The sequence below is a fragment of the Podarcis gaigeae genome (genome assembly GCF_964106915.1).
Source record: "Podarcis gaigeae genome assembly, contig: HAP1_SCAFFOLD_126, whole genome shotgun sequence".
NCBI lineage: Eukaryota > Metazoa > Chordata > Lepidosauria > Squamata > Lacertidae > Podarcis > Podarcis gaigeae.
The window spans coordinates 1-71550 of NW_028153375.1; the positions used below are offsets into that span (position 1 = coordinate 1).

The 71550-nt window shown below is 49.8% G+C and overlaps 1 long non-coding RNA gene across 1 annotated transcript; it reads right to left on the reverse strand.

Annotated features, from left to right (window-relative positions):
* Positions 1-21498: 21498 nt before the first annotated feature.
* Positions 21499-31377, reverse strand: LOC310837165. Its single transcript, XR_014560447.1, has 2 exons — positions 31213-31377; positions 21499-21672 (listed from the first exon to the last, which is right to left on the reverse strand). It is a non-coding gene; the product is annotated as an uncharacterized lncRNA (long non-coding RNA).
* Between the last annotated feature and the right edge of the window lie 40173 nt (positions 31378-71550).

The following is a 71550-nucleotide window of genomic DNA, read 5'->3' on the forward strand; positions in this document are numbered from 1 at the left end:
GAAATGCAGGAGTTGCGGGAATTTATTGACAAGAACCTGAAAAGAGGTTTCATAAGAGAATCAAAGGCGGTGGGGGGGCAGTCCAGTGTTCTTTGTGAACAAAAAAGATACTAATCGGCCCAGGCTCATTGTGGACTACCGGGCCGTCAGCCTGGTGTCAGAACCCGTGACCTTCCCAATGCCCAGGATTGAGGACATTTTAACACGGGTGAGGCAGGGGAAAATTTTTACCAAGCTGGAGCGTACAATTTGATTAGAATGAGGGAGGGGGACGAATGGAAAACCACCATGTTCACCCCCCTGGGGGCCTTTGAGTACTTAGTTATGCCATTTGGATTACAGTCGGGCTCCGCCTGTTTTCAAGCTTTCATGCACCACGTGTTAGGGTCCCTGCTGTACAAGAACTGTGTAGCCTTTTTGGATGACGTCTTAATCTATTTGGACAATGAGAAGCAACATGTCAGAGACGTCAGAGAAGTGCTACAGAGACTGCAGAAGCATCAGTTTTGGGTCAAGCTGGAAAAATGCCAATTTCACACCAGAGAAGTCGGGTTTCTGGGGTACAAGTTGTCAGACAGGGGCCTAGCTATGGATCCCAGCAAGGTGCAGGCGGTACTGGAGTGGAAGACCCCCAAAACCCGGAAGGACGTGCAGAGGTTCCTAGGGTTCAGCAACTTCTACCGGAAGTTCATCAGGAACTTTGCCCACTTGACAGCGCCCATCACAGATTGTCTCAGCAGCAAAAAGAAGTTCGTCTGGACAGAAAGTGCCCAGCAATCCTTTGAAAGGCTGAAGAAGGCGTTCGCTTCGGAAGAGCAGCTCCTGCATGTGGATCTGCAGAAGCCAATGAGGCTGGAGACCGACACGTCAGACCGGGCCATCGGAGCGGTACTGTTGCAGCCAGGGCCCCAGCAGAGCTGGAGGCCGTGCGCCTTTTTCTCGAGGAAGCTGAGCAAGTCAGAGCAAAACTACACGGTGTATGACCGCGAACTGCTTGCAATTTATGCAGCATTTCGACGATGGAGACATCTGCTAATAGGAGCGCAGCACAAGATCCAGGTGTGTACAGATCACAAGAACTTGGAATACTGGAGGACGGCGCGAGTACTCAACCAGAGACGGATTCGATGGGCACAGGAGTTTTCCAAGTTTTTCTTCAAGATCCGGTACGTGCCGGGGGAGGAGAACGTAAGAGCGGATGCTCTCTCCCGGAAGCCGGAGTACATGGAAGGAGAGGGACCGCCGGAAGTCAGACACATATTCCCCGAGAACCGATGGGTGTGGGGGGGAGTGTTGGTTGGGAAACGAGAACTAGCCGGGCTCACTAGAAATGACGAATTCGCTCAAACAAAAATCAGGGAACTCCGGAACAGAAGGGAAAACCAGGGAGGGTTTGAGGAAAAGGAAGGGGTACTGTAGTACAAGGGAGCGCTGTACGTAACGGGGGAGACCTTGAGGGGAAGGGTACTCAAACAACTCCACGACAACCCAAAACCATGTTGCTTGTCACTAGGCAGTTCTGGTGGCCAAGGGTCAGGGCAGATGTACGGGAATATGTACGGGGGTGTGACCGCTGCCAGAGGGCCAAGGGGGAGAGGGCTGCACCCGCAGGGTTACTGGAACCCTTACCCACGCGGGAAGACCCTGGGAGGTGGTATCCATAGATTTTATGACAGATTTGCCCAAATCAAGTGGGAAGACAGCAGTCATGGTAGTAGTCGATCTGTTAACAAAAATGTGCCATTTCATAGCTTGCTCGCATGCGGTAACGGCAGAGGAAACAGCCAGGTTGTTTGTGGATCACGTCTTCAGGCTGCATGGGGCTCCCTCAAGGGTCATCTCAGATAGTGGGAAACAATTTACTTCCTGGTTCTGGAGGAAGCTCATGGGCTTGCTACAGGTCGAGGTGGGCTTCTCGACGGCGAGACACCCGGAAACCAACGGGCAAGCAGAAAGAGCGAACAGTATACTCCAGCAATACCTACGCTGCTACGTCAACGAGAGACAGAACGATTGGGTAGAGAAACTAGTGCTGGCCGAATTTGCGTACAATAACACTGAACATGTGTCCATGGGAATGAGCCCGTTCATGGCCAATTATGGGTGTCACCCCAGGGCTTTCCCGGGGAGGGGGGAGGAAGGGTGGAGCGTACCTGCGGCAGAGCAGTTTGTAGAAGAAATGGAGGCTTTGCACTAGCAACTTAAGATGAACTTGGAACGGGCCAAGGAAATTTACAAGAGGCAGGCAGACAAGCACCGTCGGGAAGGGGAGACCATACGGGTGGGAGACTGGGTGTGGTTGTCAACCCAAGGGTTACCTTTTAAGGGAGGGTGTAAGAAGTTGCGGCCAAGGTGGCTGGGACCTTTTGAGGTAGGTGAACCCCGTGGCATTCAAGCTCAAGTTGCCTGACAGCATGAAAATACACCCGGTGTTCCATAGGTCCCTACTCTCACCATACGGGGGGGCCGGGAATTCCCGGGGCGAGAGGGAGAAGTCACCACACATCCGCAGGTAGAGGAGAGGGAACACCACAACCAAGCCATGGAAATACTCGATTCAAGGGGGCGAGGGCGCCAGGTGGAGTACTTGGTAGCTTGGGAGGGAGAACCCAGGTCAGAAAACACGTGGGTTCCCTCTGAGGCAATCAATGACGGGTATCTGGTGGAAGAGTTCCACAGCCTGTTCCCAGATAAACCAAAACCACTAGCGAGATTCTGGGAGGAGCAATTTGGAACCACAGATGATGAAGAGGATTTTGTGGGTTTTCCTGCCTCCGAAGAGGAGGGAGGAGAGGCGTCAGAGGAAGAGGAATCGGACTGGGAGGCCCACCCCGCAGGAAGAGATTGGAGCGGGTGGGAAGCGGAGTTTGAATCCTCAGGGGATGGCGACAGCTCCTTCCGGGGATTTCCCGCATCGTCGGCCGAGGAAAGGGACGAGGTTGGATCAGAAGGTTGGGCCGGGGGTGGAGGGGGTCCTGGGGGGGAGGTGGATGTCAGGGAACTGACACTGGAGCCAGGAGTGGAGGCAGGGCTCCCAAGCGATGCCGGAGAAGGGCCCAGCAGGGAGAGAGCAGCAGCGGGGGAAGGAAATCAGCGTAACACCAGGGATAAAGGGGGGCGGATGGGGGAATTGGAGAGAGGGCTCCAGGACTCTTCGCCGGAGACCATCGGGGAGAGCACAGGTCCTCCGCTACCCACACCCACCCTGCGCAGAAGACTTCCGTGCAGGGAAAGTAGGCGTAGACTTGGCGTCAAAGAATTTCTTTGCTGGAAGAAATTCAAGAAACGCCCACTGACAGATTCTGCTAGTGACTGAACAGCCAGGAAGTGAAGGGCTGTCCAGCCAGGAAAGGTTTAACCAGGCCACCTAGCCAGGAGTGGCGGCAACTTACGCACGAGCAACCCCAATCAAGGTTGATCAATCAACCCCAATCAACTTGATTGGATGCCAATCAAGTTATGGAATGTCAAGAGTCTACTACTATTTGACCATTCATGGTGATAAATAGGTCCAAGAAAGTGCCCAGGACTTCCATGGTGTCCTATGGATAAAAAGATAGAAATGGTCATTTGACCATTCATGGTGACAAATAGGTCCAAGAAAGTGCCCAGGACTTCCATGGTGTCCTGTGGATAAAAATATAGGAATGAGAGCTAGAGCTGTCTATCATCAGCATACTTGTGGGATGTGAAACACAGAGCAGTCAAGTACAACATCCCTAGAGTGGACATAAAAAGGGGGGATGTCTGGACCAGCTAGTCGGAACTTCCTGTTTCCTCCTAGGCTGGGACAGACTTCCTCTACATGTGACCAGAGGTGGACGTGGCCTCACCTGTGCAGGTAACAAAAGCATAGGACTAGCCGCCATCTCTCTCTCTCTTTGACTACATTCATCGAAGAAGCAACATCTGCTTAGCCTAAGATGCTCTTAGGACAAAGGAGCTGCCTCCTTATGGGATAGTTTCCAGGTATATTACTTTTGTAACTGAAGTCTACCTTCTGGGATCCATCTGTGAACAGGATGAGTGAATGAGTAAACTCTTTATACTTTTATAGAAGACTGTGTTGTGTCTATTTCTTTTATGAGGGACTAAAGGGGAAATTACTAGGAAACTTATTTTAGAGGCTTTAGCGAGCCTGAGCAAACACACCCACTGTGCAAGTTTAAAAAGGGGAATGATACGCTGCTAAATTGTAGAACTTGCTAACACAAGTTGGAAAGGATATAATCAAACAATATATCCTCTCCTGCATCCCTGAACATTCCCACAATACTAGTGGCATGTCAGTCCAAATCTCTCCCATTGATTTCATGAGTAAACATGCATAGGAGTCTGCTGTTGTTTGCACATAGGCAAACAAGCATACCACTGATCTCTATACATTTCCCTCTATTAGACAACCAGGGGCTTCCAGCGCAAGGAAACCCTACTTTCTGAAACACAGAAAGTCACCAAAAATAGCAAAATGAATGGATTTATTTGGTTCCAAAAGTAATAGAATTGTGATCCAATGATGGAATGAATGGAGCAATACACATACACAGGATCCCCCTCCCAAACTGCCCAGACTAGGTGTTATCAGAAGGAAATGAGACTCAGGAAGAACAATTGGCGATGTCAAGGGAGGCCTTCCTTACAAAAGAATACAGTGGTGCCTCGGGTTACATATGCTTCAGGTTACAGACTCCGCTAACCCAGAAATAGTGCTTCAGGTTAAGAACTTTGCTTCAGGATGAGAACAGAAATTGTTCTCCCGCAGCGCGGCAGCAGCAGGAGGCCCCATTAGCTAAAGTGGTGCTTCAGGTTAAGAACAGTTTCAGGTTAAGTATGGACCTCTGGAACGAATTAAGTACTTAACCCGAGGTACCACTGTATGTAGATCTTTTCATATATGTGAAATGGTTATTGAACCATACTTGATTGACACAGGCATGTCTGGCTCTCAGGTTTCTGCCTGACACAACACCTTTTCTGAGACATATCTATGATGTCTTCATGATGCATCCTGAGATGTATTATGGGAAATTTGGGAAACTTTTAAAAACAATGTAACCATTGTTCTTGGCTTCTTGCTGCTTCATCTTTGTGGTAGTTGGAAGTTTCTGGCTGAAGTCTTTTGCTTGTGACCCCTGATCTGAACCTGTGGGATTTGGGACTAGCTGGCTCAAAAGAGTGCCCCCACCGGTTCCCTGGAACACTGCAATTAGTAATTTTATTTCCCAGTGACATCACTCCGTCACTGGCTGCTACTGACATAAGCAGGAAAACAATGGTGTGATCCGAGGTCTGCTGTAACATGTTGTTTGGCCCAGAGTTGTCACAGCAAATGATAATTAGGTAGCTGGAATGGAAAAACAAAGCTGGGGGGGAACCTAGATGTAAATCACTCAGGCGTGGTATCACATTGTTTAATCAGTTATTTGTTTGTCATCTGAGTACAAGTAGTGCTTATCCTGGTTAACAAGACTAGGGCTTTATACTAAAAACAGGAGGGCAAGATGTTAAGTAATTCAGTTGTGCAGTAAGGAAAGCACATTATGTTCAGACAATGCTGTATAATGTTCTCCATCTCCATTTAATATTTGAGTTGTAGAAAGGTGTCTGGTTGTACAGCAACAAGTGTGTAATAAAACATGGCTGCTTCCTCAGTTCCCTTTATTTCATTGTTAATGTTTAACATTCAGAAACAAATGTGCTGGTTACTTTCTCTACAAAGGAAGTCCATTTGTATTTGAATCCTGCTGTTCATCCTGTGGAGAGGACATGTTCTGATATTATAGATCTGGTCTATTTTTTTAGCACTAGCCTAAGGACTAAAGAGAAAGAGGGAAAGAACTGAAAATCCAAAAGTGAGCTACATTTGCTCAGGTTACATTCAGGTGACTCACAAAAAACACAGCAGATATAAGCTGAGATATAAGCTCTCCCTATATGCAATTGCATTGGTGGATTTAAGGGGGAAAGTGGCAAATGGTGAATAAAGTGATCCGCTGTGGCAAGCTCATAGGCGACTGGTCCAGTCACCCTGGTAACAGCAGCAGGGATCCAGGCAGGGCCATACCCATAGTTCCAGATATAGACAGGGTCATCCAGGATGAAGGACCCGGAGGCCGCTGGAGCCTCCTGGCCAGGAGGCCAATAAGATGCAAGATGGAGCCGATCCAGGAACGATACCAACTTCTGGTTCATGAGGAGTTCTGCTGGCCTACAGCCTGTGGCAGTGCAGGGAACGATGTGCTGCTGCAGCAGGAAATCCACTAGGCGCTGGTTCCAGTTCCCCTGGGTAATGCGGGTGAGGGATTCCTTAGTGGTCCTCACCATTCTCTCAGCCTGTCCATTCACTGATGGGTGGAATGGTGCTGCCATGACATGCCGGATTAGGTTGTCGGTCAGGAACTTCTGGAACTTGGCTGACGTGAACTGTGCTCCATTATCGGACACAATGATGTCTGACATGCCATGTGTGGTGAAGACCTGCCACAGGGCCTGGATAACGACCCTGGAGGTCATTGCTGAGACTGGCACCACCTTGAGAAGAGTCCACAATGATCAGGAATGTCTAACCTTGGAATGGGCCAGCAAAATCAATGTGGAGTCTTGAGCACGGTGTGCATGTCATCTCCCACTGTTGAATCGGGGCGTGGGGTATGGCTGGTTGGGATTCTTGACAGGTCTGGCAGTGCTGGACCCATTCTTCCACTGCTGCAATACCTGGCCACCAAACGTAGTTCCTGGCCAGAGCTTTCATGCGGAAAAGGAGAGCCTCCAGCACTCTGGTGCGCAGCTTAGCAGGGATTACAACCCGGTTTCCCCATAGCAGGCATCCCTTGTGGACTGACAGTTCATGTTGCAGGAAGACAAATGGGGAGAACTCTGCATCAAGGCGACCCGCTGGCCACCCCCTCCACACCCAGTTAAGGACACAGGAGATGGTGTGATCCTTTGCCAAGTATGTGGTGGCATCTGTGGCATAGAGCGGCGGATGGGGCAGAGTCTCCAGCAGCATCACACCATGGGCTGGGGATGGGTTGGTGTCAATGGCAGGCAATGGCAGGCAGCTTAGGGCATCTGCGTGGCCCAGTTTCTTACCAGGACGGTGGTGCAGCATGTAGTCATATGCATTAAGAAAGATCCTCGGGGACAGGATCTGGGGTGTCTGACGATCATGAGCAAAAAGGCCCAGCAGAGGTTTGTGGTCAGTCACGATCATGAAGTGGCAGCTGTGGATGTAGTCATGGAACTTCTTCACTCCTGCCATGATAAGCCAGGGCCTCCTTGTCAATCTGGGCGTAATTGCATTCCATAGATGACAAGGTCCTGGAGTAGAATGCAATGGGGGCCTCCCGCCCATCTGGCAACTGGTGGCCGAGGACTGCGCCGATTCCATACGGGGAAGCATCACAGGCAAGTACAATGGGCTTGGTCTCATCAAAATTCGTAAGGACACTGTCAGAGGAGAGGAGATTTGACAGCATTGAAAGCAGCGTCCTGAGTGTGGCCCCAGTTCCAAGGGGCTTTCTTGTCCAATAGCCAGTGCAGGGGCTCCGTGAATGCTGCCTTGTGTGGAATAAAGGAGTGGAAGAAGTTCAGGAAGGACTGCAGCTCTTGTTTCGACCATGGAGTGCTTTAGATGACCTTGACCTTTGCCCGTGTGGGGTGGATGCCATCAGCATCAATCAGGAACACGTGGAACTCGACCTTGGGCACCCGCAGCTGGAATTTTTCTTTCTTTACCTTAAGGCCAGCCAGCATCTTGGAAATGGTGCAGGACCTCTTGAAGAGGCAAGCTCTGCCTTGGACTCCCCTGTGATGAGGACATCATTGAAATAAGGAATGATGCCCGGGAGGTCTTTCAGGACATCTTCCATGAGGTTTTGGAAGAGGCATGGGGCCACACTGACACCAAACTGTAGTCTCTTGATGCGGAAAGCCCTGCAATGGGTCATGATTGTCTGTGCCTCAGAGGTAGCCTCGTCGACTGGGAGTTGCAGGTATGCCTGGGCCAAGTTGAGCTTTGCAAAGACTTTTCTGCCAGCCAGCGATGCAAGGAGGTGACTCACAACTGGAACAGGATATGCATGCTGCTGTACTTGTATTCAGCGCAGATCCTCACATGTCTGTTTGCTTTAAGGGGAGTGACAATTGGGGTCTCCCATTGAGTGTACGGGACTGGCTCGAGGACCCTTGTTTGATGGGGTGATCCAGCTCTGCATCAATCTTCGGTTTCAGGGTGAATGGCACCCGCAGAGCCTTCAAGCGAATTTGTACAACATCCGGGTTGAGACTCAGTGCAACTGGTGGACCCTTGTACCACCCCAGCGCCCCATCAAACTCCAGTGACATGGATGCCCAGTGCATTGAACCAGTCGAGGCCAAGGAGGCTGGTGCAGTGGCCTTCGACGACCACCAGCCACAGAGGTCCGCTAAAACACTTGAACTGGACTGTGAATGTCCCAGTGCTCCAAGCAGGCACAAGCTTCCCCTGGAAGTCTGTCAGGGAAACCTCAAACAGTTGTAGGCTGAGTTTTCTTCCTTTCTGGCAGATGTGACGGTACGTCTCCGCAGAAATAATTGAGAGCGCTGACCCAGAGTCAACCTCCATTTAGCATAGGACGCCCTGGATGGTCACAGTCACTCAAATCTTCTCACAGGGTCGGCTGCTGCACACTCCAAATAGACATGGCAGCTGGCCTCTGTGTGCAGGCACAGTTCGAGATGGTGTGGCATTCTTCCACACGTGGAGTCTCACGGTGACCCTCCCCAGTCCCTAACGTAGGACACTGGGGGTTGCACTGGGGGTTGTCCCACTGCTCCTTCGTTTGGCAGGCACATCCAATATGGCCGGTCTTCCCACATGCCCAACACTGGGCATCGCAGAAGCGGCATGATTGGCGTTCATGTAGGCCCCCACAACTGGTGCAAGGCACCCCTGCACCTCCCTGTTGGCCAAAATGCTTGGACAACCTGAGGCACAGTCTCAGGACCGCCTTGTCTTCCTCGCTGTCCACAATCTCCTCAGAATGCACAGCCTTGGCCTTCCATGCCATGGGTGGGCTGCATGCTTGGTGAATCTCTCTCATTGTTTTGTCAGCTGTCTCTGCTGTCAGGTCAGGTCCTTCTTGTAGCTTCTCATTCCTCAGGCCACACACAAGACAGTCACGGAGCATTAGTTCCAGGTCACTGAAGTTGCAGTGGCGGGCGGCCTGCCACAAAGCCGCAACAAAGGCCGCAATGGATTCACCATTCGCCTGGTATCATTTGTAGAAGGCATGCCGGCAGGCAATCTCTGATGGCTGGGGAGTGAAGTGGGTCCTCAGCTTCAGAATGATTGCATCAAACGTTGTATCACTCAGCTGGAGCCACTAGAGCCTGGGCAATCTCAAATGCCACAGGCCCCCACACACTGAACTGCGTGACCCACTTCAGTTCGGGGTCAGTCAACCTATTGTCTACGAGGAGTCCCATTTCCCTGGAACCATTGTGTTAAATTCCTCAGTGTGGCCCTGGGTGGCCATGACATTTGTTCTGTGTGATCTGCCTTGTGGCTACAGTCAGTGATTTCAGCTCAGCTGAGGCGACAGTTCCCCAGCAGTGATTTCAGCTTGTAGAAGCTAGCCAAGGCTGTATACCTAGCCTAGCATCCCATCCTCGTCACCAGTGAAGTGTAGGTCGGTCCCCACGAGGCAAGACACAGCGATAACAGCAAGAACCTTTATTGAACTACATAACTGAGAAATAGGGGCAAAGCAACTCCTTATATACACTCCTGAAAGCCTGGGCCACTCCCACTCCCAACGTGATTGGCTATCTAAACTTCCCAAAACCACCAGAATGCCTATATTACGCAAATCCAATTTTAAAAAGATGTAAACGTAATAGGCCATATAGTAACAATTGCAAAGCTATTTACTCAGCCCAGTCAGCCTTTCACGAGAACCATTCAACATCAGACCACTGTCTAATGCTGTCCTTTCTAGCCAAGAAGTATACCAGGCCTCTACAGGGTAAACTCTTCATGGCCTTCATGAATCTGATTCCATCCCCAGATAACAGCTATGGTCCAAATTAAATCTGATATTGCAGGACAAACGACTCCTCTTTTTTATAAAAGCCCTGTACAATGGAACCAAACTGCAGGTCCGATGCAGTTGGCAGGGAAAGTTATCAAACAGTATCAAGCTGACTAGGGGGGTGAGACAGGGATGCATTCTGGCCCCCACATTGTTTTGCCTATTCTTAAACGACCTAGAAGCGAGCCTAATGGACTCAGATGGACACCTTCCAAAAATAGGAATGAGAAGGACCCTCTTGTTATATGCAGATGATGTGGCCATCATTTAACGTTCCAGACCAGGTTTGAAATATCTGCTGAGGAAGTTTTCTGATTACTGTTTTGGAAATGGTTTATCCATTAATTACGAAAAATCAAAAAGTTTAGTATTCGAAAGCTTCTCCCAATTTAAATGGGTGCTGGATGGCCATAACCTTGAAGAGATTAAATATTCCAGTTATCTAGGGCTCACTTTCCATCATACAAGATCTTGGAAGCACCACTGGCAAACCTCCCTTCAAAAGGCAGAGATCACAAAGCTAGCCATACTCAGATTCTTTTTCACAAAGGGTGGCAAGTATGTTCCAGCAGCCTTAAGGGTTTTCAATGCAAAATCTGTTTCCCAACTCCTGTATGCTGCAAATGTCTGGCATAATGGGAACTTGCCTAAGCTAGATGGCTTTCAGGCAAAATTTCTACGATCTCTGCTTAAGGTACCAAACTGTGTCCCCAACTCCATACTTCTGTTAGAAGCTGGTCAATGCTCAATTTCAACTAAAGTATGGTGGGGTGCCCTAAAACATTGGCTCAGGATTGTAGTGTTTGATCTAGGAAGGGTTTTTATCAACACCTGACCAATGAGGAGTTTGTCAGCAATTGGCAGAAAACAATGGCTAGAAAAGACACCTCTATTGGTCTCTCTCTCTCTCTCTCTCTCTCTCTCTCTCTCTCACACACACACACACCGCAACTCTATTACCTGGGTTATGAAGGTGCCCTAAAGACGTTAAAGCAAAGATTATGGGATAATACACACAGTGACTTGCGATCCCGATCACACGCAGTCTGTAGTCTGTTGGCAGTAGGAGTACAATATGGGCATGTCTTTAAGTTAACACCTTACATTAAAAACCTGACAGTACCAAAATACCGAAGGCTATTCACCAAACTAAATGTTTTTCCTTCTGCAGTGTTGGATGGCAGGTTGAGAGGAGTTCCCTACCAGGACAGACTTTGCTCGTGTGCTGAAGACATCGATTCTATAGAACATATTTTGCTGCACTGTGCGAAATACGAGCAAGCCAGGGCTGAACTTGCTGGTACCTTTCCCGGGAAAATCAGAGGCTCACTATGTCAGGTTCCTATTGGAAGACTGGACAAATGCTAGAACATTAGCAGTGGCAAAGTTTTTATCGGTGGTTGCAAGAACGAATGATCCCTATCTTTAAGTCTGAACAAAATGCTTGTTTAACCTGGTGGTAGGCTGTCTGAATTGTGTACAGTGGACGCTCGGGTTGCGGACATGATCCATGTGGGATGCACGTTCGCAACCCGCAGTGGCTCGTTTGCAAACGCGCGGGTTGCAATTTGGCGCTTCTGCGCATGCACAACTGCCGAAACTCGGAAGTAACCTGTTCCGGTACTTCCGGGTTTTGGCGGGTCTGTAACCCAAAAAGATGCAACCTGAAGTATCTGTAACCTGAGGTATGACTGTATTGTTTTGTAATGTAATGATTTGTTGCGTCTCTGGACTGTAATAAAGATTGATGATGATTTACTCAAAACTACTTTTCAAAAATTAGATACCGCTTCTTATAATGCCAAAATCAACATTGTGGTATAATATATTAAAATGTAGCTTTCCGGTTGACCACCAAGTCCAGTATGTACAAAACACAAGTCCTATATTGTCAGCACCATAGTACATTCTTTTCTAATTTCTTCATCTTCTCTTGTATTTTGCTGTCTGTCCTATTGCTTAGAAGAGTGGTGTGTAATAATCTTCTAAGTGTCTATGAAGATGATTGGGTTGGCAAACAAAAGAACTTGGCACTGATGGAAACTGGCACAGGCAGACAAGACAAGGATTCCTGGATATTTCCCTGTTTCGCCCAAGGGGGCTTCATCAGCTGTGCATGGTTCTATATCATATAAACATAGACACTTTGTAATATAATAGCTACACAAATTCCAAAGTAACATACAAAGATATAAAAAATGTACATACCAGTACTATATATAATAGCTACATGAAGCTTATTCGTAATGGATTCTCAGTCGTGGTGACCCAATAGGCAACAAGTGCAGATAATTCATGTTAATTCAGTCTTAAAGGAACATTTACAGATAGGTAGCCGTGTTGGTCTGCCATAGTCAAAACAAAAAAAAATCCTTCCAGTAGCACCTTAAAGACCAACTAAGTCAGTTCTTGGTATGAGCTTTCGTGTGCATGCACACTTCTTCAGATAACATTGTTCAGTGACATACTACAAACAGTAACTTTGTTCAGTGAACATTGTTCAGTGACATACAACAAACAGTACATTGTTCAGTGACATACTACAAACAGTAAATTGTTACAACAGGCATACTATATGGTCATAAATGTTTTTCCAATATATAACTAAAGAAAACAACTATAATCTAATTCAGTGTTTAACCATAAAGGATGAAGCGTATTCCATAGGGAAATAAACCTACTTTCTTTCTGTTGTAGAACCTTCCTTGCTTGATCTAGAGGCCCCTGGTAAGCCTAAAGAATGAAAAATGTTAGATCATCTTCAGTATGTGATTCCTGAATGAAGTGCTGTACCAAAGGTGCATCTACGTTTTTGTTTCTGATCCTACTGCGATGCTCTGATATCCTGGTCCTGATAGGTCTTATGATTTGCCCAACATACAGTAAGCCACAAGGGCACTTAATTATATAAACAACCCGTGCTGTGGCACAAATGACTGTATGGTAAAGCTGAAGCCTTCACTATTCTTTTACTAGTAATGCAAACCTACATGTGGTGCAATGTCCACATTTGAAAAAAGCCTGTTGTCAAGGTCTGCTGTGTAGATGTGTGTTTTAAGTCAGTGTGTACTAACATATCCCTAAGTGATCTAGTACATTGTTTGGCAAGGCAGGGAAAGACTTCACAGCCAGGAATGTCTTTCAGAATATACCAATGGCGTCTTATTATTTTTTCAATTTTGGCTGTCATGTAGTTGTACTCAAAGGAAACATAAATCCTCCTATGACTCTTGTTGGTATCAGAGCAGGTTTTTAAAAGTGTTGACCTATCTTGCATTGTAGTTCTCTGCATTGCAGCAGAGACTACTGTGCATGCGATGTTGATTTTGGCATTATAAGAAGCTGTATCTAAATTTTGAAAAGTAGTTTCGAATAAATAGCTTTGCAATTGTTACTATATGGCCTATTACGTTTACATATCTAAACTTCCAAGCTGCAACTCAGAGTTCAAGGGCCAATGGCAGTGGCCCAAATCCTGAAATGTTCTGTGATTGGACATCATTTATCAAATCAGAACATAGGAGCTCAGAATCCTTAGCTCAGGCAAAGACAGACCACTGAATACATAACAGTGAAAATATGTTATTCCTTTCCACTTGGGATAATCTTGCCATAAATGCCCAAAACTAGCTTGACTAAGGAGTGGTGGAGAGGTATACTTCTGAATATTCAATAATTCCATAACATTTGCAGTATCAGATTGAGGTCTGCTGCTTCACATCAACAAGCTGAATGTTGTTGTTGACATGACTTTATACTTTCCTTAATGGTAAATATTAAGTAGGGTAGACAAATTGCAACATTGAGCTATTGTAGTTCCCATGCCAATATTGTAGTTCCCCATTTAAAATTCCTTCTTGCGGACTTCCGGAGGCGGCGCGAAACAGCAATGGCGGTCCTCTTTGCGCTGTGAAGAGGGGCCCCGCGAAAAAGGGTCGTCCGCTGCGGCAAAGCGGAGACCCATCAAGAAAAACCGCAGGCAGAGTGAGCCTGCGGCCGTGGGACTCGGCGGGCGCCTGGAGCCCCCCCAGAAGCGGGGAAGGAGCCTCGTAAGAGGCTCCGGAACGTGAAAGGGGGAGCGGCGCTGTGAGTTCATCGCTCTTTTCGTGGAAGCAAAGCCGCGCTGCTGCTGCTGATGAGCGCTGACCTTTCTTCTTGAAATTATCGGAATTGGAGCAACATACCCGTGAGTAAGGGTCCTAAATTTTCCAACTTAATTGAAGAAATTCGGCCGAAAGCGGGAGGCGAGTAACAGGAAGTCCGCCTCCCGACTCTGCTAATTAGATCAAAGCAAGGGCTCGGAAACGAGCTGAAGTATTTAAAAAGGGATTGTTAAAGTGGAAGAAAGGGTGCATTGAGAGACTCTGTATTTTGAAGCCAAAAAGGAAAGAACTGTGGGTTGTATAGACTTTTATTCGTTAGAATTAACCTCCAATTTCTGGGCTAAACGGGGCTGAAAGAGATAACCCCGTCACCGGGCTGCCAGTGCATAGAAAAAGAACTGTCAAACTGCTGTCAAACTGACGACATTGTTGCAGAGATCGAAATTGTTGCATAGACTGAGATACTAATATTAAACATTGTTACATGGACCTGTATTGATACTTTATGGCTGGATTTTAAAAGACTAGAAGTCCTGGAAACCTTCCTTTCGTGTTTGGGAATTACTAATCTCAATATGGGGAATTGAGGAACTTCAATGGCGGAAAATAGTTCCTTTCTTTTTCGAAGCTTTGGAGTACTCCCCCTATAGGACTGTGGAAACATAGTTGCATGGGAACTGAGCTTTATTGAAACCTTTTGTGGTTTTTTTATTTATATTTGGGACTTGTTTTTCTCATGGGACAAAAGACCATTTGACCTTGAACAGAGGCAGGTGTGGAATGAGCGGCACAGGGAGAACAAGAGCAGCTAAAGCTAAAGATAAAGAAAAAGAGAAAAAATCTGGGCAACTCTTGCAAACAACTTTAACTCATCATCGCAGATCATCTGTCCCAACTGTGCTGACAGCACAGGAGGTGGAACTAGTGCAGCCTGCTGCAGAAGACATGGCAACTGGAGGATCTGAAACAGTTTTAAAACAAATTTTGGAACAATTGGCAGTCTTAAATCAAAAAGTGGACAATCAAACATCAAAGATTGACCAAGCTACATCCTCTATTGGCAAATTAACTGAACAGGTTTCGCAGCACACCCAGGCAATTGAGAAATTGCAAGGAGCTACGGCTGAAAACTTTAAATTAGCTGTGGAAGCCAACCAAAAAGCAGAAGAGGCGAACTTAAAGGTGGATGAAATTAAAGGAGAGGTAAGACCTTTGAGAAGGCAGGTAGGGGAACAACAAGCCTACCTGGCATTGGTTGAATTGAAGAGCAAAGATAGTAATCTCAGGATAAGGGCTATCCCGGAATTGGAACAAAATAATCTAGAGGGATTTTTGACACTTTTGTTCACCAAATTCTGGGAAATTGAGGAAGAAAAGGACTTTAAAATTGTGACAGCCTTTAGACTGGGAAAATCAGTAAAGAAAGATAAGCCCAGAGACTGTTTGGTTGCTCTGAGATCAAGAGAAGAAAGGGATAAGATACTAGGCCTACATTTTAAGAAATCTTTGGAGGTAGAAGGTAAAAGGGCTGAAATTTACAGAGATATACCCAAATATCTCTTGGAACTTAGGACTACCTATATAGATTTGACCAAATTGTTGAGACACAACGGAATTCCTTACAGGTGGGAGTTTCCACAAGGACTTTCATTTACTTACAAAGGAAGGAAAATAAAGATTAAATCACCTGAAGACCAGCAGAAGTTCCTACACGACCACGAGGAGGACCTGCAAAAAGGAGCCGCAGCTTCTTGGCCTCCACCACCACCGGGACCATCTCCAAGAGTTATACCACCAGGACCAGGACCAGCATTACCTCCCCCGGGATCGGGAGGAAGCTTAGATACCCCATTGTAGAACCCATCAACTGATTCAGGATGTCTCTGCAGCTTCTTAGTTGGAATATAAATGGCGGAAACTCCCCGGAAAAAAGAAGGAAAGTCTTTCACATTTTGAAAAAGGAACAATTGGACGTTATCTGCCTACAGGAAACACATGTGACAAGGCTCCATAGAAAAGTGTTAATTAACAAAAGACTAGGCCAAGAATTTATTTCTTCGGACAAAGTTAAGAAGAGAGGAGTGGTGATTTACGCAAAGGAGAGCCTGTCACCGAAATTTTTATTCAAAGATGAATATGGCCGAATTTTGGCGATTGAAATACAGACACAAGGAGAAAAAATTTTGATATTAGGAATATATGCTCCAAATGAGGGAAAGTCGGAATTCTTCAGGAAGCTGCATGAGACCATGCTGGATTATTTGGACTATAGCAACATCATTATGCTGGGTGATATGAATGGGGTTGTGTCTGTACATATGGATAAGTCACAAAGTGCTAACATATCGAAAGACGGCAGACTACCCAAAACTTTCTTTGAAATGACAGACAATATGGACTTAGTGGACATTTGGAGGGTTAAGAACCCTCTAGGGAAAGAAGGGACTTTCTTTTCTGAAGCTCATCTGACATGGACACGAATCGACCAAATCTGGACAACTAGAGGACTGGCACCTAAGACTAGAAAAGTGGAAATCTGCCCAAAAACCTGCTCCGACCATAGTGCTTTGAAAGTGGAATTGAGACTTAACACAACCGGTACCTTCAGATGGAAAATGAATGACACCTTATTAAGAGACCAGGAGATTGTGAAGAAGGCCCAAAAAACTTTAAAGGATTATTTTGAGATAAATTTAAATACCACCGTGGAAAAAAGAACAATCTGGGACGCAAGTAAGGCAGTTATGAGAGGGTTTCTAATACAACAAAACACAATTAAGAAAAGGCTCTGGAATGAAAAGAAGGAGAAGATATTGGAGAAAATAAGAGAAGGAGAGAAAAAATTAAGATCTAGGCCTAAGTCGAAGGATGTGTTAAGAGAAGTGAAATTTTTCCAGGCGCAATATTCAAAATTGATAAACCAAGAGGTGGAATGGAAAATTAAACAAATGAAACAAAGATCCTTCGAATCGGCGAATAAGTGTGGGAAACTGCTAGCCTGGCAGTTGAAAAAGAGACAAAAGCTTAATACGGTTACAAATCTAGAGATCGAAGGGAGAATGGTTCAGAAACCCGAGGAAATCAGAAAGTGCTTCCAGAGGTACTTCAAAGAACTTTATACACAAGGGCCGCAAAAAGCCCCAGAGGTAGATCAATTTCTTAAAACTAATGGATTACAAAAAATACCCCTGGAAATGAGAACAAACCTGAACTGTAACATTACACTGCAAGAAATTGAAAGTGCCATTCAAAATCTTCAACTTGGCAAGTCTCCAGGCCCGGATGGCTTAACCTCCAAATACTATAAAGTTTTAAAGGACGATTTGATACAACCTTTGATGGAGGTTTGTAACCAGATAATGGAGGGAAGGAGGGCACCGGAAACGTGGAAAGAAGCTTTCATCACATTGATACCTAAATCAGAGACTGAAAAGACCCAACTTAAGAACTACCGCCCCATTTCACTCCTAAATGTGGATTACAAAATTTTTGCTGATATCTTGGCAAATAGACTTAAAAAAGTACTAAATGAAGTGATTCACAAGGACCAGGCTGGCTTTCTCCCTGGTAGGCATTTGTTTGATAACACAAGAAACATCATTGACATTTTAGAACTTCTACAAACAAATCTGAACACGAGAGCGGTTTTGATCTTTGTTGATGCAGAGAAGGCCTTTGATAATATTTCTTGGATGTTTATGAAGAAAAATTTGGAAGGGATGGGAGTGGGGCGGGGGTTCGAAAATGGTATAGAAGCAATCTATACAGAACAAAAAGCTAAATTGATAGTAAACAATGTGGTGACAGAGGAGTTTAATATTGAAAAAGGGACACGACAGGGGTGCCCTCTATCCCCCCTATTGTTTATTTCGGTTCTGGAGGTGTTGCTAAATATGATTAGAAAGGACCGGTTGGTTCAGGGAATCGAGGTCGGAGTGAAACAATATAAATTGAAAGCATTTGCAGACGACTTGGTATTAACACTTCAGGAACCAGTCTCCAGCACTAAAAGAGTGTTAGAATTAATTTCTGATTTTGGTCGGGTGGCGGGGTTTAAGTTAAATAAGCAAAAAACTAAGGTTTTAGCAAAAAATTTGACAGTTACAGAAACAGATGAGTTCTCCAAAGAAATGGAGCTGAATGTGGTTAAAAAGGTAAAATACCTAGGGGTGTACTTGACCTCCAAAAATTTGAATTTGTTTAAAGATAACTATGAGAAATGTTGGTCAGAAATTAAAAGAGACTTGGAAATATGGTCAAGATTGAAACTCTCCTTGTTAGGCCGAATAGCTGCTGTAAAGATGAATGTATTGCCGAAAATGTTATTTTTGTTTCAGGCCCTACAGATCGTGGACAAGGTGGAATGCTTTGGAAAGTGGCAGAAGAATATCTCTAAGTTCGTTTGGCAGGGCAAAAAGCCCCGAATAAAGTTTAAGATATTAACTGATGCGAAAGAAAGAGGGGGATTTGCCCTGCCAGACTTGAGGCTATATTATGAATCTGCAGCCTTCTGCTGGTTGAAAGATTGGATTTTATTGGAGAACACTGACGTCCTGGATCTGGAAGGGTTTGACAATGCGTTTGGGTGGCATGCATATTTGTGGTATGACAAGGTTAAAGTGCACAAATTGTTTAAAAACCATATTGTTAGAAGAGCAATTTGGAGGGTCTGGATAAAATACAAAGACTTATTGGAGAGTAAAACTCCGAGGTGGCTCTCACCGGTGGAGGCCAAGGCACGTAAGAGACCCAACATGGAGGCCCATTGGCCTAAATATTGGGAAATAATTGAAAAAACTGGAGACAATTGGAGGCTGCTAAGTTTGGAGAAATTGAAAACTAAGGTACGAGATTGGCTGCACTATGCGCAAATTCAAGAGGTATTTAAAATAGATAAAAAAGTTGGATTCCAGGTGGAAAAATCGAAACTGGAGATTGAATTGTTAGAGCCAAAAAGTAAGCTACTTTCGAGAATGTATAACTTGCTGCTTAAGTGGAATACACAGGATGAGACAGTCAAATCCGCCATGATAAAATGGGCTCAGGATGTGGGGCATAACATTATGTTTGCAGACTGGGAAAGGTTATGGAACACCGGTTTGAAATTCACGGCTTGCACTGCCTTGAAGGAAAATATTATGAAAATGGTATACCGGTGGTACATGACCCCAGTCAAGTTAGCCAAGATATATCATCTGTCTGACAACAAATGTTGGAAATGTGGAGAGGCGGAAGGGACATTCTTTCATCTCTGGTGGACCTGCCCGAAAGTGAAGGCCTTCTGGGAAATGATCCATAATGAACTAAAAAAGGTACTTAGATTTACCTTACCCAAGAAACCAGAGGCCTTCCTCCTGGGCATGGTGGATCAGAGAGTGCTTAAGAAGGACAGAACCTTTTTTATGTATGCTACCACAGCAGCAAGGATCCTGATTGCAAAATATTGGAAGACACAAGATTTGCCCACGCTGGAGGAATGGCAGTCGCAGTTGATGGACTATATGGAGCTGGCTGAAATGACTGGCAGAATCCGAGACGTGGGAGAAGAAACAACTGAGGAGGACTGGGAAAAGTTTAAGGACTATTTGAAAAAACATTATAAGCTGTATGAATGTTAAAAAATGCACCTTTCAGGAAATTCTAGCTTCAGCAAATGTAAGTTAATGAAATGAAAATTAAGACACAAGAATTCAGAGGTAAAATAATGAAATAACTTTATTGTGTTTAATATAAAACATATAAGAATTGAGCTACAGTAAAATTGAAAATAGGGAACATGATAAAATGGAAGTTACAATAAGTTTTGAAATAAGTTAACAAATTGCTGATGCTTTATAAGACAGAGAACGCAGGGTTCGGAGGATGTGGGGAAGTCCTATAGAATAGATGGAAAAAGAATATGGAAACTTGTTACTTATACCCTATCTTCTCATAACCACCCTTTATTCTTTTTTCTGTATTTCTAAAAAGCAATAAAAAATGTTTAAAAAAAAAATAAAAATAAAATTCCTTCTTGCTCCCTGTCAGTGGAGGCTTGTTCTTAAGGGGGACTGGGGCACTGCTCCACCAAGCTCAATTGCTTCTTGGCTGTCTTCCAACAGCCTGCTTCTTTCTTACATCCTCTCTAGGGTTGGCATGAGCAGTGAGCTCTTTCCTCCTCAGTCTCAGGGCTGCCTTTGCAGAACTCAACAAGGGGGGCGAGGGCATGCCCACATGCTCCTGTCCAGGGGAGGAGAGGGGCAGGGAAGCTGCTGCTCAGGCTCCTTGAGTGCGCCAGGTCAGAGGTGACCCGGAGGCGGAGCTGCTGCTGTGACTGGGAGCGAGGTGCACTGCGGCCACCCACCCTCCTGCTCTCTTCCCTGGGTCAGGCCTAACCTAAGGACAGAGCTGTGGCCAGCAGAAGCACAGCAGCTTAAGTCAGCTCCTTCTCCCACGGAGCCAGGCACCAATGAGGGAGCCTGCTGTGGGGGCACCTGTTTGTGCCCCCTGACACAATTGTGCCCAGGGTCAAAAATTTGTGCCCCCACGGCCCACATATGCTACACTTCTGGGTGGGGACAAAACCAGAATTACTGTAGTTGGCTCCATCCAGGATTTTTGTTACTGGGGGCAGGCCTTTTGTTAGGGGGTGCAGAACCTCAGATAGCTATGTATTTTTATTTATTTTTATTTATTTGGTCCCCCCTTGGCTACACCCATGGCTCCATCTATCATAACATTTCGGAAATGCCCTGACCCACCCACCCACACTGATATTGATTTTCTGAGATATCAGGCGCTCAAGCACAAGTCATACATAAAGAATCACTGCTGTTTCTTTTTGTGTAGCCTGTTTAGACTGGAAATTTGCCTCAGTTTTTTATTCTCTAAGGAAGGAAGTGCAGGATAATGTAGTAGCTCACAGCATGGCAGGATGATCCCAAGAAGCTCAGTTAGTTGGGGACATGGGCATAGCCAGGGGGTGAAGCGGCCACCCCTAAATCAAGTAAATAAATAAAAATACAGAGAGTCTGATATTCCAGATGCAATCACACTTCTTCCTTAGAGCAGCCTCCTATTCATTTATTTCTTGTTGAAAGATAAAGAAGTGTTTTGCAGAAACTAGCAACAACCTTCTATATCAAGAAGACACATGTAGTTCATAGTTACTGTCTTTCAGGGCAGTTTGTCTAGTAACAAAAGCAAGTGTTGCTATGAACACTGACTAGTCACTAGAATAATAAGATGAAAGCTGGAGGTGGGGTTCGGGGTGGGGTTAGTCTTTCTTTAAACAAACATGTAAGTATGGATGCCAAGAAGAAGAAGAAGAAGTAAGACAAGCGTTTCTGTGGGGGAGGGAGTTTATTGACTGTTCAGATATAAGACTCACAACATCATTTTATAACCAAAGAAAGTGCCTTTATGTGACCATTAAAACAAATCAACTGGAATTATATTCACAGAAAGCCTTTAGCAGAATCATTTCCTGTCCTCGGAATCCAGCTGGAAGTGTTGGGCTGCATAATCAAAAAGACCAGTAAGTTACTGTGAGACAAACAGAGGAAGCTGTGTTCCTTTTCAGTAGTATTAGTTTGATCTGACGGAAACTGCACATTTCCCGAGAAGTACTGAAAGAATGCTTCATTTAACTACAAACCCCCAAATCTGGGATCCCATCAAAACTGATGTTTGGCAAAAGTTTTGCAGCAAAACCCTCACATTTTGTAACACCCCATAAACAGAGTAATTGATACATCAAACTGGGGTTCATAATTAATATCCAAAACCCAACATTGTCCGATTCACTCCAAACTGGTGCCAAAGTATGGCAAAAGTTTCGTAGCATTTTGCCAGACATTGTAGCATTTTTGTAGCATTTTGCCCGACAAACCAAGTAAGTGACAGGGGTCATAAGGTCACCCCAAAACCCAACATTGCCTGATTCACTCCAAATCAAAGCCAAAGTCTGGCAAAATGTTTGCAGTAAAAACCGCATGTTTTGCAGTGCCCCCCAAACGGAGTGGTTCCTAGCACATCAGGAGGAAGAGTCAAGACAACCAAAAGTGGATAAATAGGTTGTATTTATTAAATATAACAACTTGAGGATCGGCAAAACTAGTCAGATTCGACCAATGTAACCAAATCAAATTAAGTCTGGGCAGGTGTGCTTGTTCACCTCTACCCACAAACACACAAGTGCTCAAACAGAGCTCTTTGCAGATCCTTAAGAATCATGTCACAACCCAAATCAGAAAGATGCATACCACCAGGTCTATACAACTGTGGGGCACAGAACATAATTCTTACCATGAGGGATATAAGCACCCACATTTTCAGACACAAACATCATTGTAGAATGATTAGCTTTATGTCTTGCCCATCCACCTTCTTAGGAAGGCTGCCCCCACTCCATAAGCACCTCTACAACATTCCAAACCAAACTATGATAAGCTCAGGGATGAGGAAGCGCAGCTGATGGAGATATTTAGTGATCTCAACTGAATTTACCTCACCAGATTGTTATCCCCAAGATGGATGACCAGAATATCAGGGTTAGGGTTAGGGCAGGGGATAGGTAGATGTTCAGGGTTAGGGTTAGTGCCTGGGGTTTTTTTCATGCTTTTTAAGCTTCTAATGATATTGCTTCATTTTTATGAGACTGGATAATTCCAAAAAGTAAGCAAACTACCTGAAACGTAGCAAAACTAAGAGAAATGTGAAAACCAAAAGTGAGATACCAGAAACCCAACAAGGAAGGAATTCATGAAAAAGGAAAATCGCCAGACAGAGACTTCAATCAAATCATTACCAAATTCACCAGAATCCCAAAACCAATTGAAAAGAAGCAGAAATGTGAGAAGCAGAGGAAATACCACCAGAAACCCCCAACAAGAGGGGGAAAGTAAATTGCGCAGAAACCCCAAAGCCAGTTAAACCTTAGTTTTGCATGGTGTGGCGGTGATTTCGCTTTTCCCTGAGATGTTTACTGCGTGGGTTTCTTGTGGTTCTATTCAATTGGTTTTCTCATCTTTGGTGGATGTGGTTTGTTTCTGTTGTTTCTGGTTTGTTTTTGGGATTATGTTGAATTTTTTCTGTGGTTTTCGTTTCATAGATTCTTTTATATACATTACAATTGTGAAATATACTCAGAGTCTTGTATGTATTTCATGCTCTTTATTGCCCCCCCCAACCTCAGGCTTTTATATACATTATTTACACAATGAGTCCCGTCTGACTAGCTAACTCTGCTTCCCTCTTGGAGCCTGATTGGCCTGCAGGAAAAGACCAATCAGTTGTTGCATTCTAGGATCCAAGGTTAGTACATAACAGATTGGGTGCTGGAATTATGGTGAGTTTGTTTCATTTCTAGGTTTTTTGGGTTTTGCACCTTTGAGAATATTAATTTGTATGAGATCTGATAATCCCAAGAATAAAAGGAAAACCACCAGAAATGAAGCAAAACCACCAGAAATGTCTAATGACCATTCCAACAATGAAGTCAACCACTAAAAACACAAAAACCTACTGAAAAGAAGCAGAAGAACCATGTAAAAGCAACATCAATGGAAACTGACAAAGCTACGGTTGAAAAAAGAGTAATCTGGGACGCAAGCAAGGCGGTTATGAGAGGGTTTCTGATTCAACAGAATGCAATAAAGAAGAGAACTCAAAATGAGAAAAAAGATAAAATTTTGGAGAAAATAAAAGAAGGAGAGAGGAAATTAAGAGTGAAACCAAAGTCGCAAGAGATTCTGAGAGAAATAAAGTTGTATCAAGTACAATATATGAAAATGATAAATCAGGAAATAGAATAGAAAATCAAGCAGATGAGACAAAAGACATTTGAATCGGCTAATAAATGTGGGAAACTGCTGGCTTGGCAGATGAAAAAAAGACAAAAACTAATACCATTACAAACTTGGAAGTGGAGGGAAAGAATATACAGAATCCAGTGGAGATTAGAAAGTGCTTCCAGAGATATTTTAAACAACTTTACACACAAGGGCCACAGAAAGAGACCGACATAGATCAGTTTTTAAGAACAAATGGATTACAAAAAATCTCTCAAGAAAATAAGTTAATGCTGAATTATAAAATAACAGAGCAGGAGGTGGAAGGTGCCATCCAAGATATGCAGTTGGGCAAATCTCCAGGGCCGGACGGTTTAACCTCAAAATATTATAGATCTTTGAAAGATTGGTTAATTCAACCACTAAAGGAGGTTTGTAATGAAATTTTGGAGGGGGAAAAAGCGCCAGAGTCGTGGAAGGAAGCTTATATTACACTTATACCGAAAACTTAGTCTGAAAAAACACAACTTAAGAACTACCGCCCCATATCCCTACTTAATGTGGATTACAAAACTTTTGCAGATATTTTGGCCAAAAGATTGAAAAAGGTACTTGTTGAGGAGATACATAAAGACCAAGCTGGCTTTCTCCTGGGTAGACACTTGTCTGACAACACGAGAAATATAATTAACATTTTAGAGAAGCTGCAAGTGAACATTAACACTAAGGCAGTTTTGATATTTGTTGATGCAGAGAAAGCTTTTGATAATATTTCTTGGAGTTTTATGAAGAAAAATCTTCAGGGGATGGGGGTTGGTCAAGGTTTCGAAAATGGTATAGGTGCAATTTACTCAGAACAAAAGGCCAAATTGATAGTTAACAACGTGGTTACAGAAGAATTTAAGATGGAGAAAGGGACACGACAAGGCTGCCCAATTTCCCCATTGCTTTTTATTTCGGTCCTGGAGGTTTTGCTAAATATGATTAGAAGGGACCATCTGATCAAAGGTATTCAGGTCGGAGCTAAACAGTACAAACTTAAAGCGTTTGCAGATGACTTAGTATTGACATTACAGGAGCCAGAATCTAGTACTAAAAGAGTATTAGAATTAATTCAGGAATTTGGTCAAGTGGCAGGATTTAAGTTAAACAAGTTAAAGACTAAGGTTCTTGAGAAAAAATTAACACCGATTAAGAAAGAGAGGTTTCAGAAGGAGACAGGTTTAACACTGGTTAAGAAAGTAAAATACCTGGGGGTTAATATGACTGCTAAGAACTTAAATTTATTTAAAGATAACTATGAGAAATGTTGGTCAGAAGTGAAAAGGGATCTTGAAATATGGTCAAATTTGAAGCTTTCCTTGTTTGGTAGAATTGCTGTTATAAAGATGAATGTATTGCCAAGAATGTTATTTTTATTTCAATCATTGCAAATTTTGGACAAAATGGATTGTTTCAAGAAGTGGCAGAGAGATATCTCTAGATTTGTCTGGCAGGGCAAGAAGCCCAGAATAAAATTTAAAATATTAACTGACGCAAAGGATAGAGGTGGATTTGCCCTGCCAGACCTTAAACTTTATTATGAATCAGCAGCATTTTGCTGGTTGAAAGAATGGCTGCTTCTTGAGAACACAGACATTTTGGATCTAGAAGATTTTAATAACGTTTTTGGGTGGCATGCATATCTGTGGTATGACAAGGTTAAAGCTCATAAAGCATTTAAAAACCATACAGTGGTGCCTCGCAAGACGAAATTAATCTGTTCCACGAGTCTCTTCGTCTTGCAGGTTTTTTCGTCTTGCGAAGCATGGCTATTAGCGGCTTAGCGGCTACAGGTATAAACTCGTTCCCGCAACTGCAAGCCTCGACCCCTAGGGAGCATCTGGCCATTGCATGAGCGCTCAGCCAAAGCGTCCCCGTATACCTGTCCTGCCGCGCCTTTGCGTGCTCAGCCAAAGCGTCCCCGTACACCTGTCCCACCACGCCTTTGCGTGTTCAGCCAAAGCGTCCCCGCCCCCTTTGCGCAGCACTCTGCAGAGTGGAGCGATGAACCCGGCCGATTGCAGGCAGGGCAAGCAGTGGCGAAGGCGGAGAGAGCGAGGCCCAGAGGGAGGAGTCTCCGGCAACGCCATCGACGGCCCCGCCGCAGCTCCGGGTCCTGGAGCCCTCCAGCTGCCGACTGCCTTTACAGTATTTTGCTGCAGGAGCCTCCTCTGCACCAGGATCCTCGCACGCTCCCTCCGTCTCTCCATGCCTTTTAGGTGAGTGGCGTGCTCGGGCTGACTTTGGATGACCCACAGCGGGGCTTCCCTCGGCCGCGCGACCGGAGCTCGCCTTTGCGGTCACTTTGACAGGCGATGGCGCCACCCTCAGCCTCGGTTCGGGGGCACCGGCTGCTGGCAAATGGGTGCCCCCTTCTTCCCTTGACAGGGATCATCTCCCCGCTTCCTCGGAGATGGTGAGGCAAAACTTTTCATGTCCGTCCCCTGCCCAGTCTGCCGTCCTCGGGATCTAGCGGTCGCTGCGCGCGCTAAGAGCGCAGACGGGGAAATCCCACCCCGAGCCGGGTGTCGCCGCCAGGTCCCCTCCCAGTTCTAAGGCTGAAGCCTAGGAACTTTTCGAAGTGGCGCAGGGCAGCATCACCACCGGCTGTGTTTCCAGATGCTGTACTGTATTGATTGCTATTACAGTAACAGCTTAGCGGCTTTAAGAAAAACAAAACGTCTTGCGAAGCAAGCCCATAGGGAAAATCGTCTTGCGAAGCGACGCAAAAACCGAAAAACCCTTTCGTCTTGCGCGTTTTTCGTTTTGCGAGGCATTTATCTTGCGGGGCACCACTGTATTGTCAGAAGGGCACTGTTTAATGTCTGGATAAGTGTGAGATTGGCTTCATTATTATCAAATAAGGGAGGCCTATAACTTGGACAAAAAAATTGGTTTCCAGATGGAAAAATCAAAATTGGAAACAGAACTGTTAGATCCCAAAACTAAGATATTATCAAGAATGTATAACCTGCTGTTGAAATGGAACACTCAGGATGAAACGGTTAAATCTGTTATGATAAAATGGGCACAAGATGTTGGACATAACATCATGTTTGCTGACTGGGAACAGTTATGGACCACAGGTATGAAATTTACGGCATGCAATGCCTTAAGAGAGAATATTATGAAAATGATATACAGGTGATACATGACACCAGTCAAGCTTGCAAAAATATACCATTTGCCCGATAATAAGTGTTGGAAGTGTAAAGAAAATGAAGGTACATTCTTTCACCTTTGGAGAAATGTTGGATAGAAGTGAAAAAAGACTTAGAAATTTGGTCAAATTTGAAGCTTTCCTTGTCTGGTCGAATTGCGGCTATAAAGATGAATGTATTGCCTAGAATTTTGTTTTTGTTTCAAACATTGCAAATTGTGGACAAGATGCACTGTTTCAAGAAGTGGCAGAAAGATATTTCTAAATTTGTCTGGCAGGGCAAGAAACCCAGAATAAAATTTAAGATTTTAACTGATGCAAAGGAAGGGGGGGGGATTTGCCCTGACAGACTTTAAACTTTACTATGAATCAGCAGCATTCTGCTGGTTGAAAGACTGGCTGCTTCTTGAGAACACAGACATTTTGGACTTAGAAGGTTTTAACAATATTTTTGGGTGGCATGCATATTTGTGGTATGACAAGGTTAAAGCTCATAAAGCTTTTAAAAATCATATTGTCAGGAAAGCATTGTACAAAGTCTGGATCAAATATAAAGAATTGCTGGAAAATAAAACCCCAAGGTGGTTGTCGCCTAGGTCCCAGCTCACAGAGGACCAACGCCCGGCTGTAGTTATGTACAAAAGTATTTATTGACGTTCAGTTTCCATTTCAAAGCCGCAGCGTGCAGCTCTACGTCTTAAACCCTAGACCGGCGAAGCTCCGTCTGAATCTCCTCCCCTTCCACACCAGTTTAAGACTCTAGCCTTGCTCCACCTCTTCCTTAGCTCCTTCCTCCTCTGGGCCCTCCTGCCCGCTGGGGTTTCATCCTTTCTGGACTCTTCTGATGCTGACCCCCCTGATTCTTGCCCCTCCTTCCGGCAGGCTTTAGGACCTGGTTCCCTATCCGGGCTACCTGCTGTGCCGCTCGCCTGTACATTTGAACTTGGCGCGCGCGCCCAGCCGGCAACCTTCCTCTTGACCGTTCCCCCGCTCTCCGATGGAGGCGTGGCCAATCCTGACTCATCTTCTCTCGCTGGTGGTGAATACGCTGGCCCCAATACCTGGGACTCCTCCCCCCCACTACGCTCTGGTGGGGAAGCTGGTCCTGATTTCCAACTGCTGCTCTGGGAGTCCCCGCTGGCCCCTTGCTTCTGGGGTGTCCCCCTTGGGGCCCCCCTTGCCCTGGCCACCGGCGCCCCCTTCTGTGAATCTTCCGATTCGCTGGAGAGGCTCATGGAATCTCTCGGGCTACTGTCATCTTCTCCTACGCTGCCCTCGGACTGCTCCCCCTCGCTCTCCATCTCCTCCCCTCCCTGTGCTCCCGCTGCGTCCCTGACATCGCCAATGGAGGCTAAGACTGTGAAAAGACTCAATATGGAGTCCAAATGGCCGAAATATTGGTAAATTCTGGAACAAGAAGGAGATAGACTGAAACTGCAGAGTTTTGAGAAATTAAAGGATAAAGTGTGAGACTGGCTTCATTATTACCAAATAATGGAGGCTTACAAGTTGGACAGGAAAATTGGCTTCCAGGTAGAAAAATCAAAATTGGAAACAGAACTGTTAGAACCCAAAACTAAGAATTTGTCAAAAATGTATAACTTGCTGTTGAAATGGAACACGCAGGATGAAACGGTTAAATCAGCTATGATTAAGTGGGCACAAGATATTGGTCATAACATTATGTTTGCTGACTGGGAACAGTTGTGGACCACTGGTATGAAATTTACGGCATGTAATGCCCTAAGAGAGAATATTATGAAACTGATTTATAGGTGGTACATGACCCCAGTCAAGCTTGCAAAAATTTACCACTTACCTGATAATAAATGTTGGAAATGTAAAGAAAATGAAGGTACATTCTTTCACCTTTGGTGGACGTGCCCAAGGATTAAGGCTTTCTGGGAAATGATATATAATGAAATGAAAAAGGTATTTAAATATACCTTCCTGAAGAAACCAGAGGCCTTTCTCCTGGGCATGGTCGGCCAATTGGTGCCAAAGAAGGATAGAACATTCTTTATGTACGCTACAACAGCAGCAAGAATACTCATCACAAAGTATTGGAAGACACAAGATCTACCCACCTTGGAAGAATGGCAGATGAAGGTGATCGACTATATGGGACTGGCAGAAATGACTAGCAGAATCCGAGACCAGGGAAGAGAGACGGCGGAAGAAGATTGGAAGAAATTTAAGGACTATCTTGGGAAATATTGCAAAATTAATGAATGTTAGAATGATGTTGGTTTAGAAATTTAAGCAGTTTTTCAGCTGTAATGATTAAGTAAAAAGAAAAGAAAGGTTGAAAATTAAATGAAAATTAAGGGAGAGGATTTGCTGAATTAACAATTAGAAATTGGAATACAAAAAGGGGAGGTATGAGGAGGTCGGGGAAGTAAGTTATAAGAAAATAAGGGAATGAAACTTTACTTGTTTTTAAATAGTTTTTAGTTTTGTACTTTGTTTTTTATATTTGTTATTTTTTGTGTTTGTGTTTTGCTTTTATTATTATTTTTTATATAATCTTGGAAATCTCAATAAATATCTTTTTTTAAAAAAAAAAAGATAATTAGATGAAAATATGAAGTTCAACATGTTATGATATAAAACTAAGATTAAAACAATGAGGGTAAGGATTTGCTGAATTACCATGTAAACTGGAATACAAAAAAGGGAGGCGCGAGGAGGTCAGGAAAATAAGTAAATGAACCTTAAAATATGAAAAGATTGATTTGTTTTTAATTGTGTTTTTCTACTTATCATCTATTTTTATGTATTTTGTATTATTCATTTGTATTTTTGTATTTTTTCTATTTTTATCTTTTCTCTTTTTTATTCTGTAATTTTTTCCTGTTTATAAAATCTTAATAAATATATTTAAAAAAAGGAAACTGACAAAGAAGCCAACCAATCCCAAACAAAGCAGATTCACCAGAAACCCCCAAAGCATTCAAAAGTATTACCACCAGAATGCAAAAACAAGAAAACTTCTCAAAAGAAGCAATAAAGCAAAAGTCCAAAAAACAAGCTAAACCAATGGAAAAGAAATGAAGCCAGCTGCAAACGAAGCACATTCACTAGAAACCCAAAAGTGAAAACTAGTATGCTATGTTGGTAAATTTCTGTTGCTTGAAGTGCTTTTGGACTCCCATAAATTGCATGCTTGTTGAGTTTCTGGTTTTGCTTTTTAAAAACTGGTTTCCAGTTTCTTATGGCATTGCTTTGTAATTGGTGGCTTTACTGCTTCTTTTTTGTTTTCTGCTGATTTGTTTAATTTGGGGTGGTTTTGCTTGTTTTTTGCATTTAATTGTTTTGCTTCTTTTACTTTGAATGGTTCTGCGGTTTTGGGTGAGATTGTTTCTTGGTTTTCATGTCTCCTGGTTTTGCCTCATTTGGGGAATATTTCTTGGTTTTTGTGCTTCTGGTGGTATTTCTTCAATTTTATGACATAACCAAGCCAAAACACCAGAAACACAGAAACAAATCATAAAGAAGCAGAGCTACCAGAAATCCAAAGCAAATTAATCAGAAATCCAAACAACCTATGAAGATGATGCAATACCAAAAGAAACACAAAAACCAATTAAAAATCTGCTAAATGAAGCAACACCACAAGAAACAAAGAAAGCCTCATGACCTACAAAATGAAGCAATAACACAAAACACCACAAAAAGAAGCAAAGTGTTTAGGATTAGGTTTGGGTAAAGGTTAGGATTACAGTGAGAGTTGGGTTTGAGTTGGATTAGGATTAGGAGTTAGAGTTAGAGTTGGGGTTGAGTTACGGTAAGAGAAGAACAGCAGCAGGAGCAATATAATTTTATTATTTATACTCCACCCAAGTCACTTGTGGCCGCTTTCAATAAAAGGTAAAAACATGAGCGCACTCTAAGTGAATGCTCATGAATGTAGAAACTCTTACTTCTCATAGAATTCCCAAAGAAGACCTGGGAATTGTAGCTCTGAGCTTCTTTGCAGAGGGTTGGACTAGATGACCCTTGGGTTCCCCTTCCATCTCTACTAGGATGCTCCCTGTCTCACACACACACACACACACACACACACACACACACACTCCTCCTCTCCTTTTCATGGCAGTTTCACCTTTTTCTGCACTCCTATATCGGAAGGGCGGAAAAGGCTGTGCTGCCGCCATGTTGGGTGAGGGCAGGGGTACCGGAAGGAGGTGCCACCGGAGGAGAGGCTGAGGACAGGAAGGGGAGGGAAACGGGCGGAAGAGGCTGTGCTTCCGCCATGTTGGGTGAGGGCAGGGGTACCGGAAGGAGATGCCACCGGAGGAGAGGCTAGAGGACAGGAAGGGGAGGGAAACGGGCGGAAGAGGCTGTGCTTCCGCCATGTTGGGCGAGGGCAGGGATACCGGAAGGAGGTGCCACCGGAGGAGAGGCAAGAGGACAGGAAGGGGAGGGAAACGGGCGGAAGAGGCTGTGCTGCTCCCATGTTGGGCGAGGGCAGGGGTACCGGAAGGAGGTGCCACCGGAGGAGAGGCAAGAGGACAGGAAGGGGAGGGAAACGGGCGGAAGAGGCTGTGCTGCTCCCATGTTGGGCGAGGGCAGGGGTACCGGAAGGAGGTGCCACCGGAGTAGAGGCATGAGCACAGGAAGGGGAGAGAAACGGGCGGAAGAGGCTGTGCTGCCGCCATGTTGGGCGAGGGCAGGGGTACCGGAAGAAGGTACCACCGGAGGAGAGGCATGAGCACAGGAAGGGGAGGGAAACGGGCGGAAGAGGCTGTGCTGCCGCCATGTTGGGCGAGGGCAGGGGTACCGGAAGGAGGTGCCACCGGAGGAGAGGCATGAGCACAGGAAGGGGAGGGAAACGGGCGGAAGAGGCTGTGCTGCCGCCATGTTGGGCGAGGGCAGGGGTACCGGAAGGAGGTACCACCGGAGGAGAGGCATGAGCACAGGAAGGGGAGGGAAACGGGCGGAAGAGGCTGTGCTGCCCCCATGTTGGGCGAGGGCAGGGGTACCGGAAGGAGGTACCACCGGAGGAGAGGCATGAGCACATGAAGGGGAGGGAAACAGGCGGAAAAGGCTGTGCTGCCGCCATGTTGGGCGAGGCTAGGATTACCGGAAGGAGGTGCCAGCGGAGGAGAGGCATGAGCACAGGAAGGGGAGGGGAAAGGGCGGAAGAGGCGCTGCGACGTTGGGCCAGCAGAGACGTGCTTGCCCTCTCTCTTTCTCCAGCCCACTCTCTCTCAACCCCGCTCTCCCCAGGGGGCAGCTTCGTCCTCAGCTGCCTTTCTCCCCCAGTGGCCTTCCTCTTGTGCCCCTTGGCGGAGGGATGGTGCGGGTGGGCCGCGGAAGTTTATATACAAGAATATACATACCTAGATATAGGTGTCCGTTTGTAAATAGATACAAATAAAATGGATATATGTATATGTGTGTGTGTGTGTATATGCAGTGCTTCTTTTCTAAAAAAAAAAAAATGGGGGTACTCTCATTTTGACTCAAGAAAATCAACATTTTATAGTTCAAACCGGGAAAAATACAGTAAATGGACAAAAGTACATTCACAAAATGTTTTAGGAGTATGCATTCCCCTGCGTCCCCCCCAGAAAAAAGCACTGTATATGTTCTGCCAAGGGCAGGATTATTTCTGGATCTGGAGCCAATAAGCACGCCAGTGGATGAAGAATAAGCAATGCTTTATTTGCATAAGGTTAACAGATAGCAGCAGGCATACAAAACACAAATTATAGCATATCAGGAAGGATCCCCAAAGCAGCATAGCTCTGGATGACTTGATCCTGTCTCCCGGTTGCATCCAACAAAGCAGTGAGGGAAAAAGGAGTAGAAATAAGGCTCTAGTTCTCTTTATAACAGTTCGTTCTTCAAAAATATTTTACATGTGTTGTATATGTGTGTGTACCCATGTATGTGTGAGTGAGTTTCTCTCTGTGTGTGTCTTGTGAACTGCCCTATGGGAATGGGAGAATGGGAAGGGACACTGAGGGTCATCCAACCCAATCTTTTTGGCTGGAATCCAAAACCCACAGATGAGGAGTCTCATGGGATGGAGACATCCTCCCATATGTATTCCTCCCACCAGTCCCGGACATTGACACTTCCTTCCCTCCCCATCCAGGCCTGTTCTCTGCTCCCCCCAGCAAGCCACACACACCCCGGCACCCGCAAGGATGGCCAGTTTGCCTGCGATGACAGTGTGTACTGCATCAGCAGAGAGCAAATGTGCGACTTCGAGCCTGACTGCCATGACGGCACAGAGGAGAGCCAGTGTGGTGAGCATCTGCAGGGAATTTGAGGCCTGCCACATGCCTTTGTTAACTTGTGGAACTGGCCGCCACAGGAGACAGGAAAGTGTTTTCTCCTTGTGTATCTTGTCATGCCAGAAATGGGGTGGCCATGTTACATGGAAACCAAATTCCCTGCTGGGTCTGAGCCCACCCAGGGGCAGCACACTGTGCAGCACTAAAACCCAGCACCCTCTGCTTTGAGCATGTCCTGCTTTACAACATCACAGAATGATAGCATTGTAGAGCTGGAGGGCACACCCTGGGTCATCTACCCTGCAGATGGGCGCTGGGAGGCAAGGAACGTCTCCAGATTCCATCAGCCCTTGTCCTTTCCTAGGAGCCAAGCCCCACCAGGTGGGCATGGTGGGGTGGCGCCTTGGAACAAGGTCTGCTTGACAACCACACCTGGAGGGTGAGTGGCGCCTTGCGGCAGGTTGGACTGGATGACCCCCAGGGTTTCCAATCCAGAAGAAGATTCAACTGGAACACATTTCTTCCTTTCCCCAGGGCACTACATGGTTGCCGACACCAGCACTGGCTCTCTGGCAGCAGGTCAAGCAGTGGCACTGTGGATGGGGATATACCCACTTGGGGGCACCCACTGCATCGGCTTCTGGTACTACCTGAGCAGCGGAGACTCCAGTAAAAGCTCAGGGTGGGCTGGATGGCCCACAGAGTTCCCTCTTGCCTCCAAGCTAGAGGACCCCAGTGAAACGATGCCCTGCTTTCCCTCACCAGGCTCTCTGCATGTTTGCGTGGAGAAAGAGGGTGAGCGGCAGGCTGAGGTGCCAGTGGCAGGTTCGAGGCAGGGCGGGAGGTGGCACTACAGGAATTTCACTGTGGAGGTCAGTGGCAAGTGTTGGGTGAGCATCAGGGTTCGGACAACAGTACCAGGTTCAAGTTTGCAGCATGCTGACACACACACACACGGCGCAGGTGGCAGGGACTGCGCCATCATACATGGCGCTCGACAACCTCAAGGTGACGTCGGGGAGCTGCCTCGGTGCAGGTAAGTCTTGGGAGTTGTAGAGCCATGGAGAGTGTCCACCCCAAGACCAAAGGGTTCCAGGTGCAAAACGGGGACGGAGAATAGACTGCTCTGGCTTGTCCCCACTGCTCAGACTTGTGCGATTTTGAATCTGGCACCTGAGGCTGGAGGATGCCCCACGGCGATTGGTGGAGCCGGGATTGGGCTGAGTTGGGTGCCGAAGGTGGGGCTCACACAAGGCACCCCTAAGTGTCCGGGTCAGGAGGGATGACCATTGAGTGCCTCCAGCTCACAACCCTGCATGGTGGGCTGAGGGGATGGGAATGAATCATCCCAATAACAATTTACTCCCAGCCGGGTGTGAATGGAGCTGATTCAGCCCTCTCTCTCCCGATTAGTATTTTCAATTTTCTAGGGCGCTAGTCTCCGTCCAGGTGGGCGCTGTGCCACCCACCTCACAAGCAAGACTCTTCCGCTACCACTACCAGCTTTCCAGGGAGAAAGTGGCAAGTCAGGGTTTGCTTGGGCCAATGGAACTCCCTGCGAAATGAAGAGAGCCCACCTGACTCTTCTTTTCATCTCTCAGCCGGCACCGAGTTCTGGTTGGGCCTGGCAAGAGGAGAAGCTTCTGGTCGACAGCGGTGGCGAGTTTCAGGCAAACCTCAGAAAGTTTGGTGGCTGTGGGACTGCCTGCCACTGGAGTTGCTATAATAATGAATTTTCCTTATGTTATTCCTGTTAAACTCCTTTTAAAGGTGACAGTGTTTGTCCACTTTTGGGACTGCCTGCCACTGGATGCCCTATAAAGACACAGTGGTGCCCCGCAAGACGAATGCCTCGCAAGACGGAAAACCCGCAAGACGAAAGGGTTTTCCGTTTGCGAGTTGCTTCGCAAGACGAATTTCCCTATGGGCTTGCTTTGCAAGAAGAAAGCCCATAGGGAAATCTCCGGGTACCTCTTTTAAATGCTGGCGGTGGGGAGCAAAGCCTTACCCCCCCTCCGGGCTTCAGAAGAGGTCCAGAAAGGCCGGCGGGGGCCGAAAGGCTTTGCTCCCCACCGCCAGCATTTTAAAAGCAGTCCGGGATAGCAGGGAAGCGCTGTTTCTCCGCTATCCCGGACGGCTTTTAAAGGCAGGCGGGGGGGGGGAGCAAAGACTTTTGTCCCCCCTGCCTGCCTTCCCGGGGGCTTTTAAATCGCCCCAGGACAGCGGAAAAGTCCTGCGCTGTCCCGGAGCGATTTTAAAATGCTGGCGGCCCACCTTCAAAAGCCGTCCGGGATAGCGGAGAAACACGCTGCGTTTCTCCACTCTCCCGGGAAGACAGGCAGGGGGGAGCAAAGACTTTCGCCCCCCGCCGGCCTTCAGAAGAGGTCCTAGGGTTTTTTAAAATGCTGGCGGGAGGCAGCGAAGGGTTCGCTGCCGCCCGCCAACATTTTAAGATCGCCCCGGACAGCGGAGAAGTCCTCCGCTGTCCCGGTTTTTTTTTTAAATGCTGGGGGTGGGAAGAAAAGCCCTTGTCCCCCCCCCCAGCCTTCAGAAGAGGTTGGGAGACAGACTGTCCCCGGACCTGCTCTGAAGGCGGTTTCCATAGGAACGCATTTGTCAGGGGCTCAGGAGCAGAGGCACAGGGAAGAGGGGAAATGGAGAGCGAGGGGGAGGAATCCGAGGGGAGCGTAGGAGGGGACAGTGGTCCGAGGGATTCCATGAGCCTCTCCAGCGAATCGGAAGATTCACAAAAGGGAGCGCCAGTGGCCAGGGGCAGGGGGTTCCCAAGGGGAACGCCCCAGGAGCAATGGGGCAGCAGGGACTCCCAGAGCAGTAGTTGGAAATCAGGACCAGCTTCCCCACCAGAGCAGAGTGGGGGGGAAGATTCCCAGGTATCGGGGCCAGTGCTTTCCCCACCAGGGAGAGGAGACGAGGCAGAGCTGACCACGCCTCCATCGGAGAGTCAGGCAACGGAGGGGAGGTCAGATCCGGCCAGTGTCACGGAAGAGGGAAGCAGTGATAGAAGCAGTGTATCGGTTAGGAGAAAGGTCACTGGGTTGGCGCGAGAAACAAGTTCAAATGTACAGGAGCGCAGGACAGCAGAGAACGAGGATTGGGAACCGGGTCCTAAAGCCCGCAGGAGGCAGGGGGAGGAGCTGAGCGACTCAGCGTCGGAGGAGTCCAGAAAGGGCAATGCCCCAGCGGGCAGGAGGACCCAGGGGAGGAGAGAACAGCGCAAAAGGTGGAGCAGGGCTAGGATCTTAAACTGGTGCGGAAGGGGAGGTGACTCAGACGGGACTTCGCCGATCTAAGGTCTAAGACGTAGGGCTGCACGCTCTGGCGTTGAAATGGAAACTAAACTTCAATAAAGACTTTTGTACATTACATCAACCTGGCGTTGGTCCTCTGTGAGCTGGGACCTAGAGGCAGCTCTGACAGCATTGATTGATTTTCGATGCATTCCTATGGGAAACCGTGCTTCGCAAGAAGAAAAAACTTGCGGAACGAATTAATTTCGTCTTCCGAGGCACCACTGTATGGGGCTTTTCAGCATGAAAAAGAAATCCCAATGACCCCTTTGGGACTCCTTGCTACAGTGTCGGGGGGCTTTGGAACTCCCTGCCACTTTGGAATGCCTCTCTGGCAGGTGGTGGATTTGAATTCCTCCCTGGCAGGAATGCAGACTTGAAGCTGCTAGTCTGAACCCGTGTCTTATTTTTGGGTGAATTTGCATTCTAACCCCAAAAACACCAATTTGAAATAAGCCCAATCAGAGCTTTATCATCTTCTTTTTATGTAAATGGAAACCCAAAACACCTTTGTGCTTTTGTTGGGGGTGATTCTGGTGCACACCCAAAAAACACCATGCGAATTGAAATTAGCCCAATCAAAGCTTATTTGTCGTCTTTCTACGCATATGGGAGCGAAAAGACGGTGTTGTGTTATTTTGGTCCCATTCCACACACTGTGCGATTTCTGCGTCAATGTGCACGACTTGAAATAAGCTGTCAGAGCTGCCTCTAGGTCCCAGCTCACAGAGGACCAGCGCCCGGTTGATGTAATGTACAAAAGTCTTTATTGAAGTTTAGTTTCCATTTCAAACCCCAGAGCGTGCAGCCCTACGTCTTGACTCTAGATCGGCGAAGTCCCCTCTGAGTCACTATCCCTTCCGCACCAGTTTAAGATCTTAGCCCGGCTTCAACTCCTGCGCTGTTCCTTCCTCCTCTGGGTCCTTCTGCCCCCTGGGGTTTCCTCCTTCCTGGACTCTTCTGACGCTGACCCCCCTGAGTCTTGCCCTTCCTTCCGGCGGGCTTTAGGACCTGGCTTCCTATCCGGGCTACCTGCTGTGCCGCTCGCCTGTACATTTGAACTTGGCGCGCGCGCCCAGCCTGTGACTTTCCTCTTGACCGTTTCCCCGCTCTCCGATGGAGGCGTGGTCAATCCTGACTCATTTCCTCTCTCTGGTGGTGAGAACACTGGTCCCGATGCCTGGGACTCCTCCCCCCCACTGCGCTCTGGTGGGGAAGCTGGTCCTGATTTCCAACTGCTGCTCAGGGAGTCCCCGCTGGCCCCTTCCTTCTGGGGTTTCCCCCTTGGCAGCCCCCTTGCCCTGGCCATCGGCGCTCCTTTCTGTGAATCTTCCGATTCGCTGGAGAGACTCGTGGAATCTCTCTGACCACTGTCACTGCCAACACACCTCTCGGATTCCTCCTCACTCTCCATTTGCTCCATCTCCTGTGTCTCTGCTCCTGAACCCCTGACATAAGCGAAATCCAAGATTCTTCTTTCTATGTAGCTGGAACCCAAAACAACCTGTTTGGCTTTGTTTAGGCGCACTACACTCCACTTTGCTATTTGTAGGTGAATGAACACCGAAAGAGCAATCCAGGCTTATTCGTCCTTTTCTATTGAGATGGAACCAAAACAACTATGCTTGATTTGGGCTGATAACAAACGTGTCACTGCGATTTTTGGGTGAATGTGCATTCTAAAACACCCAAAAACACCAATTTAAAATAAGCCCAATCAGAGCTTTTTCATCTTTTTTTGTAGATGGAACCCAAAGTACCATTTTTCTTTGGATGGGGGTGATTCTGGTGCTCAACCAAAAAAACACCATGCAAATCGAAATAAGCCCAATCAAAGCTTATTTGTCGTCTTTCTATGCATATGGAAGCGAAAAGACGTGTTATTTTGGTCCCATTACACACACTTTGCGATTTCTGCGTCAATGTGCATTAACACCTGTCAGAGTTGCCTCCAGGTCCCAGCTCACAGAGGAACAACGCTACTCAGTAATAACGTGTAAAAGTCTTTATTGAAGATTAGTTTCCATTTCCAAACCGCAGCGTGCAACTCTACGTCTTAGGACTTAGACCGGCGAGTCTCCGCCTCTTAGACACCAGTTTAAGACTCTAGCCTTACTCCACCTCTTCCGTTGTTCTTTCCTCCTCTGGGTCCTTCTGCCCCCTGGGGTTTCCTCCTTTCTGGACTCTTCTGACGCTGACCCCCCTGAGTCTTGCCCCTCCTTCCGGCGGGCTTTAGGACCTGGCTCCCTATCCGGGCTACCTGCTGTGCCGCTCGCCTGTACATTTGAACTTGGTGCGCGTGCCCAGGAGGCGTGGTCAATCCTGACTCATCTCCTCTCGCTGGTAGTGAGAACACTGGTCCCGATTCCTGGGACTCCTCCCCCCCACTGCGCTCTGGTGGGGAAGCTGGTCCTGATTTCCAACTGCTGCTCTGGGAGTCCCCGCTGGCCCCTTCCTTCTGGGGTTTCCCCCTTGGCACCCCCCTTGCCCTGGCCATCGGCGCTCCCTTCTGTGAATCTTCCGATTCGCTGGAGAGGCTCGTGGAATCCCTCTCCCCTCGGATTCCTCCTCCTCGCTCTCCATTTCCTCCCTCTCCAGTGCCTCTGCTCCTGAGCCCCTGACATCCATCCCCCCTCGAAGCCCCCCCTTCCCCCCTCCCCCTCTTCAGGTGCGGGTTCTGGGTGCTCCAGTGTTGTGGGGGTGAGTGCAGGATACAGTTCGTCCCCCGTGGCGTGCAGCCAGCGGGATAAGTCCGGGAAGTCCTCCATGGTCTCGTCGATGGCGATCTCCTCTACGTCCATCTCCTGGGCGGTGTGTTCGAACCCGGGATCTTCCCCCAACTCGCCCATGACCCCCTCTTCCCCTGTCGCCTGGGGTGATGCTGCGTGTAGTGGCCCTCTCGGCAGTTCTCTGCGCCACCCCACGTCCGGTTGATCCTCCCACCAATAAGATCCGCCTGTGCCAAACCCTGAGAGTGATCCCTCTGGGGAGCTAGTCTCCGGCGCCGTCTCCTCAGCTGAAGAGAAACCCTGGAAAGTGCTGGCTGAGAGTGTGGGTGTGAAAAGATATTAATCGAAATAATCTGCTGGCATGGGCCTGTGTGGGAAAAGTGCGTGGAACTCGTCTTTGAGGTAGTGCTCCTCCACCGCATAGTACGGTACCCAGCTGTTGGCGCTGGCCGGGGTACCTTCCCTGGCGAGGAGATATTCAACCCCTTCTTCCCCCCATCTCGAGTCCAAAATCTCCGTGACCTCGTTGAGCGGCTCCGCCCTCGGCGAGCCCCCCTCCGTGGGTGCGTCTCTGAGCGGGCTAGGAGCTGTCCCTGGCTCCTGGAACCTGTGAGGTGCCCTGTAGGGCGTAAGCACCGATCTATGAAAGACCGGGTGCATTCTGGATCCCTCCGGGAGTGTTAACCTGAAAGCCACTGGGTTGATCTGTGCCTGGACTTGGTAAGGGCCTAGCTGTTTGTGTCCGAGCTTCTTCTTAGCTAACGACCTAGCCGGCACTGCCTGGGCTGCTAACCAGACCCAGTCCCCCACCCGGATGTCCTCCCCAACTCTCCTGTGTCGGTCTGCCTGCACTTTGTAAGCGTGTTTTGCTAGCTCTAACTGCCTTCGGAGCTGCTCGTGGACCTCCTGTAACTCCGCTGCCAAGGCCTCTGCTCTCTGCGGCTCCCCCTCCCTCACTTTCTCTAAACCCAGGAAGGTTCTGGGATGCCGCCCATTGTTGGCGAAAAACGGTGTCACCCCCGTGGACACGTGCTTCGTGTTGTTGTAGGCAAACTCGGCCAGCGGTAGGTAGTCCACCCAGGTCGATGGCTGCTGGTTCGCGTAGCATCTCAGGTACTGCTGCATGATGGCGTTGACCCTTTCCGCTTGTCCGTTGGTCTGCGGGTGTCTCGCTGACGCTAGGTTGACCTTGACGTTCAGGATGCCCATCAGCTTCTGCCAGAAGTTGGAGATGAACTGGCGCCCCCGGTCGGATAGGATAGACCGTGGTAGGCCGTGCACCTTGAACACGTGGTCTATGAACAGCTTGGCGGTCTGCTCCGCCGTGGCCACCTTCGCGCAAGGAATGAAGTGGGCCATCTTGGTGAACAAGTCTACTACCACGAGTACTGCTGTCTTGCCCCTCGAGCTGGGCAGATCAGTGACAAAGTCCAGAGCCACCCTCTCCCACGGTTCGAACGGTGTCTGTAGCGGTTCCAACAGTCCCGCCGGCGGCCTGTGTACTGGCTTGGCCCTTTGGCAGGTGTCGCACCTATTGACGTAATCCGCGACTTCCCCCCGCATCTTGGGCCACCAAAAGTCTCTGGCTACTAATTCCACCGTCTTCTCTTTGCCGAAGTGCCCAGCACTGGGCGCGTCGTGTAACTGCTGCAGGACCCTCGCTCGGAGGCCGTCTCCCGGCACGTAGAGGGCCCCTTTGCGGATGAGCAGTCCGTCGCGTATCTGGAACTCGTCGTCCCTCGCCGTGCCGCTGCGCACCTCCTCCATCTTGGCTCGAGCGAAGGAGTCCGTCTGCAGCGTGCGACGTACCGCGTCCAGGTCCACCGTGGCTGAGGCGCATGCCCACGCTTCCGGTGCGAAAATGTGCTTGGCCGCCGCCGGTGCCTCTTCCTCGAGATTCTGCGGTTTCCTGGATAGCGCATCCGCCATGATGTTGTTGTCTCCCGGGATGTATTCTATCCTGAAGTCGAAATCTGCAAAGAACTCCGCCCAGCGGATGTGTCTCTGGTTCAGGAACCTCGCCGTGCGCCAGTACTCCAAGTTCTTATGGTCCGTGCGGACCTGCACCGTGTGTTTGGCTCCGATGAGGAAGTGCCGCCACGCCTTGAAGGCTGCATGAATGGCCAGCAACTCTCTGTCCCAGATGGTGTAGTTCTGCTCCGACTTGCTGAGTTTCCTGGAGTAGAAAGCGCATAGCCTCCAGTCCCCCTGGTGGTCTCGCTGCAACAGGACCGCCCCCACGGCTCTGTCTGAGGCGTCCGTCTCAACCCTCATGGGTCTGCTGGGGTTCACATGTAGTAGTTGTTCTTCGGACGCGAAGAGACGCTTGAGCTTCTGGAAGGACTGCTCCCCCTGCTCAGTCCAGATGAACTTCTTCTTCTTGGAACTGAGGGTGTCGGTGATGGCTGCCGTCTGCATAGCGAAACCCTTGATGAACTTGCGATAAAAGTTGGCAAAGCCGACAAACCTCTGGACCTCCTTCCGATTGCGCGGGCTTTTCCAGTCCAGCACCGAATGGACCTTGGCGCTGTCCATGGCGAGCCCCTTGTCGGACAGCTTGTAGCCCAGGAAATCCACCTCCGTCCTGTCGAACTGGCACTTCTCCAGCTTGGCGTAAAGCCTGTGCTCCCTCAGCCGCTGCAGGACTTCCTTGACATCTCTCTCGTGGGCCTCCTGCGACTCCGAGAAGATCAGGATGTCGTCCAGGAAGCAGACGCACTTCTTGTAGAGGAGACCCGCTAAGACGTGGTGCATGAAGGCTTGAAAACAGTGGGAACCATTTTGTAATCCAAAAGGCATAACTCTATATTCATAGGTGCCTAGCGGCATAAACATGGCCGTCTTCCACTCGTCGCCCTCCCGGACGCGTATGAGATTCTACGCCCCGCGTAGATCCAACTTGGTAAAGATGCGACCCTTCCTCACCGTCGCCAGCAGGTCATCGATCTTGGGCATGGGGAAGGCTGAGGGCTTGGTCTTCGAATTCAAAATTCTATAATCAACTACCAGCCTCTTCTGGGGCGTGTCCCGCTTCTTCACAAAAAACACGGGACTGCCCCCTACTGCCTTGGATTCTCAGATGAATCCCCGCTTCAAGTTGTGATCTATGAACTCCCTGAGTTCCTGCAGTTCATCCTCAGACATGGAATACAGTTTCCCCGTCGGCAGCGTCGCCCCCGGCAGGAGGTCAATCTTGCAGTCGTAGGGTCTGTGGGGAGGCAGCTTGTCCGCTTCCTTCTCGCAGAAGACCTCCAAAAACTCTTTGTACTTGTTGGGTACTGCTTGCAACATGCCTAAGTGTCAGGGAACTGCCATCGGAAAGACAGGAGGTGGAGAGGCTCTCAGAAGGCAGGAGAGAGTCAGCAGCGGAGGAAGGCACCAGTAGGGGGAGATTGGGAAGTCTTAAGGAGAGAGAGACGGAGGCATGGCTCAGGGACTCTTCCAGCAGTAACAGCGGAGGAGTTTCAGATCCTCCCATAAGCACCCCCACTCCTCGCCGGAAACTGTCGCGCCGAGAATCCAGACGACGCGTTTCCGTCAAGGAACTTTTATGTTGGAATAAATTCCGTAGACGCCCACTGTCGGATTCTACCAGCAACTGACGGAGCCATGCTTTGGGGGCTCCGTTAGAGACAGAGGTTGGCTGGCTAGCCAAAACCCGGAGGGATCAAGCTTTACGCACAAGCAGCTCATTATCCCATCACAGCAATCCGACAGTCTCTGAAAGCAGCTTGTGCAAGCAGAGGCATCATGAGCAACCCAGCCGGAACCGGAGGAGCAGGAGCTGGAGCTGGAGCGGGTCCAAGCCTGGAAGAAAGGTACAGGGCGTTGGAGGTCCAGCTCGCGCTGCAAACGGCGAGGCTCGAGGAGAGGAGGGCTCAAGATGCGGATAAGGGGAAAACCACCCCACTCGCAAGAAAGGTGCCTGGATTGGTGCAGAAATTTGGGGGGGGATCCCAGGAACTATCAAGCCTTTAGAACCGAGATGCAATATGCTCTCAATCTACAGTTTGATGACTTCCCCGATGAGGATTCTAGAGTGGCGTACGTTATTGGCCATCTAGAGGGAGGGGCGAAGGACTGGGTTAGACCCCTGATGGCAGCCAACAATGAAATCCTAAAGGACACGAGGAAGTTTTTTCGCGCCATGGACCTGATGTTTTCCAGCGAGATTGAGCAGGGAGTGGTACGCAGGCAGTTAATGGTGTGTAAACAGGGGAGCCGATCTGTACGTGAGTACTGGACTGAGTTCACCATGTTGATACATAGACTGGGTTGGGACCTAGCGAGTGAACCTATTCAAATGCTGTTTGAAGAAGGGCTCTCTCCGGCAGTGAAAGATGAACTTTCCCGGGCACCTAGGGCGGAGTCTATGGACCAGCTGACTAAATCTGCGCTGTCCATAGGAGCGCGCCAGGAGGCAAGAGCTTTGGAAACGCGGGAAGGAAAGGGGGAACGTTGGAAGGATTTCCGCATTCCAGAGATTCCGGAGCAGCCTTTCCCGCCAGCAGAGCCGATGGAACTTGGAACAGCGCGCGCGCGCGCAGTTTCAAACACCAGTGAAGGGCGGAAGAAGGAGGGAAAGAGTGCCAAGAAATGTTATCTCTGCCAACAGCCAGGTCACTTTGCCAGAGTCTGTCCGCAAAGAAAGGAATGGCAAGGGATGGCGGGAACTGTTGGGGGGAAGGAGGAAGAAGAAATAAAGGAGCAAGTAAAAGCCAACGCCTGGCTGCCACCATCAGGGCACAGCAGCCAGGCCAGGGAGTAGTGAAAGTGCCCACGCCGGAACCCCCAAGACCAGCGCTTGTGATAGAGGTGTTGCTGGAGCTGCCAAACGGACACCCACTAAAGATAAAAGTGCTATTGGATTCAGGCAGCTCCTGTAATTTCATGAGTAAGGAGTTTGCAGCTGAACACCAGATACAGACTATCCCGTTAAGTAACCCTTTGCAGGTGACCACGATTGATGGGAGGGAACTGTTGGGAGGAGAAGTGAGCCAACAGACTGTACCAATGATAATGAGGGTGGCAAGACACACAGAACTGATAGCGTTTAACGTAGCCACCTTGGGAGGAGCTCCTATTATTTTGGGGATGAGCTGGCTGGCACTACATGATCCGCTAGTAGGCTGGCATCAGAGGGTGGTTTCCTTTGGATCAGCACATTGCCTAGAACACTGCAAGGAGGGAAAGGCTCAGGAAGGGGCCCAGGCCACTCTAGCAGGGATGGAAGTAACGGACAAAGGGAAGGTGCCACGACAATACGCTGACTTGATTGACGTCTTCAGCGAAAAGGAAGCAGATAAACTGCCCCCGCACAGACCTTTTGACTGTCAAATTACCTTACTCCCAGGAGCACAATTGCCAGTGGGCAAGCTGTATGCAATGTCAGACAGTGAGATGCAGGAGTTAAGGGAGTTCATTGACAAGAACCTCAAGCGAGGTTTCATCAGAGAGTCACGAGCGGTGGGGGGCAGCCCAGTGTTCTTTGTAGACAAAAAAAACACGGATAAACCCAGGCTTGTAGTGGATTTCAGGGCCCTAAATGCAGTGTCAGAACCAGTGACTTTCCCCATGCCCAGAATTGATGACATTCTGACACGGGTGAGAAAAGGGAAAATTTTTACCAAGCTGGACCTTAGGGGGGCATATAATTTGATACGTGTGAGAAAGGGGGATGAGTGGAAGACCACTATGTTCACCCCCTTGGGGGCTTTTGAGTACTTAGTTATGCCTTTCGGATTACAAGGGGGCTCGGCCTGTTTTCAATCATTCATGAATCACGTCCTGGGGCCATTGCTCTACAAGAACTGCGTAGCGTTCTTAGATGACGTCCTGGTGTACTCAGAGAATGAGGAGCAGCATGTGCGAGATGTAAGAGAGGTACTGAGCAGACTGCGAGAAAACCAGCTGTGGGTGAAACTGGAGAAGTGTCAGTTTCATACCAGGGAGGTGGAATTCCTGGGGTACCGGTTGTCTGACAAGGGATTGGCCATGGATCCCAGCAAGGTTCAAGCGGTACTGGAATGGAAGACACCAAAGACCAAGAAGGACGTGCAAAGATTCCTGGGCTTCGGAAACTTCTATAGGAAGTTCATCAAAAACTTTGCCCACTTAACGGCGCCCATCACGGATTGTCTTAGCAGCAAGAAGAAATTTGTTTGGACAGAAGAGGCGCAGCGGGCGTTCGAACGATTAAAGAAGGCGTTTGCGTCGGAAGAGCAACTTTTGCACGTGGATCTACAGCAACCAATGAGAGTGGAGACTGACGCGTCAGACCGAGCGGTGGGGGCCGTGCTTCTCCAGCCGGGAAAAGATACGTCAGAATGGAGACCGTGTGCCTTCTTCTCGCGGAAGTTGAACAAATCCGAGAGGAACTACACAGTATACGACCGAGAACTGCTTGCCATTCATGAAGCATTCCGGAGATGGCGGCACTTGCTGATTGGGGCGCAGCACAAGGTTCAAGTCAGAACTGACCACAAAAATCTGGAATACTGGAGAACAGCCCGAGTGCTGAACCAGAGACAAGTGAGATGGGCCCAGGAGTTCTCCAAATTCCATTTTGAAATTCGTTACGTGCCAGGCTCGGAGAACGTAAGGGCGGACGCTCTTTCCAGGAAACCTGAGTACTTAGAGGGGGAGGGAGCGCCTGAGGAAAGGCATATAATCCCTGAGGACCACTGGGTGTGTGGGGCGGCATTAGTGGGGCAGAGGGAACTGATAGTGAGTACTGAGAACGATGAATACGCCCAAGAGAAACTCAGAGAACTCAGGAGGACAGAGGAGAACACAGGGGGGTTTGAAGAAAAGAACGGGGCGTTGTATTACAAAGGGGCACTGTACATACCCGATGGGGAACTGCGGGGCAGAGTACTCAAACAGTTGCACGACAGCCCCACAGCGGGGCACTTCGGACAGCACAAAACCATGTGGTTGGTTACCAGGGAGTTTTGGTGGCCCAAGGTGAGGGAGGACGTACGGGAATATGTCAGGGGGTGCGACAGGTGCCAGCGAGCAAAAGGGGAGAGGCTAGCACCAGCGGGGCTATTAGAACCCTTACCCACACCAGAAAGGCCATGGGAGGCAGTATCCATAGATTTTATGACGGACCTGCCAAAATCCAAAGGCAAGACAGCTGTCATGGTGGTGGTAGATCTATTAACTAAGATGTGTCATTTTATAGCCTGTTCACATGCGGTCACAGCGGAGGAAACCGCCAAGTTGTTTGTAGAGCATATTTTCAGGTTGCATGGCGCCCCCTTGAGGGTGGTCAGCGACAGAGGGAAACAGTTTACTTCCAGGTTCTGGAGGAAGCTCATGAGCTTACTGCACGTGGAGGTCAATTTTTCAACTGCCCGGCACCCAGAAACAAATGGGCAAGCGGAAAGGGCAAACGGGATTTTACAACAATACCTGAGGTGTTATGTAAGTGACCGAGAAAATGATTGGGTAGATAAGTTGGCCCTGGCAGAATTTGCCTACAACAACGCGGAGAATGTGTCCACTGGGATAAGTCCCTTCCTGGCAAACTATGGGTGTCATCCCAGGGCATTTCCAGGAGAAGGAGGGGAGAGGTGGAGTGTACCGGCTGCAGAACACTTTGTTGAAGAGATGGAAGCGATCCACCGGCAACTCCAACTTAACTTAGAGAGGGCCAAGGAAGAATACAAAAGGCAAGCAGACAGAAGCCGAAGGGAAGGTGAAACCATAAGGGTGGGGGACAGGGTGTGGCTATCCACCCAAGGACTGCCATTCAAGGGAAGGTGTAAGAAATTAAGACCCAAACGGCTGGGATCCTTTGAGGTCATACAACAGGTCAATCCGGTGGCATTCAAGCTCAGATTGCCCAACCACATGAAACTGCATCCAGTATTTCACAGGTCTCTACTGTCGCCATACCGAGAGGGGCGAGAGTGGGGGGAACGTGAGGGAGAGGTCACGCAAACACCAGTAATAGAAGAAAGGGAACGCAACCCACATGTGGCAGGAATCATTGATTCCAGGTGGAGAGGGAATCAGGTGGAGTATTTGGTAGAATGGGAAGGGGAAGCGGAGTCGGAAAACACATGGGTTTTAATAGAAACGAGATTTTAATAGAAACGTTTCATCAACGGTTTCCAAGGAAACCTCAGCCCGTGGGAAGGTTTAGGAGGGAACACTTTGGCACAACCGATGAGGAAGAGGAGTTTGAAGGGTTCCCAGAATCAGGGCAGGAAGAGGGAGCAGAATCTGACGAGGAAGAGAACACAGAGAGAAGAGAAGGGGGGCAGTGGAGAGAAGTGTTCGAATCCTCTGATGATGAAGAGGGTTCTTTCCGGGGTTTTCCACCCTCACCGCCAGTAGGAAAGGGGGCGGGAGGGGGTGAAGGCGGCCCTGGAGGGGAGGTGGATGTCAGGGAACTGCCATCGGAAAGACAGGAGGTGGAGAGGCTCTCAGAAGGCAGGAGAGAGTCAGCAGCGGAGGAAGGCACCAGTAGGGGGAGATCGGGAAATCTTAAGGAGAGAGAGACAGAGGCATGGCTCAGGGACTCTTCCAGCAGTAACAGCGGAGGAGTTTCAGATCCTCCCATAAGCACCCCCACTCCTCACCGGAAACTGTCGCGCCGAGAATCCAGACGACGCGTTTCCGTCAAGGAACTTTTATGTTGGAATAAATTCCGTAGACGCCCACTGTCGGATTCTACCAGCGACTGACGGAGCCATGCTTTGGGGGCTCCGTTAGAGACAGAGGTTGGCTGGCTAGCCAAAACCTGGAGGGATCAAGCTTTACGCACAAGCAGCTCATTATCCCATCACACTAAGTTTAGCTGTGGTCCATCCTCGTGCCCCTCATCTTCCTGGTTAGCGAGGATGCAGTGTTCTGCACAGTAGGAGGAGCAGAAGGTCAGTTGACGCTGGTATCATGCTAATGCCGGGCTGTGCCTGTCCAGCCAACTCATGCCCAACACTATGGGCGTGTCCGACAGGTGGGTGACGTTGAAGCTGATGACTTCGCGGTGATTTCCAATTCGCATCACCATTGGCAGTGTTTGCTGCAGCACTTGTCCTCCCAGTAGCTCTCTGCCGTCTACCGTGACAACGTTCAGGGGCATCGTGGCCGGTAGGAGCGCCACGTTATGTTGCTTGAGAAAATCCACTCCTATAAAGTCTGCATTGCTGCCAGAGTCAATGGTAATAGGGACTTCCATGGTGAGCCCATTGGGAAGCTGGAGCGCTGCGGTGAGCTGCACCACTGGTTTGGGTGGGAGGGGGTCTGTGGGCTGTAAGATCCCTGGGGACTGCTTCACTGATACGTCTGGCTGGGCCCCAGTGGCTCCACTTCCAGCCAGACTTCGTCGTTTCCCTGCTGTGGTTCACTCTGCTGAACTGCTTCTGTTACTGTCGATGAGGCTGCAGTGTGCTTGTGAATCCTCTGGGGACACTCTTTTGCCATGTGCTGAGCACTGTCGCAGATGTAACACTTCCTGTTCCCTCTAGGAGGCTTCGTTTTGACTGCTCCCGGCGTTAGGGCTCTGGCTGCTGACTGAGCCTTGGCACCACCTATCTCCATCGGCTCCTCTCCCCCTCCCAGTGGAGGTGTAGATTGAAAAATCTACACTGTGTCTCTGGGAAAGAAAGGAGGGCGGTGCTCTTGCTGGCGTGCGCCCCCAACGCCCTTCTTCCTTGCCCCAGGAACGTTCCTCCAGCCTCACCCCAATCGTCAGCGCTCTCCGGATCACGTCTTTAGTGGTCTGGGGTCGCTCCCCCCTCGCAATTTCGTCTTTCACAGCCCCGTTCAACCCCTCCCAGAACAGGTCCCTCACGGCAGTTGACTCTTTCTCCCACCCCAGCGCGTTGACCAATGCAAAAAAGCGGGAGTGATATTGCCTTACAGTGGCTCTGCCTTGTTTTAGTCCATGAATCTCTTTCCTGGCGATATCTACATCAATCTCTGATAAAAAGCATGCATCCATCGCCTTAAGGAAGGCTTTCGCATCTTGGAGGGCTGGGTCTTTATCTCTGTACAGATTCCGCAGCCACGCTTTAGCGTCTCCGTGGAGATGCGTTAGTATGAAGCCTACTTTCTCCTGCTCATCTCTGAAATCCTTCTCCAGCAATTCTAGGGCGAAAACCACGTCTGCCCTGAAGTTAGGATACTGCTGCGGATTCCCATCGAAATGCGACACAAGGCTGCCTCCTCTCTTCCCCAGCCCAATCCCCTCAGGTCTGGTTCCCGGCGCCCCCTGTTTAGTCCACATTTCCAACCTGATTTCCAGATCCTTGCAGGCAGCAGCGGATTCTTCTTCCCTCTTCTTGGATGCCAGCATTTCCGAGTTAAGTCGTGCCACTGCATTTTGCAGTTCTGTTATTTTTTGTTCGGTAGTCATCTTGTCCTGTCTTCGTGAGCTCGCGAAGCACCAATCTTCGCCCCCCCTCGCTGCGTCCACTCACGTCGCGAGGTTTTATTTTTAAGGAGATGGAGCTTACTGTCAGAGTTTGCCTCCAGGTCCCAGCACACAGAGGACCAACGCTACTCAGTAATAACGTGTAAAAGTCTTTATTGAAGATTAGTTTCCATTTCCAAACCGCAGCGTGCAACTCTACGTCTTAGGACTTAGACCGGCGAAGCTCCATCTGAGTCTCCGCCTCCTAGACACCAGTTTAAGACTCTAGCCTTACTCCACCTCTTCCGTTGTTCTTTCCTCCTCTGGGTCTTTTTTTTTTCATGCGTAATTTTTATTAGTTTACATAAATCAAAATACAAGACAGACTATAATATTCCACTTAATATCACACATATTTTAAAAGTGACTTCCTTCAACCTTTCCACAAATCATCCGTATTAATAAAGGCAAATAATTCCGAATTTCTTATTTTGTAGTGCCGTTAATCATTCTAGTTCATCTGTTTTCCTTTAGACATTACCCTTTGCTTCTTACAGAGCTCCCTTAAAACCCACTAGTGTTATCTGTCCATCGCTTAAGTTTTCCAGATATTTCGTAAAACTTTCCCAATCTTTTACAAACCTCTGGTCTTTTATATATCTGATTTTCCCTGTCATCTTATCCATCTCCACATAATCTAGTAATTTTGATCTCCAATCCTCAATTGTCGGCAAACCCTCTAATTTCCAATTTTTAGCTAACAGGACCCTTGCTGCCATTGTTGCGTACTGAAACAGCTTGTAGTCTTTCCTTTTTATCTCCCTTCCTACCAATCCCAGCAGGAATGCCTCAGGTTTTTTAACAAAAGTATAGCTTAAAATTTTCTTCATTTCATTATACACACTCTCCCAGAACCCTTTAACCTTTTGGCATTCCCACCACATATGGTAGAAGGTCCCCTCTCTTTCCTTGCACTTCCAGCATTTATTACAGGATCCGTACATTCTGGCTAATTTAACGGGAGTCATATACCAACGGTAGAACATTTTCATTAGATTCTCCTTAAGTGTCACACAAGCCGTAAACTTAAGATGTTGTTTCCATAGTTTTTCCCATTCTTCGAAGTAGATGTTACGGCCAAAGTCTTTGGCCCAGTGTGTCATTACCGACTTGACTTCCTCATCAATTAGATTCCAGTCCAGTAACTGATTGTACATTTTAGGCAAAGTTTTTATATTATTTTCCAGGATCTCAATTTGGAATCTAGAGTTTTTATCAGCATATCCTTTATCTTTGATATCTTTCCTAAACATGTCATTTATCTGGAAGTAATGTAGCCAATCATAAACTTGGTTCTTGACCTGCTCGTACGGCCTCATTTTCCACTTTCCTTCCTCTTTCATGAACAGTTGTTCATATGTGGCCCAATTGGCCCTCATATTGGTCTTTTTAACGGACATAGCCTCTAATGGTGACAGCCAGTGGGGTGTTTTAGGTTCTAGCACGTCTTTATACCTTTCCCATACCTCAATCAGTGGGCCCCTAAATATGTGATTTCCAAATTCCTTATGCGTTCTCCTCCGCCCATGCCACAAGTAGGCGTGCCACCCAAATCGATTGTCGTGGCCCTCTAAGTCCAACACTTCTCTGTCCTCCAGATTGATCCATGTCTTTACCCAGCATAGGCATGATGCCTCGTAATATAATTTCAGATCTGGCAGGGCGAAGCCTCCCCTTTCCTTCACATCCGTCAACAATTTAAATTTTATTCTGGGCTTCTTCCCCTGCCAGATAAATTTTGAGATCTCCCTATGCCAGACTTTAAATATCCTTGTACCTTTGATCACTGGGATATTTTGGAAGAGAAATAATATTCTTGGAAGTACGGACATTTTAATTGTGGCTATTCTACCCCAAAATGACAATCTGAGCCTGCCCCACATTTCTATATCTTTCTTAATTCCTTTCCATACTATTTCATAATTATTTTTAAATAAATCTATATTTTTTGGCGTTACCCATACTCCTAGATATTTCACCCAAAAATCTCAGAGTGAAATGTTTCTTAACAGCCGTAATCAAGCATAGGTGTTTTGGTTCCATGTCAATAGAAAGCAGACGAAAAAGTTTGGATTGTTCTTTCCATGTTCTTTCCACCCACAGATAGCAAAGCGAAGTGTAATGAGCCTAAACCTCCCCAAACAGGTTGTTTTGCGTTCCAGCTACATAGAAAGAAGAATTTTGGATTTCGCTTATGTCAGGGGCTCAGGAGCAGAGGCACAGGTGAGGGAGGAAATGGAGAGCGAGGAGGAGGAATCCGAGGGGGGTGTAGGCAGTGACAGTGGTCAGAGGGATTCCACGAGCCTCTCCAGCGAATCGGAAGATTCACAGAAGGGAGCGCCGATGGCCAGGGCGAGGGGGGTGCCAAGGGGGAAACCCCAGAAGGAAGGGGCCAGCGGGGACTCCCTGAGCAGCAGTTGGAAATCAGGACCAGCTTCCCCACCAGAGCGCAGTAGGGGGGAGGAGTCCCAGGAGTCGGGACCAGTGTTCTCACCACCAGCGAGAGGAGATGAGTCAGGATTGACCACGCCTACATCGGAGAGCGGGGAAACGGTCAGGAGGAAGGTTACCGGCTGGGCGCGGGCGCCAAGTTCAAATGTACAGGCGAGTGGCACAGCAGGTAGCCCGGATAGGGAGCCAGGTCCTAAAGCCCGCCGGAAGGAGGGGCAAGACTCAGGGGGGTCAGCGTCAGAAGAGTCCAGGAAGGAGGAAACCCCAGGGGGCAGAAGGACCCAGAGGAGGAAGGAACAGCGCAGGAGGTGGAGCCGGGCTAGGATCTTAAACTGGTGCGGAAGGGATAGTGACTCAGAGGGGACTTCGCCGATCTAGAGTCAAGACGTAGGGCTGCACGCTCTGGGGTTTGAAATGGAAACTAAACTTCAATAAAGACTTTTGTACATTACATCAACCGGGCGTTGGTCCTCTGTGAGCTGGGACCTAGAGGCAGCTCTGACGGGCTTATTTCAAGTCGTGCACATTGACGCAGAAATCGCACAGTGTGTGGAATGGGACCAAAATAACACAACACCGTCTTTTCGCTCCCATATGCGTAGAAAGATGACAAATAAGCTTTGATTGGGCTAATTTCAATTCGCATGGTGTTTTTTGGGTGTGCACCAGAATCACCCCCAACAAAAGCACAAAGGTGTTTTGGGTTTCCATTTACATAAAAAGAAGATGATAAAGCTCTGATTGGGCTTATTTCAAATTGGTGTTTTTGGGGTTAGAATGCAAATTCACCCAAAAATAAGACACGGGTTCAGACTAGCAGCTTTAAGTCTGCATTCCTGCCAGGGAGGAATTCAAATCCACCACCTGCTGAATGCCTCGCCCAGAGAGGCATTCCAAAGTGGCAGGGAGTTCCAAAGCCCCCCGACACTGTAGCAAGGAGTCCCAAAGGGGTCATTGGGATTTCTTTTTCATGCTGAAAAGCCCCATACAGTGGTGCCTCGGAAGACGAAATTAATTCGTTCCGCAAGTTTTTTCTTCTTGCGAGTTTTTCGTCTTGCGAAGCACGGTTTCCCATAGGAATGCATCGAAAATCAATCAATGCTGTCAGAGCTGCCTCTAGGTCCCAGCTCACAGAGGACCAACGCCAGGTTGATGTAATGTACAAAAGTCTTTATTGAAGTTTAGTTTCCATTTCAACGCCAGAGCGTGCAGCCCTACGTCTTAGACCTTAGATCGGCGAAGTCCCATCTGAGTCACCTCCCCTTCCGCACCAGTTTAAGATCCTAGCCCTGCTCCACCTTTTGCGCTGTTCTCTCCTCCCCTGGGTCCTCCTGCCCGCTGGGGCATTGCCCTTTCTGGACTCCTCCGACGCTGAGTCGCTCAGCTCCTCCCCCTGCCTCCTGCGGGCTTTAGGACCCGGTTCCCAATCCTCGTTCTCTGCTGTCCCGCGCTCCTGTACATTTGAACTTGTTTCTCGCGCCAACCCAGTGACCTTTCTCCTAACCGATACACTGCTTCTATCACTGCTTCCCTCTTCCGTGACACTGGCCGGATCTGACCTCCCCTCCGTTGCCTGACTCTCCGATGGAGGCGTGGTCAGCTCTGCCTCGTCTCCTCTCCCTGGTGGGGAAAGCACTGGCCCCGATACCTGGGAATCTTCCCCCCCACTCTGCTCTGGTGGGGAAGCTGGTCCTGATTTCCAACTACTGCTCTGGGAGTCCCTGCTGCCCCCTTGCTCCTGGGGCGTTCCCCTTGGGAACCCCCTGCCCCTGGCCACTGGCGCTCCCTTTTGTGAATCTTCCGATTCGCTGGAGAGGCTCATGGAATCCCTCGGACCACTGTCCCCTCCTACGCTCCCCTCGGATTCCTCCCCCTCGCTCTCCATTTCCCCTCTTCCCTGTGCCTCTGCTCCTGAGCCCCTGACAAATGCGTTCCTATGGAAACCGCCTTCAGAGCAGGTCCGGGGACAGTCTGTCCCCCAACCTCTTCTGAAGGCTGGGGGGGGGACAAGGGCTTTTCTTCCCACCCCCAGCATTTAAAAAAAAACCCGGGACAGCGGAGGACTTCTCCGCTGTCCGGGGCGATCTTAAAATGTTGGCGGGCGGCAGCGAACCCTTCGCTGCCTCCCGCCAGCATTTTAAAAAACCCCAGGACCTCTTCTGAAGGCCGGCAGGGGGCGAAAGTCTTTGCTCCCCCCCTGCCTGTCTTCCCGGGAGAGTGGAGAAATGCAGCGTGTTTCTCCGCTATCCCGGACGGCTTTTGAAGGCAGGCGGGGGGAGCAAAGACTTTCGCCCCCCGCCAGCCTTCAGAAGCGGTCCAGGACCTCTTCTGAAGGCTGGCGGGGGGCAAAAGTCTTTGTCCCCCCTGCCTGCCTTCCCGGGGGCTTTTTAATCGCCCCGGGACAGCGGAGAAGTCCTCCGCTGTCCCGGGGTTTTTTAAAATGCTGGCGGGCGGTGGGCCGCCAGCATTTTAAAATCGCTCCGGGACAGCGGAGGACTTTTCCGCTGCCCTGGGGCGATTTAAAAGCCCCCGGGAAGGCAGGCAGGGGGGACAAAAGTCTTTGCTCCCCCCCCCCGCCTGCCTTCAAAAGCCGTCCGGGATAGCGGAGAAACAGCGCTTCCCTGCTATCCCGGACTGCTTTTAAAATGCTGGCGGTGGGGAGCAAAGCCTTTCGGCCCCCGCCGGCCTTTCTGGACCTCTTCTGAAGCCCGGAGGGGGGGTAAGGCTTTGCTCCCCACCGCCAGCATTTAAAAGAGGTACCCGGAGATTTCCCTATGGGCTTTCTTCTTGCAAAGCAAGCCCATAGGGAAATTCGTCTTGCGAAGCAACTCGCAAACGGAAAACCCTTTCGTCTTGCGGGTTTTCCGTCTTGCGAGGCATTCGTCTTGCGGGGCACCACTGTGTCTTTATAGGGCATCCAGTGGCAGGCAGTCCCAAAAGTGGACAAACACTGTCACCTTTAAAAGGAGTTTAACAGGAATAACATAAGGAAAATTCATTATTATAGCAACTCCAGTGGCAGGCAGTCCCACAGCCACCAAACTTTCTGAGGTTTGCCTGAAACTCGCCACCGCTGTCGACCAGAAGCTTCTCCTCTTGCCAGGCCCAACCAGAACTCAGTGCCGGCTGAGAGATGAAAAGAAGAGTCAGGTGGGCTGTAGTAAAGTTAGAATTATTTAGAAAATTATTCTTTGGTCAAGCAAAAGGGAGTGAGGCCTTGTGGGAGTTTCACCAGCCACAAGGGCCCTGGGAAAGAAGTTGTGTATCTTTAAAACCCTAGACTAGCTGACTCCTCAGCTGAAAGGTTTATTAGAACCAAGGAAGTCTTGATTTAATGAAAAGAACTAACACCTGAGTTCGATGGTGTAAACCCCCCCCCCCCCCGATGATGCTATCTGTCCTTGAATTGCTTGGGAATGTGTTTCTGGCTAATTTCCACGGAAGGGAGGAAGCCCTTTGCTTTAAAGTTTAAATTCCAAATTGGCCCAGCTGTCAAGAGGTAAATTGATTGACTAGCAAGCCGGTCATTGGCGCATTCAAAAATAATTTGAGTCTTATGATTGGCTTGAAAGTTACGACGCCAAGTGCGAATTGTGAATAAAAGATCAAGGAATTGTCTTGCTCTTTGCTCTCTGCCTTGCTATGCAAATCGCCGAGATGCCCGGCTCTATTGTTCCAACTTAATAGCCGTCGTTCGTCCTTTTGAAATGGAGCTCTTCGAAAGTCTTCAACTTGCAGATTCCTAAAGAACTTCAGCTATCCTATCTTGTGTTAGAGTTGTGAGTATGTAGAGTTAGTTACACTATGTATCTTTGTTATTTTTTTTATCTGTAACGTCCAAAAGAGTGCCTGCTATTCTAGCATGTTTCTTATGCTATTTTAAAATAAACTTTTTTAGAATGAAACTGTTTTAGTTTGCGTGCCTTTCCGGAGGGAATAGCTAAGTCCTAGCCTTACGCTTGGTTACGCTCTACCGTACAACTTCTGCCTCCAAGTCTGTGGATGCAGCTTGTGGAGTGGGGGACGGCCAGGATAACGGGTCACAGCCTTCTCCCTGGGTTGTGATTCTGGGTCCCCTGGACAAGAGGGAGTGGTGGCAGCCCTACCGGGTCGTGTTTGTTCTGTTTTGCAAAAAGTAATACGTCTGCCAACCTTGCCCTGGGCGTCCTAGCCTGGCCAGAGAGCAGAGGCAGGAGAAGGGAGGGGCAAGAGGTTGGGGACGACATTACTACATGGGCTCTTTTCCTTTGGCAGGGAGTTCCATTGGCCCAAGCAAACCCTGACTTGCCACTTTCTCCCTGGAAAGCTGGTAGTGGTAGCGGAAGAGTCTTGCTTGTGAGGTGGGTGGCACAGCGCCCACCTGGACGGAGACTAGCGCCCTAGAAAATTGAAAATACTAATCGGGAGAGAGAGGGCTGAATCAGCTCCATTCACACCCGGCTGGGAGTAAATTGTTATTGGGATGATTCATTCCCATCCCCTCAGCCCACCATGCAGGGTTGTGAGCTGGAGGCACTCAATGGTCATCCCTCCTGACCCGGACACTTAGGGGTGCCTTGTGTGAGCCCCACCTTCGGCACCCAACTCAGCCCAATCCCGGCTCCACCAATCGCCGTGGGGCATCCTCCAGCCTCAGGTGCCAGATTCAAAATCGCACAAGTCTGAGCGGTGGGGACAAGCCAGAGCAGTCTATTCTCCGTCCCCGTTTTGCACCTGGAACCCTTTGGTCTTGGGGTGGACACTCTCCATGGCTCTACAACTCCCAAGACTTACCTGCACCGAGGCAGCTCCCCGACGTCACCTTGAGGTTGTCGAGCGCCATGTATGATGGCGCAGTCCCTGCCACCTGCGCCGTGTGTGTGTGTGTCAGCATGCTGCAAACTTGAACCTGGTACTGTTGTCCGAACCCTGATGCTCACCCAACACTTGCCACTGACCTCCACAGTGAAATTCCTGTAGTGCCACCTCCCGCCCTGCCTCGAACCTGCCACTGGCACCTCAGCCTGCCGCTCACCCTCTTTCTCCACGCAAACATGCAGAGAGCCTGGTGAGGGAAAGCAGGGCATCGTTTCACTGGGGTCCTCTAGCTTGGAGGCAAGAGGGAACTCTGTGGGCCATCCAGCCCACCCTGAGCTTTTACTGGAGTCTCCGCTGCTCAGGTAGTACCAGAAGCCGATGCAGTGGGTGCCCCCAAGTGGGTATATCCCCATCCACAGTGCCACTGCTTGACCTGCTGCCAGAGAGCCAGTGCTGGTGTCGGCAACCATGTAGTGCCCTGGGGAAAGGAAGAAATGTGTTCCAGTTGAATCTTCTTCTGGATTGGAAACCCTGGGGGTCATCCAGTCCAACCTGCCGCAAGGCGCCACTCACCCTCCAGGTGTGGTTGTCAAGCAGACCTTGTTCCAAGGAGCCACCCCACCATGCCCACCTGGTGGGGCTTGGCTCCTAGGAAAGGACAAGGGCTGATGGAATCTGGAGACGTTCCTTGCCTCCCAGCGCCCATCTGCAGGGTAGATGACCCAGGGTGTGCCCTCCAGCTCTACAATGCTATCATTCTGTGATGTTGTAAAGCAGGACATGCTCAAAGCAGAGGGTGCTGGGTTTTAGTGCTGCACAGTGTGCTGCCCCTGGGTGGGCTCAGACCCAGCAGGGAATTTGGTTTCCATGTAACATGGTGTCAGGACTGCCGCTAGGTCCCAGCTCACAGAGGACCAACGCCCAGTGGATATTATATACAAAAGTCTTTATTGAAGTTTAGTTTCCATTTCCAAGCTCTGGGCGCGCAGGCCCACGTCTTAACGCTAGACCGGCTAAGTCCCCTCTGACTCACTGCTCCACCCACACCAGTTTAAGATTCTAGCCCGGCTCCACCTCTTGCGCTGCTCTTTCCTGCGTTGGGTCCTTCTGCCCTCTGGGGTTCCCTCCTTCCTGGACTCCTCTGACGCGGAGCCTCCTGAGTCTTGCCCCTCCCTCCGGCGGGCTTTAGGACCTGGCTCCCTTCCCGGGCTCCCCTCTGTGCCGCGCTCCTGTACATTTGAACTTGGCGCGCGCGCCCAGCCGGTGACTTTCCTTCTGACCGTTTCCCCGCTTCCTGATGTGGGTGTTGCCAAACCTGACTCCTCTCCTCCCTCTGGTGGTGAGGACACTGGTCCCGACTCCTGGGACTCCCCCTCCCCACTGCGCTCTGGTGGAGACGCTGGCCCTGATCTCCAGCTGCTGTTCAGAGACTCCCCGCTGGCCCCTCCCTCTTGAGGTTTCTCCCTTGGAATCTCCCTTGCTCTGGCCACCGGCGCTCCCTTCTGTGAGTCCTCCGATTCGCTAGAGAGGCTTGTGGAATAACTCTGGCCACTGTCACTGCCTGCGCCCCCCTCGTACTCCTCCTCCTCACTCTCCATTTGCTCCCCCTCCTGTGTCTCTCCTTCTGAACCCCTGACATCCATCCCCCCCTCGAAGCCCCCCCTTCCCCCCTCCCCCTCTTCCGGTGCGGGTTCCGGGTGCTCCATTGTTATAGGGGTGAGTCCAGGATACAGCTCGTCCCCTGAGGCTTGCAACCATCGAGATAAGTCCGGGAAGTCCCCCATGGGCTCGTCGACGACGACTTCCTCCGCTTCCATCTCCTGCGCGGTGTGCTCGAAATCTGCGCTCGACCCCAAATCACCCAAGAGCCCTCCTCCCCCTGTTGTGTGATGGGGGTCCACCTCCCAGGGCCCCTTCGGCATGTCTCTGGGCCAGCCCACTTCGGGTTGGTCCTCCCACCAATAAGATCCCCCCGTGCCAAAACCTGAAAGTGATCCCTCCGGAGAGCTGCCTCCCGGAGCCGAGTCCTCAGCTGACGAGAAACCCCGGAAAGTGCTGGCCGAGAGTGTGGGTGTGAACAAACAATCCTCGAAAAAGCCCGCCGGCATAGGCTTGTGCGGGAAAAGTGTGTGGAATTCTTCCTTGAGCAACTGCTCTTCCACTGCGTAATCCGGCACCCACCTGTTGGCGCTGGCCGGGGTGTCCTCCGTGGCGAGAAGATATTCAATCCCGTCCTCCCCCCACCTTGAGTCTAAAATCTCAGTGGCTTCATTAAGTGGCTCCCCTTTCGGCGACCCCCCTTTCTTGGGCGCTTCTCTGAGCGGGTCTGGCGCCTTCCCCGGTGCTTGAAACCTGTGGGGCTCTCTGTAGGGCGTGAGCACTGATCTATGAAAGACCGGGTGCATTCTGGAACCCTCCGGGAGTGTCAACCGGAAGGCCACTGGGTTGATCTGCGCCTCTACTTGGTAAGGCCCTAGCTGCTTGTGCCCTAGTTTCTTCTTGGCTAACGATCTGGCTGGAACTGCTTGTGCTGCCAACCAGACCCAGTCTCCCACCTGGATGTCCTCCCCAACCCTCCTGTGTCGATCTGCCTGCACTTTGTAAGCCTGTTTTGCCAACTCTAACTGCCTCCTGAGCTGCTCGTGGATCTCCTGCAACTCCGCTGCCACTTCCTCTGCTCCCTGTGGCTCCCCCTCCCGCACTGTGTCCAGACCCGGGAAGGTTCTGGGATGCCTCCCGTAGTTGGCAAAAAATGGGGTCACCCCCGTGGACCCGTGCTTCGTGTTGTTGTAGGCAAACTCGGCCAACGGTAGATAGTCCACCCAGGTCGATGGCTGCTGGTTCGCGTAGCATCTCAGGTACTGCTGCATGATGGCGTTGACCCTTTCCACCTGCCCGTTAGTTTGCGGGTGTTTCGCCGACGCCAGGCTGACCTTGACGTTCAGGAATCCCATCAGCTTTTGCCAGAAGTTGGAGATGAACTGGCGCCCCCGGTCGGACAAAATAGACCGTGGTAGGCCGTGCACCTTGAACACGTGGTCTATGAACATCTTAGCGGTCTGCTCGGCCGTGGCCACCTTAGCGCACGGAATGAAGTGGGCCATCTTGGTGAACAGGTCCACTACCACGAGCACTGCCGTCTTGCCCCTTGAGCTGGGTAGATCTGTGACAAAGTCCAGGGCTACCCTCTCCCACGGTACGAACGGTGTCTGTAGCGGTTCCAACAGGCCCGCCGGCGGCTGGTGCACAGGCTTAGCCCTTTGGCAGGTGTCGCACCTATTGACATAGTCCGCGACATCCCCCCGCATCTTAGGCCACCAAAAGTCTCTGGCTACTAAGTCCACCGTCTTCTCCTTGCCGAAGTGCCCCGCGCTGAGCGCGTCGTGCAGCTGTTGCAGGACCTTCGCGCGGAGGCTGTCTCCTGGTACGTAGAGGACTCCCTTGCGTAGGAGCAGGCCGTCTCGCACTTGGAATTCGTCGCCCCTCGCCTTGCCACTGCACACCTCCTCCATCTTGGCTCGGGCGAACGAGTCCGTTTGCAGCGCGCGGCGCACCGCGTCCAGATCCACCGTGGCTGATGCGCATGCCCACGCCTGTGGTGTGAAAATGTTTTTTAATCCAAAAGGCATAACTCTGTATTCATAAGTGCCCAGCGGCGTAAACATGGTTGTTTTCCACTCGTCGCCTTCCCGTACGCGAATGAGATTGTACGCTCCGCGCAGATCCAACTTGGTAAAGATGCGACCCTTCCTCACCGTCGCCAGCAGGTCATCGATCTTGGGCATAGGGAATGCTGAGGGCTTGGTCTTGAGGTTCAAGAAGCGGAAATCAACGACCAGCCTCTTTTGGGGCGTGTCCCGCTTCTTTACAAAGAACACGGGACTGCCTCCTGCCGCCTTGGACTCCCGGATGAATCCCCGCTTCAGGTTGTGATCTATGAACTCCCTGAGCTCTTGCAATTCATCCTCAGACATGGAGTACAGTTTCCCCGTCGGGAGCGTCGCCCCGGGCAGGAGGTCGATCTTGCAGTCGTAGGGTCTGTGGGGTGGCAGCTTATCCGCCTCTTTCTCGCAGAAGACCTCCAAAAACTCCTTGTATTTGTTAGGCACCACTTGCAACATGCCCAAGTTCAGCTGTGGTCCATCCTCGTGCCCCTCATCTTCCAAGTCCGCCAGGATGCAGTGTTCTGCGCAGTAAGAGGAGCCGAAGGTCAGTTGCCGCTGGTACCAAGCTAATGCCGGGCTGTGCCTATCCAGCCAACTCATTCCCAACACTATGGGCGTGTCTGACAGGCGGGTGACGTTGAAGCTGATGACCTCACGGTGGTTTCCAATGCGCATCACCATTGGCGGCGTCTGCTGTAGCACTTGCCCTCCCAGTAGCTCCCTGCCGTCCACTGTGACGACTTTCAGAGGTACCGCCGCTGGCAGAAGGGCTATGCCATGTTGCTGGAGGAACTGCATGTCTATGAAATCTGCATTGCTCCCCGAGTCGACGGTGATGGGAATTTCCACAAGTAGCCCATTGGGGAGCTGAAGGGATGCGGTGAGCTGCACTACTGGTTTGGGTGGGAGGGGGTCGGTGGGCTGTAAGATCCCTGGGGATTGCTTCACTGACTTGTCTGGCTGGTCCCCAGAGACGCCATCTCCAGCCAGACAGTGGAGTTTTCCTGCTGCGACTCCCTCTGCTGAATTGCGTCTGTTACTGTCGCTGCGGCTGCAGTATGCTTGTGAAACCGCTGGGGACACTCTTTTGCCATATGCTGAGCACTGTCGCAGATGTAGCACTTCCTGGTTCCTCTAGGAGGCTTCATCTTGACTGCTCCCGGAGTTAGGGCTCCGACTGTGGAGTGAGCCTTAGCACCACCTATCTCCATCGGCTCCTCTCCCCCTCCCAGCGGAGGCATGGATCGAGCGCGCGCCGCCTCCTTGGGGAAGGGAGGCAGTCCTCTCGCTGGCGTGCGTCCCAAATGCCCTTCCTCCCTGTCCCAAGGGCGTCCTTCCAACCGAACCCCAATGGAGAGTGCCCGTTCCACCACTTCCTTGGTGGTTTGGGGTCTTCCCCCCCTTGCGATCTCGTCTTTCACAGCTCCGCTCAACCCCTCCCAGAACAGGTCTCTGACGGCAGGCGATTCTTTCTCCCAGGCTAGTACATTCACCAATCCGAAAAAACGTGAATGATATTGCCTCACAGTGGCTTTACCTTGTCTTAGTCCGTGAATCTCCCTCCTAGCGATATCCACATCAATCTCAGATAAAAAACACGCATCCATCACTTTAATGAAGGCAGCCGCATTTTGGAGGGCTGGATCCTTGTCTCTCCATAGATTGCGCAGCCACGATTTTGCCTCCCCCCGCAAATGCGAAATAATAAATCCCACTTTCTCTCCCTCATTTTTAAAGTCTTTGTCAAGCAGCTGCAATGTATAAATCACATCTGCTCTGAAGTTAGGATACTCCTGCAGGTCCCCATTGAAGTGAGATACCAGGCTCCCTCCTCTGTTTCCCAGCCCAATCCCTTCTGGTCTGGTGGCTGGTAGCCTCTGTGTACTTAGCACTTCTAACCTGGTTCGCAGATCCTGGCAGGCAGCAGCTGCTTCCTGTTCTTTCTTTCTGGAAGCCGCAATTTCTGCAGTCAACTGCCTCACTGCGTTTTGCAAACTCGCTATCCTCTCTTCGGTAGTCATTTCCCTGTTTTTCGTGAGCTCGCGAAGCACCAATCTTCACCCCTCACTGCTTTCCCGCACTCCACGAGGTTGCAAAATTGGTGAAAATGAGAGAGGACTTACTGTCAGGACTGCCGCTAGGTCCCAGCTCACAGAGGACCAACGCCCAGTGGATATTATATACAAAAGTCTTTATTGAAGTTTAGTTTCCATTTCCAAGCTCTGGGCGCGCAGGCCCACGTCTTAACGCTAGACCGGCTAAGTCCCCTCTGACTCACTGCTCCACCCACACCAGTTTAAGATTCTAGCCCGGCTCCACCTCTTGCGCTGCTCTTTCCTGCGTTGGGTCCTTCTGCCCTCTGGGGTTCCCTCCTTCCTGGACTCCTCTGACGCGGAGCCTCCTGAGTCTTGCCCCTCCCTCCGGCGGGCTTTAGGACCTGGCTCCCTTCCCGGGCTCCCCGCTGTGCCGCGCTCCTGTACATTTGAACTTGGCGAGCACCCAGAACCCGCACCTGAAGAGGGGGAGGGGGGAAGGGGGGGCTTCGAGGGGGGATGGATGTCAGGGGCTCAGGAGCAGAGGCACTGGAGAGGGAGGAAATGGAGAGCGAGGAGGAGGAATCCGAGGGGAGAAGGAATTCCACGAGCCTCTCCAGCGAATCGGAAGATTCACAGAAGGGAGCGCCGATGGCCAGGGCAAGGGGGGTGCCAAGGGGGAAACCCCAGAAGGAAGGGGCCAGCGGGGACTCCCAGAGCAGCAGTTGGAAATCAGGACCAGCTTCCCCACCAGAGCGCAGTGGGGGGGAGGAGTCCCAGGAATCGGGACCAGTGTTCTCACTACCAGCGAGAGGAGATGAGTCAGGATTGACCACGCCTCCTGGGCACGCGCACCAAGTTCAAATGTACAGGCGAGCGGCACAGCAGGTAGCCCGGATAGGGAGCCAGGTCCTAAAGCCCGCCGGAAGGAGGGGCAAGACTCAGGGGGGTCAGCGTCAGAAGAGTCCAGAAAGGAGGAAACCCCAGGGGGCAGAAGGACCCAGAGGAGGAAAGAACAACGGAAGAGGTGGAGTAAGGCTAGAGTCTTAAACTGGTGTCTAAGAGGCGGAGACTCGCCGGTCTAAGTCCTAAGACGTAGAGTTGCACGCTGCGGTTTGGAAATGGAAACTAATCTTCAATAAAGACTTTTACACGTTATTACTGAGTAGCGTTGTTCCTCTGTGAGCTGGGACCTGGAGGCAACTCTGACAGGTGTTAATGCACATTGACGCAGAAATCGCAAAGTGTGTGTAATGGGACCAAAATAACACGTCTTTTCGCTTCCATATGCATAGAAAGACGACAAATAAGCTTTGATTGGGCTTATTTCGATTTGCATGGTGTTTTTTTGGTTGAGCACCAGAATCACCCCCATCCAAAGAAAAATGGTACTTTGGGTTCCATCTACAAAAAAAGATGAAAAAGCTCTGATTGGGCTTATTTTAAATTGGTGTTTTTGGGTGTTTTAGAATGCACATTCACCCAAAAATCGCAGTGACACGTTTGTTATCAGCCCAAATCAAGCATAGTTGTTTTGGTTCCATCTCAATAGAAAAGGACGAATAAGCCTGGATTGCTCTTTCGGTGTTCATTCACCTACAAATAGCAAAGTGGAGTGTAGTGCGCCTAAACAAAGCCAAACAGGTTGTTTTGGGTTCCAGCTACATAGAAAGAAGAATCTTGGATTTCGCTTATGTCAGGGGTTCAGGAGCAGAGACACAGGAGATGGAGCAAATGGAGAGTGAGGAGGAATCCGAGAGGTGTGTTGGCAGTGACAGTGGTCAGAGAGATTCCACGAGTCTCTCCAGCGAATCGGAAGATTCACAGAAAGGAGCGCCGATGGCCAGGGCAAGGGGGCTGCCAAGGGGGAAACCCCAGAAGGAAGGGGCCAGCGGGGACTCCCTGAGCAGCAGTTGGAAATCAGGACCAGCTTCCCCACCAGAGCGCAGTGGGGGGGAGGAGTCCCAGGCATCGGGACCAGTGTTCTCACCACCAGAGAGAGGAAATGAGTCAGGATTGACCACGCCTCCATCGGAGAGCGGGGAAACGGTCAAGAGGAAAGTCACAGGCTGGGCGCGCGCGCCAAGTTCAAATGTACAGGCGAGCGGCACAGCAGGTAGCCCGGATAGGAAGCCAGGTCCTAAAGCCCGCCGGAAGGAAGGGCAAGACTCAGGGGGGTCAGCGTCAGAAGAGTCCAGGAAGGAGGAAACCCCAGGGGGCAGAAGGACCCAGAGGAGGAAGGAACAGCGCAGGAGTTGAAGCCGGGCTAAGATCTTAAACTGGTGCGGAAGGGATAGTGACTCAGAGGGGACTTCGCCGATCTAGAGTCAAGACGTAGGGCTGCACGCTCTGGGGTTTGAAATGGAAACTAAACTTCAATAAAGACTTTTGTACATTACATCAACCGGGCGCTGGTCCTCTGTGAGCTGGGACCTAGAGGCAGCTCTGACAGCTTATTTCAAGTCGTGCACATTGACGCAGAAATCGCACAGTGTGTGGAATGGGACCAAAATAACACAACACCGTCTTTTCGCTCCCATATGCGTAGAAAGACGACAAATAAGCTTTGATTGGGCTAATTTCAATTCGCATGGTGTTTTTTGGGTGTGCACCAGAATCACCCCCAACAAAAGCACAAAGGTGTTTTGGGTTTCCATTTACATAAAAAGAAGATGATAAAGCTCTGATTGGGCTTATTTCAAATTGGTGTTTTTGGGGTTAGAATGCAAATTCACCCAAAAATAAGACACGGGTTCAGACTAGCAGCTTCAAGTCTGCATTCCTGCCAGGGAGGAATTCAAATCCACCACCTGCCAGAGAGGCATTCCAAAGTGGCAGGGAGTTCCAAAGCCCCCCGACACTGTAGCAAGGAGTCCCAAAGGGGTCATTGGGATTTCTTTTTCATGCTGAAAAGCCCCATACAGTGGTGCCTCGGAAGACGAAATTAATTCGTTCCGCAAGTTTTTTCTTCTTGCGAGTTTTTCGTCTTGCGAAGCACGGTTTCCCATAGGAATGCATCGAAAATCAATCAATGCTGTCAGAGCTGCCTCTAGGTCCCAGCTCACAGAGGACCAACGCCAGGTTGATGTAATGTACAAAAGTCTTTATTGAAGTTTAGTTTCCATTTCAACGCCAGAGCGTGCAGCCCTACGTCTTAGACCTTAGATCGGCGAAGTCCCGTCTGAGTCACCTCCCCTTCCGCACCAGTTTAAGATCCTAGCCCTGCTCCACCTTTTGCGCTGTTCTCTCCTCCCCTGGGTCCTCCTGCCCGCTGGGGCATTGCCCTTTCTGGACTCCTCCGACGCTGAGTCGCTCAGCTCCTCCCCCTGCCTCCTGCGGGCTTTAGGACCCGGTTCCCAATCCTCGTTCTCTGCTGTCCTGCGCTCCTGTACATTTGAACTTGTTTCTCGCGCCAACCCAGTGACCTTTCTCCTAACCGATACACTGCTTCTATCACTGCTTCCCTCTTCCGTGACACTGGCCGGATCTGACCTCCCCTCCGTTGCCTGACTCTCCGATGGAGGCGTGGTCAGCTCTGCCTCGTCTCCTCTCCCTGGTGGGGAAAGCACTGGCCCCGATACCTGGGAATCTTCCCCCCCACTCTGCTCTGGTGGGGAAGCTGGTCCTGATTTCCAACTACTGCTCTGGGAGTCCCTGCTGCCCCATTGCTCCTGGGGCGTTCCCCTTGGGAACCCCCTGCCCCTGGCCACTGGCGCTCCCTTTTGTGAATCTTCCGATTCGCTGGAGAGGCTCATGGAATCCCTCGGACCACTGTCCCCTCCTACGCTCCCCTCGGATTCCTCCCCCTCGCTCTCCATTTCCCCTCTTCCCTGTGCCTCTGCTCCTGAGCCCCTGACAAATGCGTTCCTATGGAAACCGCCTTCAGAGCAGGTCCGGGGACAGTCTGTCCCCCAACCTCTTCTGAAGGCTGGGGGGGGGGACAAGGGCTTTTCTTCCCACCCCCAGCATTTAAAAAAAAAACCGGGACAGCGGAGGACTTCTCCGCTGTCCGGGGCGATCTTAAAATGTTGGCGGGCGGCAGCGAACCCTTCGCTGCCTCCCGCCAGCATTTTAAAAAACCCTAGGACCTCTTCTGAAGGCCGGCGGGGGGCAAAAGTCTTTGCTCCCCCCTGCCTGTCTTCCCGGGAGAGTGGAGAAACGCAGCGTGTTTCTCCGCTATCCCGGACGGCTTTTGAAGGTGGGCCGCCAGCATTTTAAAATCGCTCCGGGACAGCGCAGGACTTTTCCGCTGTCCTGGGGCGATTTAAAAGCCCCCGGGAAGGCAGGCAGGGGGGACAAAAGTCTTTGCTCCCCCCCCCGCCTGCCTTTAAAAGCCGTCCGGGATAGCGGAGAAACAGCGCTTCCCTGCTATCCCGGACTGCTTTTAAAATGCTGGCGGTGGGGAGCAAAGCCTTTCGGCCCCCGCCGGCCTTTCTGGACCTCTTCTGAAGCCCGGAGGGGGGGTAAGGCTTTGCTCCCCACCGCCAGCATTTAAAAGAGGTACCCGGAGATTTCCCTATGGGCTTTCTTCTTGCAAAGCAAGCCCATAGGGAAATTCGTCTTGCGAAGCAACTCGCAAACGGAAAACCCTTTCGTCTTGCGGGTTTTCCGTCTTGCGAGGCATTCGTCTTGCGGGGCACCACTGTGTCTTTATAGGGCATCCAGTGGCAGGCAGTCCCAAAAGTGGACAAACACTGTCACCTTTAAAAGGAGTTTAACAGGAATAACATAAGGAAAATTCATTATTATAGCAACTCCAGTGGCAGGCAGTCCCACAGCCACCAAACTTTCTGAGGTTTGCCTGAAACTCGCCACCGCTGTCGACCAGAAGCTTCTCCTCTTGCCAGGCCCAACCAGAACTCGGTGCCGGCTGAGAGATGAAAAGAAGAGTCAGGTGGGCTCTCTTCATTTCGCAGGGAGTTCCATTGGCCCAAGCAAACCCTGACTTGCCACTTTCTCCCTGGAAAGCTGGTAGTGGTAGCGGAAGAGTCTTGCTTGTGAGGTGGGTGGCACAGCGCCCACCTGGACGGAGACTAGCGCCCTAGAAAATTGAAAATACTAATCGGGAGAGAGAGGGCTGAATCAGCTCCATTCACACCCGGCTGGGAGTAAATTGTTATTGGGATGATTCATTCCCATCCCCTCAGCCCACCATGCAGGGTTGTGAGCTGGAGGCACTCAATGGTCATCCCTCCTGACCCGGACACTTAGGGGTGCCTTGTGTGAGCCCCACCTTCGGCACCCAACTCAGCCCAATCCCGGCTCCACCAATCGCCGTGGGGCATCCTCCAGCCTCAGGTGCCAGATTCAAAATCGCACAAGTCTGAGCGGTGGGGACAAGCCAGAGCAGTCTATTCTCCGTCCCCGTTTTGCACCTGGAACCCTTTGGTCTTGGGGTGGACACTCTCCATGGCTCTACAACTCCCAAGACTTACCTGCACCGAGGCAGCTCCCCAACGTCACCTTGAGGTTGTCGAGCGCCATGTATGATGGCGCAGTCCCTGCCACCTGCGCCGTGTGTGTGTGTGTCAGCATGCTGCAAACTTGAACCTGGTACTGTTGTCCGAACCCTGATGCTCACCCAACACTTGCCACTGACCTCCACAGTGAAATTCCTGTAGTGCCACCTCCCGCCCTGCCTCGAACCTGCCACTGGCACCTCAGCCTGCCGCTCACCCTCTTTCTCCACGCAAACATGCAGAGAGCCTGGTGAGGGAAAGCAGGGCATCGTTTCACTGGGGTCCTCTAGCTTGGAGGCAAGAGGGAACTCTGTGGGCCATCCAGCCCACCCTGAGCTTTTACTGGAGTCTCCGCTGCTCAGGTAGTACCAGAAGCCGATGCAGTGGGTGCCCCCAAGTGGGTATATCCCCATCCACAGTGCCACTGCTTGACCTGCTGCCAGAGAGCCAGTGCTGGTGTCGGCAACCATGTAGTGCCCTGGGGAAAGGAAGAAATGTGTTCCAGTTGAATCTTCTTCTGGATTGGAAACCCTGGGGGTCATCCAGTCCAACCTGCCGCAAGGCGCCACTCACCCTCCAGGTGTGGTTGTCAAGCAGACCTTGTTCCAAGGCGCCACCCCACCATGCCCACCTGGTGGGGCTTGGCTCCTAGGAAAGGACAAGGGCTGATGGAATCTGGAGACGTTCCTTGCCTCCCAGCGCCCATCTGCAGGGTAGATGACCCAGGGTGTGCCCTCCAGCTCTACAATGCTATCATTCTGTGATGTTGTAAAGCAGGACATGCTCAAAGCAGAGGGTGCTGGGTTTTAGTGCTGCACAGTGTGCTGCCCCTGGGTGGGCTCAGACCCAGCAGGGAATTTGGTTTCCATGTAACATGGCCACCCCATTTCTGGCATGACAAGATACACAAGGAGAAAACACTTTCCTGTCTCCTGTGGCGGCCAGTTCCACAAGTTAACAAAGGCATGTGGCAGGCCTCAAATTCCCTGCAGATGCTCACCACACTGGCTCTCCTCTGTGCCGTCATGGCAGTCAGGCTCGAAGTCGCACATTTGCTCTCTGCTGATGCAGTACACACTGTCATCGCAGGCAAACTGGCCATCCTTGCGGGTGCCGGGGTGTGTGTGGCTTGCTGGGGGGAGCAGAGAACAGGCCTGGATGGGGAGGGAAGGAAGTGTCAATGTCCGGGACTGGTGGGAGGAATACATATGGGAGGATGTCTCCATCCCATGAGACTCCTCATCTGTGGGTTTTGGATTCCAGCCAAAAAGATTGGGTTGGATGACCCTCAGTGTCCCTTCCCATTCTCCCATTCCCATAGGGCAGTTCACAAGACACACACAGAGAGAAACTCACTCACACATACATGGGTACACACACATATACAACACATGTAAAATATTTTTGAAGAACGAACTGTTATAAAGAGAACTAGAGCCTTATTTCTACTCCTTTTTCCCTCACTGCTTTGTTGGATGCAACCGGGAGACAGGATCAAGTCATCCAGAGCTATGCTGCTTTGGGGATCCTTCCTGATATGCTATAATTTGTGTTTTGTATGCCTGCTGCTATCTGTTAACCTTATGCAAATAAAGCATTGCTTATTCTTCATCCACTGGCGTGCTTATTGGCTCCAGATCCAGAAATAATCCTGCCCTTGGCAGAACATATACAGTGCTTTTTTCTGGGGGGGACGCAGGGGAATGCATACTCCTAAAACATTTTGTGAATGTACTTTTGTCCATTTACTGTATTTTTCCCGGTTTGAACTATAAAATGGTGATTTTCTTGAGTCAAAATGAGAGTACCCCCAATCTTTTTTTTTTAGAAAAGAAGCACTGCATATACACACACACACACATATACATATATCCATTTTATTTGTATCTATTTACAAACGGACACCTATATCTAGGTATGTATATTCTTGTATATAAACTTCCGCGGCCCACCCGCACCATCCCTCCGCCAAGGGGCACAAGAGGAAGGCCACTGGGGGAGAAAGGCAGCTGAGGACGAAGCTGCCCCCTGGGGAGAGCGGGGTTGAGAGAGAGTGGGCTGGAGAAAGAGAGAGGGCAAGCACGTCTCTGCTGGCCCAACGTCGCAGCGCCTCTTCCGCCCTTTCCCCTCCCCTTCCTGTGCTCATGCCTCTCCTCCGCTGGCACCTCCTTCCGGTAATCCTAGCCTCGCCCAACATGGCGGCAGCACAGCCTTTTCCGCCTGTTTCCCTCCCCTTCATGTGCTCATGCCTCTCCTCCGGTGGTACCTCCTTCCGGTACCCCTGCCCTCGCCCAACATGGGGGCAGCACAGCCTCTTCCGCCCGTTTCTCTCCCCTTTCTGTCCTCTTGCCTCTCCTCCGGTGGCACCTCCTTCCGGTACCCCTGCCCTCGCCCAACATGGCGGCAGCACAGCCTCTTCCGCCCGTTTCCCTCCCCTTCCTGTCCTCTAGCCTCTCCTCCGGTGGTACCTTCTTCCGGTACCCCTGCCCTCGCCCAACATGGCGGCAGCACAGCCTCTTCCGCCCGTTTCTCTCCCCTTCCTGTGCTCATGCCTCTACTCCGGTGGCACCTCCTTCCGGTACCCCTGCCCTCGCCCAACATGGGAGCAGCACAGCCTCTTCCGCCCGTTTCCCTCCCCTTCCTGTCCTCTTGCCTCTCCTCCGGTGGCACCTCCTTCCGGTACCCCTGCCCTCGCCCAACATGGGAGCAGCACAGCCTCTTCCGCCCGTTTCCCTCCCCTTCCTGTCCTCTAGCCTCTCCTCCGGTGGCACCTCCTTCCGGTACCCCTGCCCTCGCCCAACATGGCGGAAGCACAGCCTCTTCCGCCCGTTTCCCTCCCCTTCCTGTCCTCTAGCCTCTCCTCCGGTGGCACCTCCTTCCGGTACCCCTGCCCTCACCCAACATGGCGGCAGCACAGCCTTTTCCGCCCTTCCGAGCTAGGAGTGCAGAAAAAGGTGAAACTGCCATGAAAAGGAGAGGAGGATTGTGTGTGTGTGTGTGTGTGTGTGTGTGTGTGTGTGTGTGAGACAGGGAGCATCCTAGTAGAGATGGAAGGGGAACCCAAGGGTCATCTAGTCCAACCCTCTGCAAAGAAGCTCAGAGCTACAATTCCCAGGTCTTCTTTGGGAATTCTATGAGAAGTAAGAGTTTCTACATTCATGAGCATTCACTTAGAGTGCGCTCATGTTTTTACCTTTTATTGAAAGCGGCCACAAGTGACTTGGGTGGAGTATAAATAATAAAATTATATTGCTCCTGCTGCTGTTCTTCTCTTACCGTAACTCAA